The sequence below is a fragment of the Anomaloglossus baeobatrachus genome, chromosome 4, assembly GCF_048569485.1.
Source record: "Anomaloglossus baeobatrachus isolate aAnoBae1 chromosome 4, aAnoBae1.hap1, whole genome shotgun sequence".
In the NCBI taxonomy this organism is placed as follows: Eukaryota; Metazoa; Chordata; class Amphibia; order Anura; family Aromobatidae; genus Anomaloglossus; species Anomaloglossus baeobatrachus.
In genome coordinates, this window is record NC_134356.1 from 698,333,154 (window position 1) to 698,404,608 (window position 71,455).

The window sequence follows — 71,455 nt, forward strand, 5'->3', positions numbered from 1 at the left end:
GATGTGTGCTGCCGCAGGAGCAAGGAACAACATCGGACCGTCGCGTCAGCGTAATTATGGATTACGCCGACGCTGCACCGATGATACGATTACGACGCTTTTGCTCTCGTTAATCGTATCATCGAACCTTTACACACTACGATGTCGCATGCGATGCCGGAAGTACATCATTTTCAATTTGACCCCACCGACATCGCACCTGCGATGTCGTAGTGTGCAAAGCCCGCCGTAGTCACCGGAAATGGTCTTCCAACAGTCTTGAAGAAGTTCCCAGAGATGCTTAGCACTTGTTGGCCCTTTTGTCATCACTCTGCGGTCCAGCTCACCCCAAACCAATCTTGATTAAGTTCAGGTCTGGTGACTGTGGAGGTCAGGTCATCTGGCGTAGCACCCCATCACTCTCCTTCTTAGTCATATAGCTCTTACACAGCCTGGAGGTGTGTTTGGGGTCATTGTCCTGTAAAAAAAAAAATGATGGTCCAACTAAATGCAAACCGGATGGAATAGCATGCCGCTGCAAGATGCTGTGGTAGCCATGCTGGTTCAGTATGCCTTCAATTTTGAATAAATCCCCAACAGTGTCACCAGCAAAGCACCCCCACACCATCACACCTCCTCCTCCATGCTTCACGGTGGGAACCAGGCATGTAGAGTCTATCCGTTCACCTTTTCTGCGTCGCACAAAGACACGGTGGTTGGATACAAAGATCTCAAATTTGGACTCATCAGACCAAAGCACAGATTTCCACTGGTCCAATGTCCATTTCTTGTGTTCTTTAGCCCAAACAAGTCTCTTCTGCTTGTTGCCTGTCCTTACCAGTGGTTTCCTAGCAGCTATTTTACCATGAAGGCCTGCTGCACAAAGTCTTCTCTTAATAGTTGTTCTAGAGATGTGTCTGCTGCTAGAACTCTGTGTGGCATTGACCTGGTCTCTAATCTGAGCTGCTGTTAACTTGCGATTTCTGACGCTGGTGACTCGGATAAACTTATCCTCCGCAGCAGAGGTGACTGTTGTGAATGTTAGTTATGTCTTTGCTGCTGGGAGGCTCCCTCTGGTGGCCAGGAAGGGTTTGGACAGAGACCAGGTGGGTTGTGCAGTGGGTGTTTCCTTTCCTAATTCTCTGCTTATTTAAGTCCTGGTCTGATTGCAGGCTGTTGCCGGATGTCAGTTGTACTTTGTATTTTCAGCCTGCTTAATCCTGCTCTACACCACATCTTCCCCAGATAAGTGCTTGCTCTTTATTTATTGTCTGGTTCTTTTGTTTATCTGGGTTTGTCATTTGTTGTGGTTGGTTTCAGTTTATTTCCTTCCAGGGATTTTCCCCCTCAGGGGATTGTTGAGGAACTCCCTGCAGTTCTGTGTTGGGTATAGCTCCTTTGGGTCCATGTGTTTGTGGCTTGTTGAATTTGTTATAATTCTTGTTTTCTGTTCATTGGTATGACAAGGGCACAGGACGGAGTTCAGAACGAGCGATCTGAGGGCCTTTTTGTACTATCAGGAAGTTGGTATTTTGCAGGGTTTTTCTCTGGTCACCATCAGTTCCTTTCCTGTACTTTCCTATTTTAGTCAGCGGGGGCCTCACCTTTTGCTAATCCTGTCATCTACCTATGTATTGTGTTTTTCCTATATCACCGCAGTCTTTGAATGTGGGGGGCTTGCTATTCTTGTCTATTTTCTGAGGCAGAGAGTTATTCATCTTTCCTACCTTTAGGATAGCTAGTTCTCCGGCTGGGTTCGCGGTGCACAGGATGTTAGTTGACCCCTCGGCTACTTCTAGTTGTGTTGGTTAGTAAGGGGATGGCGGCCAGATTAGTAACCAATGCTCTTGTCACCTTTTTTTGCCAATGATTTGTGGTGGTCTTCCATGGTTCTGGATCATAACAGTACATCCGGCCTACAAATTTAAAGGGTACTCTTAAGAAGGAAGAAAAAAAAAAAAGCTGCTGAGAATTTTTTTTTTTTTGGTGTTTTTCCTCTTCTTCTTTGGGTTCTGTGGAAGATTCCTTTTGTATAGCATGGATGAATTGGGTGAGCGTGTTGCTCGTCTTGATGCTAAGGTTCGTCATATAGAGTCTTATCTTGCACAGACTCCCCTTGCAGAGCCTAAGATTCCTGTTCCTGAATTTTTTTCGGGAGATAGATCGAGATTTTTGAGCTTCAAAAATAATTGTAAATTATTTTTTGACCTGCGCCCTAAGTCCTCAGGGAATCCCGTACAGCAGGTTAAGATTGTCATCTCCTTGCTGCGTGGTGACCCTCAGGACTGGGCCTTCTCTTTAGCGTCTGATGATCCGATTCTCAATGATGTGGACTCCTTTTTTCAGGCCTTGGGATTATTATATGACGAACCCAATATTGTGGACCAAGCAGAAAAGGTCTTGTTGTCCTTAACTCAGGGTTTGGATTCTGCGGAAACGTTTTGTCAGAAATTTCGTAAGTGGGCGGTCCTTACCAAATGGAATGATGATGCGCTTCCGGCTCTTTTTCGCAAGGGTATTGCGGATGCTGTGAAGGATGTAATGGTAGGATTTCCCGTCCCTTCTGGTCTTGATGCCTCTATGACCTTGGCCATTCAGATTGATAGGCATTTACGTGAGCGCAGGAAGATACCTGCTGGTTTTGTGCCTGTGGAACAGCCTCTGGAGCCTATGGAGTGTGATAGGGTCCTTTCTAATGCTAGTCGGCAGGGGTTCAGATGGAAGAATAGACTGTGCTTCTATTGTGGAGACGCTTCTCATAACATCTCTGTCTGCCCTAAACGTGAAAGGAGATTGGCTACTTCTGTTACTGTGGGTTCTTTTGTCTGTCACATTGATTTGCTCATTGTCTTCCTTTTCTGCATTTACCTTTGTGGACTCAGGGGCAGCCCTCAATTTGATGGATTTTGGGTTTGCTAGGGATTGTGGTTTTCCCATGGTTCCTTTGCAAACTCCTATTCCTTTAAGGGGCATTGATGCTACCCCTTTGGCAGAACATAAACCCCAATTTTGGACCCAGGTGCCTATGAGAGTTGCACCAGCGCATCAGGAGACTTGTACATTTTTAGTATTGCATAATCTACAGGACACCTTGGTACTGGGATTTCCGTGGTTGCAGACCCATAATCCGGTTCTTGACTGGAGATCCTTGTCGGTAGCTAGTTGGGGTTGTCAAGGTTTGCATTAGGACCTTTCCGTGTCGTCCACGTCTGCTCAGGCAGTTGATGTTCCAGCTTTCTTGTCTGATTTCCGTGATGTATTTAATGACCAGGAATCTGATTCTCTGCCCCCACACCGGGACTGTGACTGTGCCATTGAGTTGGTGCCCGGTTGTAAATTTCCCAAGGGACGGATTTTCAACTTGTCTGTGCCCGAACATGATGCCATGCGGTCATACATCAGAGAATCATTGGAGAAGGGGCACATTCGGCCCTCATCTTCTCCTTTGGGTGCTGGCTTCTTCTTTGCTGCTAAGAAAGATGGGTCGTTGAGGCCTTGTATTGATTACCGTCTTCTTAATAAAATTACGGTCAAATATCAGTACCCTTTGCCTCTGATGTCTGATCTGTTCTCTAGAGTGAAGAGTGCCAAATGGTTTACGAAACTGGATCTCAAGGGTGCGTATAATCTCATCCGTATTAAGGAGGGTGATGAATGGAAGACGGCATTTAATACTCCTGAGGGGCATTTTGAGTACCTAGTGATGCCTTTTGGGCTCACTAATGCACCCTCCGTCTTCCAGGCCTTCATGAATGATATTTTTCGGGACCTTATTGGTAAATTTTTGATTGTGTATTTGGATGACATCTTGATTTTTTCTGATGATTGGGACTCTCATGTGGGGCAAGTACGGGATGTTTTTCAGCTACTTAAGGATAATGCACTGTACGTTAAGGGGTCAAAGTGCCTCTTTGGGGTGCAAAGGATTTCCTTTTTGGGCTTCATCCTGTCTCCCTCCGCTATTGAAATGGACCCGGTTAAGGTTCAGGCTATTTACGACTGAGTGCAACCGACTTCTCTAAAATCCCTGCAGCGGTTTTTGGGGTTTGCTAATTTTTACCGTAAATTTATAGCCAATTTTTCTGCCATTGTCAAACCTCTGCCAGATTTGACCAAGAAGGGAGCTGATGCTGAGCATTGGACCCCTGAGGCAATTGTGGCCGTCCAGGAGCTTAAAAGGCAATACACTTCTGCCCCAGTTCTGCAGCAACCTGATGTGTCTCGCCCATTTCAAGTTGAGATCGATGCCTCAGAGATCGGAGCAGGTGCTGTTCTGTCTCAATGAGACGCTACTTCGGGTAAACTTAAGCCCTGTGCCTTTTTCTCTCGGAAGTTTGCTCCTTCTGAACGGAATTATGATGTGGGGAACCGGGAATTATTGGCTATGAAGTGGGCATTTGAAGAGTGGAGGCATTGGTTGGAGGGGGCTAGGCATCAAGATGTGGTGCTTACAGACCACAAGAATCTCATCTATCTGGAATCGGCCAAGAGGTTGAATCCTCGGCAGGCCAGGTGGGCTTTGTTTTTTACCCGGTTTAATTTTGTGGTCTCTTTTTTGCCGGGCACCAAGAATGTTAAGGCTGATGCCCTTTCCAGGAGTTTCTGCGCTGACTCTTTGGAGGTTGTCGAACCGTCTACTATTCTGAATGATGGTGTAGTTTTCTCGGCTATTTCGCCTGATCTGCGGTTGGCACTGGCGGAATTTCAGGGGGATAAACCTGAGAGATGTCCTACAGGGAAACTGTTTGTCCCAGACCAATGGAGAGACCGAGTTGTCTCTGAGGTTCATTGCTCTGTTTTGGCGGGTCATCCTGGCATTTTTGGTACTCGGGATCTTGTGAGACGCTCTTTTTGGTGGCCTTCCCTGTCCCGAGATGTCCGTCATTTTGTGCAGTCGTGTGGAGTTTGTTCTAGGTCCAAGCCCTGTTGTTCACGTTCTAGTGGGCTATTATTGCCTTTGCCTGTACCTAAGAAACCTTGGACGCACATCTCTATGGATTTTATTTCAGAGCTTCCCGTCTCTCAGAAAATGACTGGGATTTGGGTGATCTGTGACAGATTCTCCAAGATGGTCCACTTGGTTCCCCTATCTAAGTTGCCGTCTTCATCAGAGTTGGTGCCTTTGTTTTTCCAACATGTTGTTCGTTTGCATGGTATTCCCGAAAACATTGTTTCTGACAGAGGGGTGCAGTTTGTATCCAGGTTTTGGAGGATTTTTTGCTCCAAATTGGGTGTTCAGCTGTCTTTCTCCTCGGCATTTCATCCTCAGACCAACGGTCAGACTGAAAGGGCTAACCAGACCCTGGAGACCTATTTACGGTGTTTTGTTTCTGCAGATCAGGATGACTGGGTTTCGGTTTTGCCTTTGGCTGAATTTGCCCTTAACAATAGAGCTAGCTCTACCACATTGGTGTCCCCCTTTTTCTGCAATTTTGGGTATCACCCTAGGTTCCTCTCAGGGCAGCTTGAGGCGTCTGACTGTCCGGGGGTGGATTCGGTGGTCGACAGAATGCAGCAGATTTGGGGGCAGGTAGTGGATAAATTGTTTCAGTCCCAAGAAACTGCCCAAAAGTTTACTAACCGGCGTCGGACTGTTGGTCCCCGGTTTAAAGTAGGGGACATGGTGTGGTTGTCCTCTAAAAATATTCCTATGAGAGTTCCGTCTCCTAAATTTAAGCCCAGATTTATTGGACCTTTTAAGATTTCGGAGATTATTAATCCTGTATCTTTCCGTTTGACTCTTCCTGCGTCATTTAAGATTCACAATGTCTTCCATAAGTCCTTGTTGAAGAAACATGTGGAGCCGGCAGTTCCTGCAGCAGTGCCTCCTGACCCTGTTTTGGTACAAGAAGAACTGGAGTATGAGGTCGAAAAAATTCTGGATTCCCATCGCAGTAGGCATCAGCTTCAGTACCTTGTGAAATGGAAGGGTTATGGGCAGGAGGAAAACTCTTGGGTTGTGGCTTCTGACATTCATGCGGACAGGTTGGTTTGCGCCTTCCATCATGCTCATCCCGAGCGACCCGGTGGCGTGGGTGAGGGTTCGGTGACCCCTCCTCAAGGGGGGTTACTGTTGTGAATGTTAGTTATGTCTTGGCTGCTGGGAGGCTCCCTCTGGTGGCCAGGAAGGGTTTGGACAGAGACCAGGTGGGTTGTGCAGTGGGTGTTTCCTTTCCTAACTCTCTGCTTATTTAAGTCCTGGTCTGATTGCAGGCTGTTGCCGGATGTCAGTGTTCTATGTATCTCCAGCCTGCTTCATCCTGCTCTACACCACATCTTCCCCAGATAAGTGCTTGCTCTTTATTTATTGTCTGGTTCTTTTGTTTATCTGGGTTTGTCATTTGTTGTGGTTGGTTTCAGTTTATTTCCTTCCAGGGATTTTCCCCCTCAGGGGATTGTTGAGGAACTCCCTGCAGTTCTGTGTGGAGTTTAGCTCCTTTGGGTCCATGTGTTTATGGCTTGTTGAATTTGTTATAATTCTTGTTTTCTGTTCATTGGTATGACAAGGGCACCTGGTATAGGACGGAGTTCAGATCAAGTGATCTGAGGGCCTTTTTGTACTATCAGGAAGTTGGTATTTTGTAGGGTTTTTCTCTGGCTACCATCAGTTCCTTTCCTGTACTTTCCTATTTTAGTCAGCGGGGGCCTCACCTTTTGCTAATCCTGTCATCTACCTGTGTATTGTGTTTTTCCTATATCACCGCAGTCTTTGAATGTGGGGGGCTTGCTATTCTTGTCTATTTTCTGAGGCAGAGAGTTATTCATCTTTCCTACCTTTAGGATAGCTAGTTCTCCGGCTGGGTTCGCGGTGCACAGGATGTTAGTTCACCCCTCGCCTACTTCTAGTTGTGTTGGTTAGTAAGGGGATGGCGGCCAGATTAGTTGCCAATGCTCTTGTCACCTTTTTTTGCCAATGATTTGTGGTGGTCTTCCATGGTTCCGGATCATAACAGGTGACTCTTGGTCTTTCTTTCCGATGCTGAGATAAACCAGAAGGAAACAGATATTCTTTAGGCTGGTCTAAGGGTAACCGTTAACTCGCCTTCCTAGCACTTCTTGTTTCGGATAACCCCTGACTTGAAGTACCGTGGGATTCATCCAGGGAAGTCGCTACTGCCTTTTCTCCCCTTTTTGGACCGTTTGCCAGCAGTGTGGACCAAGGAAGATGGCTTCAGGCTTGATCCCCCTTATGGGGCCTCTCGTTGCTGCTGAGGCTCGGACTCTAGTTGGTTGGTGTGGAATTTTTGGTCCCCTCACCGGCAGGTTTAGCAGATCAGTAAATGGACGTCTACTCTAGGGACCTGTTCACCGTGCGTGCCTAGTCACTAAGAGTCTCCGTACTCAACCAGCTGATTTTCTCAGCATCTTTCTGACTGACTTGCTGGTAACTGTTCTCCCCCGCCAATGGCTACTACACGTGCCGGGTCTTACTAGCATGTCAGCGTGTGTCTCTCCTTCAGCAAACCTCTTTTTGCGCCCACCGCTCTAGACTGACTAACTCCTCCTACTTTCCTTACAGCCGCTGCCACCTTAGCTTCCAGCCCCATCCCTACACCCCTAGCAGAGATGTGGAGGAAAGCCCCCTCTTGGGTCTGCCCAAGGGTCCCCTCTAAGGTGTGGGAGACCTGGCTGCTATGTGTCGGTGCATACACACCCTATTCTGGCCTTTGGAATTACCTGAAAGCACTGTCCCAGCATGGGTGCAATACTCAGTGGTGCCTGACCAGGTCAGGGGCGCCACATTCCCCTTTGGTTATCAACAGCACGTCCTTGGGCTGCAAAGACAAGAAAAGTTTTAAATCCAAGTTTTCACACACAGTGGAACTATTTACATTTAAACATACCAGGTACCATTCCACCACCACCCACCACCCACGAGTCCTGGTCCCACCCAGAAACTTCCAGGAGGCAGGTCACCGGTCCCTTTAGTGACCAGGTCTGGGCCATCTGTATCCCAGACCTTTCCTCCAATCTTCCTTTCCTGAGGAGGGTGGTGTAGGGTAGGCCCCATAAACAGGCCCATAAACAGGTGTACCAGCTTCCGTGTGTTGGAGAGCAGGCCCCATAAACAGGTGCGCTCCCAAGTGTTGGGGGAGCAGGTCCCATAAACAGGCATGCTCCCTTGGCGTTGGAAAGTAGGCCCCATAAACAGGCAGGCTGTCTGGTGGTGCAGAGCCATGCCCCATAAACAGGCACACTCTGAGAGTTGGTACCACTGAGGTAACTTTACAATGCAAGAGTTTGTGGCTATAGCCAGTTCATAGCCTGTGGTCTATTTTTTAAAGTGCACTTAACCTGGTGCTAAGGAATATTGTAAAAGGTTCTCACAACAGTCCTTGCGGGCACAATCTCTTGAATGTTACTAGACTTCCAACATGTTAAACATTGTTAAACTAAACAGGTTCTCTACCAAGACATGTTAGACTACACAGATTTTCTCCTCTCAAGACCAGGGCTCTTATTTTCAGTGCTCTGATTCTGGGAGATTGCAGCATGTATGTCCCCTGGTGATGATGACTCTGGGAACCTGGTAGAAACAGTGGGGATGGAGTCTGAGCTCACAGAGGTTTCCTTCGGACATTGTACCACGTCCAAGGCAAACCAGACTCTTTCTCCCTTATGTCTCGTGAACTCGACTACATGCCCCACATAGAGATCACGACCAGGGTGACCCCGCTGTAGATGGGACTGTACGTCCTATCTGAAGACAAAGATCCCCTCCTTCACTCCGGCCTCCACTATAATGCCCCACCCTGTACGGCAATTGAATTCCTCCTGTGGAGCCCCGCATTACCTTCTGGTGCCGGTGGGCGCAGGGTCTCCACGGGCTTGGAAATCTTCTGGTCACAGGTAGGTTAACTTCAATGGGGGATTTTTGATGCCACTCTCGTTATTTGCGTTCAGGAGGTGACCGCCACTGCAGTTTGGGGAGTGCCTGGGGCTGATGTTAGATGCAGTCAGATGTTGTAGCCTCCCAAGAGTGAGGCTGGCCTCAGGGCCCAGTGTAAAGGGGGCTACGATATCGCTAATGCGGAGTCGTTGGGGTCACGGAATTTGTGATGCACATTCGGCCGCATTAGCGATGTTGATGCGTGTGACACCAATGAGCGATTTTGCATCGTCGCAAAAACGTGCAAAATCGCTCATCGGTGACATGGGGGTCCATTCTCAATTATCGTTACTGCAGCAGTAACGATGTTGTTCCTCGTTGCTGCGGCAGCACACATCGCTATGTGTGACGCCGCAGGAACGAGGAAGCTCTCCTTACCTGCCTCCCGGCCGCTATGAGGAAGGAAGGAGGTGGGCGGGATGTTACGTCCCGCTCATCTCCACCCCTCCGCTTCTATTGGGCGGCCGCTCAGTGACGTCGCTGTGACGCCGCACGGACCGCCCACTTAGAAAGGAGGCGGTTCGCCGGTCACAGCGACGTCGCCGGGCAGGTAAGTATCTGTGACGGGTCTGGGCGATGTTGTGCGGCACGGGCAGCGATTTGCCCGTGTCGCACAACAGATGGGGATGGGTACCCACGCTAGCGATATCGGTACCGATATCGCAGCGTGTAAAGCGGCCTTAAGTGTGTAGTACCACAGGTCACAGAAGAACTCACTCACAAAACAGCAATATCTTTCAGGGTTTTTACTCACTTTCAGGTGGCAGGGGTGAGTTAACCCGGGCGATGCTATGGTCGACCAGGTGGAATCAGATATCCCTTCGGCTGATGTAGAGGTGACTGCTGACTCGCCTTCCTAGCCCTTCTTGTTTTGAGGTCACCCCAACCTGAAGTCTTGCTGGGATCACCCAGGAAAGTCGCATACGCCGTTCTCCCCTTTCTGGCCCGTTTGCGGGCAGCGTGGACCAAGTAATTCTGGCTGCTTGCCGTCAGTCACTTATGGGCCCCTCGTTGCTGCTGTAGCTGCAGACTCGGTGTAGTTTGGTGAGGTGCATAAAGTGCCCTCACCAGCAGGTTTCGCAGGCCAACTGAATGGGCCCCTGCTCTTGGGACCTGTACCCCATGCGGGCTGGGTTTACTGACAGTCCCCTTACTCAGCCACCTCTGCACTAGGTGGACTTTAGGCAGAACTGAATAGTAGCCCTTCTTCCCTGCCAGCAGCCACGAACAGTGCAGTGTCTGTAAGGGCCCTGCTCCACTGCTCTGCCCTCCAGACGCCACTCCTCCACTTCCTTCTCCTTTGGCTGCCTCTGCACAACTCCCTTGTTCCCAGTGACACCACCCACCACTAGCTGGGAGGCGAGGGCCACGCCCCCTCCCTGAGTCTGCTAAGGGGTCCCCTCTAGCTGTGTGTGTGTTCCTGGTTACTAGTGTTCCGTGTGTCCACACCCTAGTCAGCCTCTGGGATTACCTGTGTTGTACTGACCCATCATGGGTGCAGTATTATTATTATTATTATTATTATTTATTATTATAGCGCCATTTATTCCATGGCGCTTTACAAGTGAAAGAGGGTATACGTACAACAATCATTAACAGTACAAGACAGACTGGTATAGGAGGAGAGAGGACCCTGCCCGCGAGGGCTCACAGTCTACAGGGAATGGGTGATGGTACAATAGGTGAGGACAGAGCTGGTTGCGCAGTGGTCTACTGGGCTGAAGGCTATTGTAGGTTGTAGGCTTGTTGGAAGAGGTGGGTCTTGAGGTTCCTCTTGAAGCTTTCCACGGTCGTGGAGAGTCTGATGTGCTGAGGTAGAGCGTTCCAGAGTATGGGGGATGCACGGGAGAAATCTTGTACACGATTGTGGGAAGAGGAGATAAGAGAGGAGCAGAGAAGGAGATCTTGTGAGGATCTAAGGTTGCGTGCAGGTAGGTACCGGGAGACTAGGTCACAGATGTAGGGAGGAGACAGGTTGTGCATGGCTTTGTATGTCATGGTTAATGTTTTGAACTGGAGTCGTTGGGCGATGGGAAGCCAGTGAAGGGATTGGCAGAGTGGCGAGGCTGGGGAGTAGCGAGGGGAGAGGTGGATTAAGCGGGCTGCAGAGTTTAGGATAGATTGGAGGGGTGCAAGAGTGTTGGAAGGGAGGCCAGAGAGCAGGAGGTTGCAGTAGTCGAGGCGGGAGATGATGAGGGCATGCACTAATGTTTTTGCAGATTCTTGGTTAAGAAAAGCACGGATCCGGGAGATATTTTTGAGTTGTAATCGGCATGAGGTGAAGAGGGCTTGGATGTGTGGCTTGAAGGATAGAGCAGAGTCGAGGGTCACTCCAAGGCAACGAGCTTGTGAGACTGGGGAGAGTGAGCAACCATCAAGTGTGATGGAAAGGCTTGTTGGAGGAGATGAGTGAGGAGGAGGAAAGACAATAAACTCTGTTTTGTCCATGTTAAGTTTTAGGAATCGCGCCGAGAAGAAGGATGAAATAGCAGACAGACATTGTGGAATTTTGGTTAGTAGGGAGGTAATGTCAGGTCCAGAGAGGTAGATCTGTGTGTCATCGGCATAGAGATGATACTGGAAGCCGTGGGACTCTATGAGCTGTCCCAAGCCGAAGGTATAGATGGAGAACAGCAGGGGTCCAAGAACTGAGCCTTGGGGGACACCGACAGATAGGGGGCGAGATGAGGAAGTGGTGTGAGAATGGGAGACGCTGAAAGTTCGGTCGGTTAGGTATGAGGAGATCCAGGATAGGGCCAAGTCTGTGATGCCCAGAGATGAGAGAATCTGTAGTAGGAGGGAATGGTCTACTGTGTCGAAGGCAGAGGACAGGTCCAGGAGGAGGAGGACAGAGTAGTGTCGCTTGGCTTTGGCGGTTAGTAGATCATTGGTGACTTTGGTTAGGGCAGTTTCGGTAGAATGATGTGGTCGGAAGCCAGATTGAAGCCGGTCAAAGAGGGAGCAGGAGGAGAGGTATGAGGACAATTCAAGATGGACATGCTGTTCCAGTAGTTTTGAGGCGTAGGGGAGAAGGGATATGGGGCGATAGTTTGACACAGAGGATGGGTCAAGGGAGGGCTTTTTGAGGATGGGTGTAATAGAGGCATGTTTAAAGCATGAAGGGACTACACCACTTGCTAGTGATAGGTTGAAGAGATGGGTTAGGGCTGGGATGAGGACTGCGGTGATGTTGGGGATGAGGTGCGATGGGAGCGGGTCCAGTGCACAGGTGGTTAGATGTGATCTTGAGAGTAGAGTGGAGAGATTGTTTTCTGTCATGGTGGAGAAGCTGGATTTGGAGGAAGATGGCTGAGTAGCTATGATGAGGGGCTGTGGTGATTGTGGGCCAAAGCTTGCTCTGATGTTGTCAATCTTCCGCTTGAAGAAAGAGGCAAAGTCTTCAGCTGAGATGAGAGGAGAGGGAGGTGGTGCCGGAGGACGAAGAAGAGAATTGAAAGTGTTGAATAGCTGTTTAGGGTTGTGAGAGAAAGAAGATATGAGGGATGAGAAGTAGGTTTGTTTTGCAGCAGTGAGTGTGGACTTGAAAGTGGTGAGGGACTCTTTATATGCAATGAAGTGCTCAGTGGAATGAGACCTCTTCCATCTGCGCTCAGCAATTCTGGAAGCCCGTCTAAGTTCTTTAGTCTGCCTTGTGTGCCAGGGTTGCCTGTTGATTGTGCGGGTTTTGGTGTGTGTGAGGGGGGCAGCTGATTCGAGAGCTGCAGAGATTGTAGTGTTGTATAAAGTTGCAGCGGCATCTGCATCATGTAGAAATGCAATGTCTGTGAGGGGGAGAAGGGACTGAGAAAGGGCGTGTAAATCAATGTGTTTGATATTTCTGCGAGGGTGTGAAAATTTGTGGAGGGGGGGTTGCATACTTGGAGAAGAGAGGGAAGAGAATGTGAGTAGGTTGTGGTCAGACAGGGGGAGAGGCGAGTTAGAGAGGTTAGATAGGGAACAGAGGCGAGTGAAGATGAGGTCCAGCGTGTGGCCATCTTTGTGAGTAGCTGCAGAAGACCATTGGGTGAGGCCGAAGGAGGAAGCGAGTGTTAGAAGTTTGGAGACAGATGAGTGGGAAGTGTCAATGGGGATATTGAAATCACCCATGATGATGGTGGGGATGTCGGTGGAAAGGAAATGTAGTAGCCAGGTGGTGAAATGGTCAAAAAAGGCAGTGGCTGGCCCTGGAGGGCGGTAAATGACAGCCAGCTGAAGGTTGGAGGGGGCGTAGATGCGTACGGAGTGCACCTCAAAAGAGGGGAGCGTGACAGAGGGTGGTAGTGGAATTGGGGTAAAGGAGCATTGGTCGGACAGGAGCAAACCAACTCCTCCACCATGCTTGTTACTGGGGCGGGGGGTGTGAGAGAGTTGGAGACCGCCATAAGAAAGTGCAGCAGGAGAGGCTGTGTCAGAGGGGGTGAGCCAGGTTTCTGTGATGGCGAGGAAGGAGAGTTTATTAGTGATGAACAGATGAACAGTACTCAGTGGTGCCTGACCAGGTCAGGGGCGCCACACTCCACTACCCCACGGTGGAGGGGACCTCTGGCCTGGTGCTGGCCCACCGCAGGGATTGTTTTTCCTGCAGGTTCCTGGCCTCCATTTGCTCTCTCTCGGGGGTGGGCTTCTCAAGGGGGTGTCTGGCTCTCACACTACTCTGTCCTCTGCGGGCTGGTCTCCGCATTACCATCACCCGGTCATCAGCCAGTAACCAGGTCACATACATGCTGGGGCTATATGCAACCAGGTCTTCCTCCCTAGCAGGGAGTGCCGCGACCTCTTTCGGACGTTGGGAGAACAGCAGCGCGACCTCATGGCCTCCCTCTCTCTCAGAGGGTGCTGCGACCTCCTCCGGTCGGCTGGGGATCAGCAATGATGGCTGTAAGACCTCTTCTCCCTCCCTGATTGAGGGTACTGCGACCTCTTCCGGTCGCTGGGGGGACAGCAGCGCAACCTCGGGGCCTCCCTTTCTCTCAAAGGGTGCTGCGACCTCCTCCGGTCGGTTGTGTAACAGCTCTGGAGATGAGCCTTCAGTAGCCAGGTAGGACGAGGAGTCCCTCTCCATCGGAGAGGGTACTGTGAACGCTTCTGGTCGGGATGGCAGCTTGGGGATCAGATACTTCTCCACCAGGTGCGCTGGGAACCGAGCATGCAGTTCTCTCTTTAGCCGGGCCAGTTCCTTGTCCACTTCAGGTCGGAGCGCAGGTGCTGATTCCTCAGTCAGCGACTGGGGCGCTGTGACCACCTCTGGTCGGGCAACTAGGACAGAAGGCGATGCAGCCTGGTCTGGTCTGGCCGTCGCACCGGACATCGCATCAGGCATTGCACCGGACATCGCATCAGACATCGCATCAGGCATCGCACCGGCGTCTGACGGCAAAACCAGTGGGGTCAGCATACCAGGTGGAACAGGGGCGGGTTTGCACTTACTCAGATCCGTACTGGAGACATCCCGCAGCATGGTCGCCACTGCCGACGACGACTGCAGTTCAGCATGGGCGGTGCCTCCAGGCAGGCCTCGCTGCACCAACAACAGCAGGTTTCTAATCGCCATTATCATCTCCTTCTTCCAAGTGGCTATCTCCCGCCTGCTCTGCTCTTCCATACTGTCGGCAATTCTTCCCACTTCTTCCTCCAGCTCCTCTGCGGTCATGGGCCTGGTCCAGCCCAGATTTCCCTGGTCACCTTCTGCAGACGCCATCTTATCTCTGTTGTTGCTCATCAGGTTCTGGTCACGCTGCAGTCTTAGGGGTAATTTGCACACTACGACGATATGAAGCCCCACAGGTGTTGTGACGGTGCATTACCTTCAGGGACTCCACGTGGATGGAACAGTCTGGTCACAGGTAGGGAACCTTCTTTTAGGATTTTCGTGACGCCAGTCTCGGTTTTGCGGTCAGGGTGACCGCCGCTGCAGATTAAGGGGTGCCTGGGGCTGATGGTGGGTGCAGTCAGTTGTAGTGGCCTCCCGAGAGTGAGGCAAGCCCCAGGGCAATGTGTAAGTGTGTGGAACCATAAGGCGCAGAATGACTCAAACACAGAAGCAGAATGTCTTTCAGGGGTTTTACTCACATTAGGTGACAGGGTGAGTAACCCGGGCGTAGCTGGGATGAACCAGGCTGGAACCAGGTATCCTTCCGGCTGGCTGATGAGGGTGACTACCAACTCGCCTTCCTTAGCTCTTTGTGGTGACCCAAACTTGAAGTCCCTACGGGGGTCACCCAGGGAAGTTGCTGCTGCCTGTTCTCCCCGGACCAGGTCACTCCGGCTGCTTGCCTCCTGTGAACTATGGGCCCTCTCTTTGTTACGTGGCTGCGGACTCTGTGGTGTTGTCTTGGAGGTCTGAAATGCCCCCTCAGGCAGGTTTGTTACTCTTGCGGGCCTGGTACCTCCCTGGCAGTCCCCTTACTCTGCCACCTCTTTGCTCTCTCTAGCCTTGGGTGGATTTCGGGTGGCACTACCAGGTGACCAATCTCCCCCGTCGGTAGTCACTGCGCGGACGCTGTTAGACTGCAACAGCTCCAGGGTCTGCTCCTCACGTCTGCTCTCTCTGAGCTGCACACTAAACTGGCTCACTGCTCCTCCTCTCCTGTTGTTGCCTACACCACCTAGCAACCAGGCTCTCCACCCCACCCTTTGAGTGGACATAGAGGCCATGCCCCCTCCTGGATTCTCCAGGGGTCCTCCCAAAGGTAGATGTGTGAGACCTGATTACTATGCGCCTGTGTAGTCACACCTCGGTCAGCCTTCTGGATTACCTGTATTGTACTGCCCCCAGCATGGGTGCAGTACTCAGTGGTGCCTGACCAGGTCAGGGGCCCCACATTATCGCAAGCCGATGGTAGCGATGCCGAGCGCGATAGTACCCGCCCCTGTTCCAAATGCGATATCTTGGGATAGCTGCCGTAGCGAAAATTATCGGAACGGCAGCTTCACATGCACTTAACTGCCCTGCGACGTCGCACTGGTCGGCGAACCGCCTCCTTCCTAAGGGGGCGGGTCATGCGGCGTCACAGCGACGTCACACGGCAGGCGGCCAATAGAAGCAGGGGGGCGGAGATGAGCAGGACGTAAACATCCCGCCCACCTCCTTCCTTCCTCATTGCAGCCGGGATGCAGGTAAGGAGATGTTCCTCGCTCCTGCGGCTTCACACACAGCGATGTGTGCTGCCGCAGGAACAAGGAACAACATCGTAACATCGGTCCTTCCAAAATTATGGAAATGACCGACGCTACACCGATCATACAATTTGGACACTTTTGCGCTCGTTAATCGTATCAAAAACGATTTACACACTCCGATGTCGACAGCGACGCCGGATGTGTGTCACTTTTGATTTGACCCCACCGACATCGAAACAGCGATGTTGTAGTGTGCAAAGTCCCCCTTAGTTTCGTTTCTGGTTGTTCTCCTCCCTTCGGACTGGGACGTCCCCGCAGTCCAGGGACAGATCCAAGCTGGGACAGCCACTCCTCTTCGTGGGCGGTTTCCTTTTCTTCTGCAGGGGCTGCAACTTCTTAAATCATGTGCTTTTAACAGCAACAAAATGGCGGCAGTTCAAATTTTTCGATCGGACCTCTAAGGCGCACTGTCACCTGTCTAAACAGGTCTAGTCCTTGATCCTGTTTGTGACGCCAGAGAAATGTGTCACTCGCCCGCAGCGGTCGCCCCAGGGACACCACTCCACCTTTGGTGGGGACGTCACAGGGTCTTCACTTTGGGTATATCTGGCTATAGGTATGTCAGGTTTATTTACATGGGAGTCGTGACGCCACTCACGGTTTGCGGTCAGGGTTATGGGTGATCGCACTGCAGATTTAGCGAGCGTCTGGGGCTGATGGAGTCTGCAGTCTGGTGGTATGGCCTCCCGTGAGTGAGGCTGGCCCCAGGGGCTCGGGGGTGTAGAACAGCAGATCCCAGAATAACTCAGTCTCAGTCCAAGATGTCTTTCAACTGTTCTTTACTCACTTTCAGATGTTCTGTGAGAGACCCGGGTGATGCTGAGATAAACCAGAAGGAACCAGGTATTCTTTACGCCGGTCTAAGGGTAACCGTTAACTCGCCTTCCTAGCACTTCTTGTTTCGGATAACCCCTGACTTGAAGTACCGTGGGATTCATCCAGGGAAGTCGCTACTGCCTTTTCTCCCCTTCTTGGACCGTTTTCCGGCAGTGTGGACCAAGGAAGATGGCTTCAGGCTCGATCCCCCTTATGGGCTCCCTCGTTGCTGCTGAGGCTCGGACTCTAGTTGGTTGGTGTGGGATTTTTGGTCCCCTCACCGGCAGGTTTAGCAGATCAGTAAATGGACGTCTACTCTAGGGACCTGTTCACCGTGCGTGCCCAGTCACCAGGAGTCTCCGTACTCGACCAGCTGACTACTTCAGCGTCTTTCTGACTGACTTGCTGGTAAATGTTCTCCCCCGCCAATGGCTACTACATGTGCAGGGTCTTACTAGCGTGTCAGCGCGCGTCTCTCCTTCAGCAAACCTCTTTTTGCGTCCACCGCTCTCAGACTGACTAACTCCTCCTACTTTCCTTACAGCCGCTGCCACCTCAGCTTCCAGCCCCTCCCCTACACCCCTAGATGAGATGTAGAGGAAACCCCCTCTTGGGTCTGCCCAAGGGTCCCCTCTAAGGTGTGGGAGACATTGTTGCTATGTGTCTGTGCGTACACACCCTATTCCGGCCTTTGGAATTACCTGAAAGCACTGTCCCAGCATGGGTGCAGTACTAAGTGGTGCCTGACCAGGTCAGGGTCACCACAGTGACTCCTCTGTATTTGCACATTGTGGTGACTCCTCTGTATTTACTCCTTGTCGTGACTCCTCTGTATTTGCACATTGTGATGACCCCTCTGTATTTACTCCTTGTCGTGACTCCTCTGTATTTGCACATTGTGATGACTCCTCTGTATTTACTCCTTGTCGTGACTCCTCTGTATTTGCACCTTGCGGTGACCCCTCTGTATTTTCCCCTTGTGGTGACCCCTCAGTATTTGCTCCTTGGGGGTGACCCTTCTGTATTTGTTCCTTGTGGTAACTCCTCTGTATTTGCTCCTTCTGGTGACCCTTCTGTATTTGCTCCTTGTGGTGACTCCTCTGTATTTGCTCCTTGTGGTGACCCCTCTGTATTTGTACCTTGTGGTGACTCCTCTGTATTTGCTCCTTGTGGTGACTTCTCTGTATTTGCCCCTTGTGGTGACCCCTCTGTATTTGTACCTTGTGGTGACTCCTCTGTATTTCCTCCTTGTGATGACCCCTCTGTATTTGCTCCTTGTGGTGACCCCTCTGTATTTGCTCCTTGTGGTGACTCCTCTGTATTTGCTTCTTGTGGTGACCCCTCCGTATTTGCTCCTTGTGATGACCCCTCCGTATTTGCTCCTTGTGGTGACTCCTCTGTATTTGCTCCTTGTGGTGACTCCTCTGAATTTGCTTCTTGTGGTGACCCCTCCGTATGTGCTCCTTGTGATGACCCCTCTGTATTTGCACCTTGTGGTGACTCCTCTGTATTTGCTCCTTGTGGTGACTCCTCTGTATTTGCTCCTTGTGGTGACTCCTCTGGATTTGCTCCTTGTGGGGACCCCTCTGTATTTTCTCCTTGTGGTGACCCCTCTGTATTTGCACCTTGCGGTGACCCCTCTGTATTTTCCCCTTGTGGTGACCCCTCAGTATTTGCTCCTTGTGGTGACTTCTCTGTATTTGCTCCTTCTGGTGACCCTTCTGTATTTCCTCCTTGTGGTGACTCCTATGTATTTGCTCCTTGTGGTGACTCCTCTGTATTTGCCCCTTGTGGTGACTCCTCTGTATTTCCTCCTTGTGGTGACCCCTCTGTATTTGATCATTGTGGTGACCCCTCTGTATTTGCACCTTGTGGTGACTCCTCTGTATTTGATCATTGTGGTGACCCCTCTGTATTTGCACCTTGTGGTGACTCCTCTGTATTTGCACCTTGTGGTGACCCCTCTGTATTTGATCATTGTGGTGACCCCTCTGTATTTGCACCTTGTGGTGACCCCTCTGTATTTGCTCCTTGTGGTGACTCCTCTGTATTTGCCCCTTGTGGTGACTACCTCTGTATTTCCTGCTTGTGGTGACTCCTCTGTATTTGCCCCTTGTGGTGACTACCTCTGTATTTGCTCCTTGTAGTGACCCCTCTGTATTTGCTCCTTGTGGTGACCCCTCTGTATTTGATCATTGTGGTGACCCCTCTGTATTTGCACCTTGTGGTGACCCCTCTGTATTTGCTCCTTGTGGTGACTCCTCTGTATTTGCTCCTTGTGGTGACTCCTCTGTATTTGCACTTTGTGGTGACTCCTCTGTATTTGCACTTTGTGGTGACTCCTCTGTATTTGATCATTGTGGTGACCCCTCTGTATTTGCACCTTGTGGTAACTCCTCTGTATTTCCTCCTTGTGGTGACTCCTCTGTATTTGCCCCTTGTGGTGACTCCTCTGTATTTGCCCCTTGTGGTGACTCCTCTGTATTTCCTCCTTGTGGTGACCCCTCTGTATTTGATCATTGTGGTGACCCCTCTGTATTTGCACCTTGTGGTGACTCCTCTGTATTTGATCATTGTGGTGACCCCTCTGTATTTGCACCTTGTGGTGACTCCTCTGTATTTGCACCTTGTGGTGACCCCTCTGTATTTGATCATTGTGGTGACCCCTCTGTATTTGCACCTTGTGGTGACCCCTCTGTATTTGATCATTGTGGTGACCCCTCTGTATTTGCACCTTGTGGTGACCCCTCTGTATTTGCTCCTTGTGGTGACTCCTCTGTATTTGCTCCTTGTGGTGACTCCTCTGTATTTGCTCCTTGTGGTGACTCCTCTGTATTTGATCATTGTGGTGACCCCTCTGTATTTGCACCTTGTGGTGACCCCTCTGTATTTGATCATTGTGGTGACCCCTCTGTATTTGCACCTTGTGGTGACTCCTCTGTATTTGATCATTGTGGTGACCCCTCTGTATTTGCACCTTGTGGTGACTCCTCTGTATTTGCACCTTGTGGTGACCCCTCTGTATTTGATCATTGTGGTGACCCCTCTGTATTTGCACCTTGTGGTGACCCCTCTGTATTTGCTCCTTGTGGTGACTCCTCTGTATTTGCACCTTGTGGTGACTCCTCTGTATTTGCTCCTTGTGGTGACCCCTCTGGATTTGCTCCTTGTGGTGACTCCTCTGTATTTGCACCTTGTGGTGACTCCTCTGTATTTGCTCCTTGTGGTGACCCCTCTGGATTTGCTCCTTGTGGTGACTCCTCTGTATTTGCCCCTTGTGGTGACTCCTCTGTATTTGCTCCTTGTGGTGACCCCTCTGTATTTGCTCCTTGTGGTGACTCCTCTGTATCTGCTGCTTGTGGTGACTCCTCTGTATTTGCTCCTTGTGGTGACCCCTCTGTATTTGCTACTTGTGGTGACCCCTCTGTATTTGTTCCTTGTGGTGACCCCTCTGTATTTGCACCTTGTGGTAACTCCTCTGTATTTCCTCCTTGTGGTGACTCCTCTGTATTTGCCCCTTGTGATGACTCCTTTGTATTTGCTCCTTGTGGTGACCCCTCTGTATTTGATCATTGTGGTGACCCCTCTGTATTTGCACCTTCTGGTGACTCCTCTGTATTTGATCATTGTGGTGACCCCTCTGTATTTGCACCTTGTGGTAACTCCTCTGTATTTCCTCCTTGTGGTGACTCCTCTGTATTTGCCCCTTGTGGTGACTCCTCTGTATTTGCCCCTTGTGGTGACTCCTCTGTATTTCCTCCTTGTGGTGACCCCTCTGTATTTGATCATTGTGGTGACCCCTCTGTATTTGCACCTTGTGGTGACTCCTCTGTATTTGATCATTGTGGTGACCCCTCTGTATTTGCACCTTGTGGTGACTCCTCTGTATTTGCACCTTGTGGTGACCCCTCTGTATTTGATCATTGTGGTGACCCCTCTGTATTTGCACCTTGTGGTGACCCCTCTGTATTTGATCATTGTGGTGACCCCTCTGTATTTGCACTTTGTGGTGACTCCTCTGTATTTGCACCTTGTGGTGACCCCTCTGTATTTGCTCCTTGTGGTGACTCCTCTGTATTTGCTCCTTGTGGTGACTCCTCTGTATTTGATCATTGTGGTGACCCCTCTGTATTTGCTCCTTGTGGTGACTCCTCTGTATTTGCTCCTTGTGGTGACCCCTCTGTATTTGATCATTGTGGTGACCCCTCTGTATTTGCACCTTGTGGTGACCCCTCTGTATTTGCTCCTTGTGGTGACTCCTCTGTATTTGCTCCTTGTGGTGACTCCTCTGTATTTGATCATTGTGGTGACCCCTCTGTATTTGCTCCTTGTGGTGACTCCTCTGTATTTGCTCCTTGTGGTGACTCCTCTGTATTTGATCATTGTGGTGACCCCTCTGTATTTGCTCCTTGTGGTGACCCCTCTGTATTTGCTCCTTGTGGTGACCCCTCTGTATTTGATCATTGTGGTGACCCCTCTGTATTTGCTCCTTGTGGTGACTCCTCTGTATTTGATCATTGTGGTGACCCCTCTGTATTTGCACCTTGTGGTGACCCCTCTGTATTTGCTCCTTGTGGTGACTCCTCTGTATTTGCTCCTTGTGGTGACTCCTCTGTATTTGCACCTTGTGGTGACCCCTCTGTATTTGATCATTGTGGTGACCCCTCTGTATTTGCACCTTGTGGTGACTCCTCTGTATTTGCACCTTGTGGTGACTCCTCTGTATTTCCTCCTTGTGGTGACTCCTCTGTATTTGCACCTAGTGGTGACTCCTCTGTATTTGCACCTTGTGGTGACTCTTCTGTATTTGCTCCTTGTGGTGACTCCTCTGTATTTGCTCCTTGTGGTGACTCCTCTGTATTTGCTCCTTGTGGTGACCCCTCTGTATTTGCACCTTGTGGTGACTCCTCTGGATTTGCTCCTTGTGGGGACCCCTCTGTATTTTCTCCTTGTGGTGACCCCTCTGTATTTGCACCTTGCGGTGACCCCTCTGTATTTTCCCCTTGTGGTGACCCCTCAGTATTTGCTCCTTGTGGTGACTCCTCTGTATTTGCACCTTGTGGTGACTCCTCTGTATTTGCTCCTTGTGGTGACTCCTCTGTATTTGCACCTTGTGGTGACTCCTCTGTATTTGATCATTGTGGTGACCCCTCTGTATTTGCTCCTTGTGGTGACTCCTCTGTATTTGCTCCTTGTGGTGACTCCTCTGTATTTGCACCTTGTGGTGACTCCTCTGTATTTGCTCCTTGTGGTGACCCCTCTGTATTTGCTCCTTGTGGTGATCCCTCTGTATTTGTTCCTTGTGGTGACCCCTCTGTATTTGCATCTTGTGGTAACTCCTCTGTATTTCCTCCTTGTGGTGACTCCTCTGTATTTGCCCCTTGTGGTGACTCCTCTGTATTTGCTCCTTGTGGTGACTCTTCTGTATTGGCTCCTTGTGGTGACCCTTCTCTATTTGCACCTTGCGGTGACCCCTCTGTATTTTCCCCTTGTGGTGACCCATCAGTATTTGCTCCTTGTGGTGATCCCTCTATATTTGCTCCTTGTGGTGACTCCTCTGTATTTGCTCCTTGTGGTGACCCCTCTGTATTTGCTCCTTGTGGTGACTCCTCTGTATTTGCTCCTTGTAGTGACCCCTCTGTATTTTCCCCTTGTGGTGACCCCTCTGTATTTTCCCCTTGTGGTGACCCCTCTGTATTTGCTTCTTGTGGTAACTCCTCTGTATTTGCTCCTTGTGATGACCCCTCTGTATTTGCACCTTGCGGTGACCCCTCTGTATTTTCCCCTTGTGGTGACCCCTCAGTATTTGCTCCTTGTGGTGACCCCTCTGGATTTGCTCCTTGTGGTGACCCCTCTGTATTTGCCCCTTGTGGTGACTCCTCTGTATTTGCTCCTTGTGATGACCCCTCTGTATTTGCTCCTTGTGGTGACCCCTCTGTATTTGCTCCTTGTGGTGACACCTCTGTATTTGCTCCTTGTGGTGACTCCTCTGTATTTGCTCCTTGTGGTGACCCCTCTGTATTTGCTCCTTGTGGTGACCCCTCAGTATTTGCTCCTTGTGGTGACCCCTCTGGATTTGCTCCTTGTGGTGACTCCTCTGTATTTGCCCCTTGTGGTGACTCCTCTGTATTTGCTCCTTGTGGTGACCCCTCTGTATTTGCTCCTTGTGGTGACACCTCTTTATTTGCTCCTTGTGGTGACTCCTCTGTATTTCCTCCTTGTGGTGACCCCTCTGTATTTGATCATTGTCGTGACCCCTCTGTATTTGCACCTTGTGGTGACTCCTCTGTATTTGATCATTGTGGTGACCCCTCTGTATTTGCACCTTGTGGTGACTCCTCTGTATTTGCACCTTGTGGTGACCCCTCTGTATTTGATCATTGTGGTGACCCCTCTGTATTTGCACCTTGTGGTGACCCCTCTGTATTTGCTCCTTGTGGTGACTCCTCTGTATTTGCCCCTTGTGGTGACTACCTCTGTATTTCCTGCTTGTGGTGACTCCTCTGTATTTGCCCCTTGTGGTGACTACCTCTGTATTTGCTCCTTGTAGTGACCCCTCTGTATTTGCTCCTTGTGGTGACCCCTCTGTATTTGCTCCTTGTGGTGACCCCTCTGTATTTGATCATTGTGGTGACCCCTCTGTATTTGCACCTTGTGGTGACCCCTCTGTATTTGCTCCTTGTGGTGACTCCTCTGTATTTGCTCCTTGTGGTGACTCCTCTGTATTTGCACTTTGTGGTGACTCCTCGGAATTTGCACCTTGTGGTGACTGCTCTGTATTTCCTCCTTGTGGTGACTCCTCTGTATTTGCACCTTGTGGTGACTCTTCTGTATTTGCTCCTTGTGGTGACTCCTCTATATTTGCTTCTTGTGGTGATCCCTTTCCCTTTATATTTGCTCCTTGTGGTGACCCATCTGTATTTGATCATTGTGGTGACTCCTCTGGATTTGCTCCTTGTGGGGACTCCTCTGTATTTTCTACTTGTGGTGACCCCTCTGTATTTGCTCCTTGTGGTGACTCCTCTGTATTTGCACCTTGCGGTGACCCCTCTGTATTTTCCCCTTGTGGTGACCCCTCAGTATTTGCTCCTTGTGGTGACTCCTCTGTATTTGCACCTTGTGGTGACTCCTCTGTATTTGCTCCTTGTGGTGACCCCTCTGGATTTGCTCCTTGTGGTGACTCCTCTGTATTTGCACCTTGTGGTGACTCCTCTGTATTTGCTCCTTGTGGTGACCCCTCTGGATTTGCTCCTTGTGGTGACTCCTCTGTATTTGCTCCTTGTGGTGACCCCTCTGGATTTGCTCCTTGTGGTGACTCCTCTGTATTTGCACCTTGTGGTGACTCCTCTGTATTTGCTCCTTGTGGTGACCCCTCTGGATTTGCTCCTTGTGGTGACCCCTCTGTATTTGCTCCTTGTGGTGACTCCTCTGTATTTGCACCTTGCGGTGACCCCTCTGTATTTTCCCCTTGTGGTGACCCCTCAGTATTTGCTCCTTGTGGTGACTCCTCTGTATTTGCACCTTGTGGTGACTCCTCTGTATTTGCTCCTTGTGGTGACCCCTCTGGATTTGCTCCTTGTGGTGACTCCTCTGTATTTGCACCTTGTGGTGACTCCTCTGTATTTGCTCCTTGTGGTGACCCCTCTGTATTTGCTCCTTGTGGTGACCCCTCTGTATTTGCTCCTTGTGGTGACTCCTCTGTATCTGCTGCTTGTGGTGACTCCTCTGTATTTGCTCCTTGTGGTGACCCCTCTGTATTTGCTACTTGTGGAGACTCTGTATTTCCTCCTTGTGGTGACTCCTCTGTATTTGCCCCTTGTGATGACTCCTTTGTATTTGCTCCTTGTGGTGACCCCTCTGTATTTGATCATTGTGGTGACCCCTCTGTATTTGCACCTTGTGGTGACTCCTCTGTATTTGATCATTGTGGTGACCCCTCTGTATTTGCACCTTGTGGTAACTCCTCTGTATTTCCTCCTTGTGGTGACTCCTCTGTATTTGCCCCTTGTGGTGACTCCTCTGTATTTGCCCCTTGTGGTGACTCCTCTGTATTTCCTCCTTGTGGTGACCCCTCTGTATTTGATCATTGTGGTGACCCCTCTGTATTTGCACCTTGTGGTGACTCCTCTGTATTTGATCATTGTGGTGACCCCTCTGTATTTGCACCTTGTGGTGACCCCTCTGTATTTGATCATTGTGGTGACCCCTCTGTATTTGCACCTTGTGGTGACCCCTCTGTATTTGCTCCTTGTGGTGACTCCTCTGTATTTGCTCCTTGTGGTGACTCCTCTGTATTTGATCATTGTGGTGACCCCTCTGTATTTGCACCTTGTGGTGACCCCTCTGTATTTGCTCCTTGTGGTGACTCCTCTGTATTTGCTCCTTGTGGTGACTCCTCTGTATTTGCACCTTGTGGTGACCCCTCTGTATTTGATCATTGTGGTGACCCCTCTGTATTTGCACCTTGTGGTGACTCCTCTGTATTTGCACCTTGTGGTGACTCCTCTGTATTTCCTCCTTGTGGTGACTCCTCTGTATTTGCACCTAGTGGTGACTCCTCTGTATTTGCACCTTGTGGTGACTCTTCTGTATTTGCTCCTTGTGGTGACTCCTCTGTATTTGCTCCTTGTGGTGACTCCTCTGTATTTGCTCCTTGTGGTGACCCCTCTGTATTTGCACCTTGTGGTGACTCCTCTGGATTTGCTCCTTGTGGGGACCCCTCTGTATTTTCTCCTTGTGGTGACCCCTCTGTATTTGCACCTTGCGGTGACCCCTCTGTATTTTCCCCTTGTGGTGACCCCTCAGTATTTGCTCCTTGTGGTGACTCCTCTGTATTTGCACCTTGTGGTGACTCCTCTGTATTTGCTCCTTGTGGTGACTCCTCTGTATTTGCACCTTGTGGTGACTCCTCTGTATTTGCTCCTTGTGGTGACCCCTCTGTATTGGCTCCTTGTGGTGATCCCTCTGTATTTGTTCCTTGTGGTGACCCCTCTGTATTTGCATCTTGTGGTAACTCCTCTGTATTTCCTCCTTGTGGTGACTCCTCTGCATTTGCCCCTTGTGGTGACTCCTCTGTATTTGCCCCTTGTGGTGACTCCTCTGTATTTCCTCCTTGTGGTGACCCCTCTGTATTTGATCATTGTGGTGACCCCTCTGTATTTGCACCTTGTGGTGACTCCTCTGTATTTGATCATTGTGGTGACCCCTCTGTATTTGCACCTTGTGGTGACTCCTCTGTATTTGCACCTTGTGGTGACCCCTCTGTATTTGATCATTGTGGTGACCCCTCTGTATTTGCACCTTGTGGTGACCCCTCTGTATTTGATCATTGTGGTGACCCCTCTGTATTTGCACCTAGTGGTGACTCCTCTGTATTTGCACCTTGTGGTGACTCTTCTGTATTTGCTCCTTGTGGTGACTCCTCTGTATTTGCTCCTTGTGGTGACTCCTCTGTATTTGCTCCTTGTGGTGACCCCTCTGTATTTGCACCTTGTGGTGACTCCTCTGGATTTGCTCCTTGTGGGGACCCCTCTGTATTTTCTCCTTGTGGTGACCCCTCTGTATTTGCACCTTGCGGTGACCCCTCTGTATTTTCCCCTTGTGGTGACCCCTCAGTATTTGCTCCTTGTGGTGACTCCTCTGTATTTGCACCTTGTGGTGACTCCTCTGTATTTGCTCCTTGTGGTGACTCCTCTGTATTTGCACCTTGTGGTGACTCCTCTGTATTTGCTCCTTGTGGTGACCCCTCTGTATTGGCTCCTTGTGGTGATCCCTCTGTATTTGTTCCTTGTGGTGACCCCTCTGTATTTGCATCTTGTGGTAACTCCTCTGTATTTCCTCCTTGTGGTGACTCCTCTGTATTTGCCCCTTGTGGTGACTCCTCTGTATTTGCTCCTTGTGGTGACTCTTCTGTATTTTCCCCTTGTGGTGACTCCTCTGTATTTGCTTCTTGTGGTGACCCCTCTGTATTTGCACCTTGTGGTGACTCCTCTGTATTTGCTCCTTGTGGTGACTCCTCTGGATTTGCTCCTTGTGGTGACCCCTCTGTATTTGCTCCTTGTGGTGACTCCTCTGTATTGGCTCCTTGTGGTGACCCTTCTCTATTTGCACCTTGCGGTGACCCCTCTGTATTTTCCCCTTGTGGTGACTCCTCTGTATTTTCCCCTTGTAGTGACCCCTCTGTATTTTCCCCTTGTGGTGACCCCTCTGTATTTTCCCCTTGTGGTGACCCCTCTGTATTTGCTTCTTGTGGTAACTCCTCTGTATTTGCTCCTTGTGATGACCCCTCTGTATTTGCACCTTGCGGTGACCCCTCTGTATTTTCCCCTTGTGGTGACCCCTCAGTATTTGCTCCTTGTGGTGACCCCTCTGGATTTGCTCCTTGTGGTGACCCCTCTGTATTTGCCCCTTGTGGTGACCCCTCTGTATTTGCTCCTTGTGGTGACCCCTCTGTATTTGCTCCTTGTGGTGACACCTCTGTATTTGCTCCTTGTGGTGACTCCTCTGTATTTGCTCCTTGTGGTGACCCCTCTGTATTTGCTCCTTGTGGTGACCCCTCAGTATTTGCTCCTTGTGGTGACCCCTCTGGATTTGCTCCTTGTGGTGACTCCTCTGTATTTGCTCCTTGTGGTGACTCCTCTGTATTTGCCCCTTGTGGTGACTCCTCTGTATTTGCTCCTTGTGGTGACCCCTCTGTATTTGCTCCTTGTGGTGACACCTCTTTATTTGCTCCTTGTGGTGACTCCTCTGTATTTGCTCCTTGTGGTGACCCCTCTGTATTTTCTCCTTGTGGTGACCCCTCAGTATTTGCTCCTTGTGCTGACCCCTCTGTATTTGCACCTTGTGGTGACCCCTCTGTATTTGCACCTTGTGGTGACTCCTCTGTATTTGCTCCTTGTGGTGACCCCTCTGTATTGGCTCCTTGTGGTGATCCCTCTGTATTTGTTCCTTGTGGTGACCCCTCTGTATTTGCATCTTGTGGTAACTCCTCTGTATTTCCTCCTTGTGGTGACTCCTCTGTATTTGCCCCTTGTGGTGACTCCTCTGTATTTGCTCCTTGTGGTGACTCTTCTGTATTTTCCCCTTGTGGTGACTCCTCTGTATTTGCTTCTTGTGGTGACCCCTCTGTATTTGCACCTTGTGGTGACTCCTCTGTATTTGCTCCTTGTGGTGACTCCTCTGGATTTGCTCCTTGTGGTGACCCCTCTGTATTTGCTCCTTGTGGTGACTCCTCTGTATTGGCTCCTTGTGGTGACCCTTCTCTATTTGCACCTTGCGGTGACCCCTCTGTATTTTCCCCTTGTGGTGACCCATCAGTATTTGCTCCTTGTGGTGACCCCTCTGTATTTGCTCCTTGTAGTGACCCCTCTGTATTTTCCCCTTGTGGTGACCCCTCTGTATTTTCCCCTTGTGGTGACCCCTCTGTATTTGCTTCTTGTGGTAACTCCTCTGTATTTGCTCCTTGTGATGACCCCTCTGTATTTGCACCTTGCGGTGACCCCTCTGTATTTTCCCCTTGTGGTGACCCCTCAGTATTTGCTCCTTGTGGTGACCCCTCTGGATTTGCTCCTTGTGGTGACCCCTCTGTATTTGCCCCTTGTGGTGACCCCTCTGTATTTGCTCCTTGTGGTGACCCCTCTGTATTTGCTCCTTGTGGTGACACCTCTGTATTTGCTCCTTGTGGTGACTCCTCTGTATTTGCTCCTTGTGGTGACCCCTCTGTATTTGCTCCTTGTGGTGACACCTCTTTATTTGCTCCTTGTGGTGACCCCTCTGTATTTGCTCCTTGTGGTGACACCTCTTTATTTGCTCCTTGTGGTGACCCCTCAGTATTTGCTCCTTGTGGTGACCCCTCTGGATTTGCTCCTTGTGGTGACTCCTCTGTATTTGCCCCTTGTGGTGACTCCTCTGTATTTGCTCCTTGTGGTGACCCCTCTGTATTTGCTCCTTGTGGTGACACCTCTTTATTTGCTCCTTGTGGTGACTCCTCTGTATTTGCTCCTTGTGGTGACCCCTCTGTATTTTCTCCTTGTGGTGACCCCTCAGTATTTGCTCCTTGTGCTGACCCCTCTGTATTTGCACCTTGTGGTGACTCCTCTGTATTTGCTCCTTGTGGTGACTCCTCTGGATTTGCTCCTTGTGGTGACCCCTCTGTATTTGCTCCTTGTGGTGACTCCTCTGTATTGGCTCCTTGTGGTGACCCTTCTCTATTTGCACCTTGCGGTGACCCCTCTGTATTTTCCCCTTGTGGTGACCCCTCAGTATTTGCTCCTTGTGGTGACCCCTCTGTATTTGCACCTTGTAGTGACCCCTCTGTATTTTCCCCTTGTGGTGACCCCTCAGTATTTGCTCCTTGTGGTGACTCCTCTGTATTTGCTCCTTGTGGTGACCCTTCTCTATTTGCTCCTTGCGGTGACCCCTCTGTATTTTCCCCTTGTGGTGACCCCTCTGTATTTTCCCCTTGTGGTGACCCCTCTGTATTTGCTTCTTGTGGTAACTCCTCTGTATTTGCTCCTTGTGATGACCCCTCTGTATTTGCACCTTGCGGTGACCGCTCTGTATTTTCCCCTTGTGGTGACCCCTCAGTATTTGCTCCTTGTGGTGACCCCTCTGGATTTGCTCCTTGTGGTGACCCCTCTGTATTTGCCCCTTGTGGTGACCCCTCTGTATTTGCTCCTTGTGGTGACCCCTCTGTATTTGCTCCTTGTGGTGATGTGTCGCCCTGTGCAAGCCAGGGGACACGGGTCACAACACCACCACACCCCACACTCCAGGTAGGCACATCTGCTAACCAGAAATCCTTGTTGCCTTCCTCCAGGAGTCTGTTGATGCACACCAGGGGGTGGGCCAGGCGGTTGGCTCCGCCCACCGAGGAGCTCACAACTCTGGAGGCAGGAAGTAACCAGGCAGATAAGCCCAGGCAGGGCAAGTGTGAGGAGCTAGGTGAGAGGGTAAACAACAGCTAAGTGGAAGTGAAGGAAGTAAAGTGGAAAAGGAGAAAAGTAAGAAAGTGACAGAAGGAAAGAAAGCCTGAAGGGTTTAGCTCTGTGTAGGGCCAGAACAGCAAGGTCAGCGACGGCGGTGACTGTCTGGAGGGGGACCGTTTGGAAGTTCCTGGAAGGACCCCGTTGGCTGTGTGCCCGGTGGTCTGGAGCAGTGTTCCGAAGGACAGTCAGCACCAGGGCAGGGGCCTCTCGGACCCCGGCAAGGCTAGGAGTCGCCAAATTTGCCGAATCCGTCAGTGAAGGGGACGTAGATCCCCCAACAACCAAGTCCCGATTGACGGCAACAGCCCAACCATTACAGGGGAGACACCGCCACCGCCAGGGCACCAGTTTCCCCAGGGCCAGCGCCTGCGGGCAAAGTGTGGAGCTCCTCCGGCCCAGATTGCAGTCGGGGAGCGGGTAACCGGAGGGAATCCACCGCTACCATCAGTCAACACAGGTGCAAGGAAGAGAGACGTCACCGTCACCTACCGGGAGTGCAGGTGCAGCCGTCTGTGGGACCGTCCTACCAGCCGTTGGTTTACCGTACAAACTGTGTCCGTGTCTCAGGCTGAGTGAGTACCACAGTGCCGCAAGGCACAGCGCTGCCCCCGCGTCCCTGCGCACACCGGGCCCTACACTTTACATCTCTTCACTAGGCCCCGGGATCACCAACCCCTACCCACGGAGGGGCAACAACACACCTGGCTGCTCCGCATCACCATCCCCGGGACCCCCATATTGAGCAGCGGTGGTGCAATCACCACAACCGTGGGTGGCGACACGAACTCAAACAATCCCCACACCCAACAAACACCCCCTTTCACTCACGGGCGAGGAGTGTCGCTCGAGACACCCCGGGATCCGGCCCACAGCTCGAGCCACCAGGAGCAGCTGCCGGACCCGAGCAGAAGGGGTGAGCGCGGTGTGCTGACACCCTCCTCCCCGCCCGCGACAGTGACACCTCTGTATTTGCTCCTTGTGGTGACTCCTCTGTATTTGCTCCTTGTGGTGACCCCTCTGTATTTGCTCCTTGTGGTGACCCCTCAGTATTTGCTCCTTGTGGTGACCCCTCTGGATTTGCTCCTTGTGGTGACTCCTCTGTATTTGCCCCTTGTGGTGACTCCTCTGTATTTGCTCCTTGTGGTGACCCCTCTGTATTTGCTCCTTGTGGTGACACCTCTTTATTTGCTCCTTGTGGTGACTCCTCTGTATTTGCTGCTTGTGGTGACCCCTCTGTATTTTCTCCTTGTGGTGACCCCTCAGTATTTGCTCCTTGTGCTGACCCCTCTGGATTTGCTCCTTGTGGTGACTCCTCTGTATTTGTTCCTTGTGGTGACCCCTCTGTATTTGCACCTTGTGGTAACTCCTCTGTATTTCCTCCTTGTGGTGACTCCTCTGTATTTGCTTCTTGTGGTGACTCCTCTGTATTTGCTCCTTGTGGTGACTCCTCTGTATTTGCTCCTTGTGATGACCCCTCTGTATTTGCTCTGTGAAGCCCCACAAGTGCTGTGTCGGTGCATTACCTTCAGGGACTCCACGCAGCTGGATCTTGTCACAGGTAGGAAACCTTCTTCTAGGATTGTCGTGACGCCACTCTCAGAATTGCGGTCAGTGGGGACCGCCACTGCAGATTAAGGGATGCCTGGGGCTGATGGTGGGTGCAGTCAGTTGTAATAGCCTCCTGAGAGTGAGGCAAGCCCCAGGGCCCTGTGTAGGTGTGTAGAACCACGAGGCGCAGAATAACTCCACACAAGCAGAATGTCTTTCAGGGGTTTTACTCACAGAAGGTGGCAGAGTGAGTAACCCGGGCGTAGCTGGGATGAACCAGGCTGGAACCAGGTGTCCTTCAGGCTGACTGATGAGGGTGGCTACCGACTCGCCTTCCTTAGCCCTTCTGTGGTTTGTGGTAACCCCGACTTTTAGTCCCTATGGGGGTCACCCAGGGAAGTAGCTGCTCCCCTCGTTTGTTTGCCGGTTGCTTGTCGCCTGGACCAGATCACTCCAGCTGCTTGCCTCCTGTGAACTATGGGCCCTAACTGTGGCTACGTGGCTGCGGCCTTTGGGGTGTTGTGGCGTGGGCTTTGAGGGCCCCACACCGGCAGGTTTAGCAAGGAAAGGTGGATCTATCCCCGCACCGGGATCTGCCGCCCGTTTGGGCCTGGTACTCCCTGACAGTCTCCGTACTTTCCACTACGCTGCTCTCTCTAGCTGTGTGTGGGGTTCGGGCAGCACTACCAGGTGACCGTTCTCCCCCGTCGGTAGTCACTGCGCGGACGCTGTTAGACTGCAACAGCTCCAGGGTCTGCTTCTGCTCTTCCTGAGCTGCACACTAAACCGGCTCACTCGTGGGACCTGCACTGCTGCTCCTGTCTGAGCTCCACTTCCATGCTCCTCACTCCTCCACACTCTGCTTCAGACTGTTTACTCCTCCTTCTCTTTTCCCTTTGTGCCTGCCTACGTCACCTAGCAACCAGGCTCTCTACCACACCCCTTGAGTGGAGATGGAGGCTTTGCACCGGCTTCGCCCCCCTCCTGGGATCCCCAGGGGTCCTCTCAAAGGTACATGTGTGAGACCTGATCACTATGCGCCTGTGTAGTCACACCTCGGTCAGCCTTCTGGATTACCTGTATTGTACTGTCCCCAGCATGGGTGCAGTACTCAGTGGTGCCTGACCAGGTCAGGGGCGCCACATTCCCCCTTAGTTATCACCAGCACGTCCTCGGGCTGCAAGACAACAGTTTAAAATGCATAAAACATTAAAACATCGTAAAACTTTTAAAACCACCAGGTACCATACATCACCACCCTCCACCCACAAATCCGTTAACCCACCCTAAACCCCTTTCAGGAGGCAGGTCACCGGTTTCTTTTGGTAACCAGGTCTGGGCCATCCGTTTCCCCAGACCTTTCCTCCAATCTGCCTCTCCCGTTGGCCGCGCCTTCAGCCACTTCTGGCAGGATGTAGAGGCGGCTTTCATGGGCTGGTGGTCTTCAGGGCATACCTGGCCTGGTGAAGCCGCGCCTTCAGCCACTTCTGGCAGGATCCAGAGGCGGCCTTCACGGTTGGTGCTGACCAGGTACCCTCTTTGTGGTGGAGAGCCAGGTCCCATAAACAGGCGTGCTCCCTGGTTCCAGGCGAGCCAAGGCCCCATAAACGGACGTGCTCCCTGGTTGCAGGTGAGCCAAGCCCCTAAACAGGCTGGCTCTGGTGGTGGTACCTCTGGGGTAACCATTTACACTGCGAGAGTTTGTGGCTATAGCCAGTTCATAGCCTGAAGGTTCATGGGTTTCTCACATTAGTTCATGTGGGCGCATTTCTTAAACATTAACGTTGCAAACTTTTCAAAACTTGTCAAACTGGTAACTTCTGTACTTCTTTCTTTACTTTATGCAGATTCCTCCTCACCAGGGCTTGGGCCTGTAGGGCTGCGGCACCTGTTGTTTTCTCCATCCTTGTCTTTTCCTTCTTCTTCTGTATCTGTTTCTTTTTCTGTATCTGTTTCTTTTTCTGTTGAGACAGCAGGTTCACTGTAGGGATTTCTGGAACATGGTGTAACATCCAATGCATACCATCCCCTTTCTCCTTGGTGCATGGTGAATTCCACTGAATCTCCTGTTCGTAGGTTCCTTCCTGGATGTCCTCTGGGCAAATGGGCTCTTACGTCTCTTCTATTAACAAAGATGCCTTCCTTCATACCAGGAGCTACTATGAAGCCATATCCGGATTTCAAGCTGAAGTCCTCTACTACACCACGACAAAGTGGACCTCTAACCTGGGATTTGGCCCTTCTCAGGAACCGTTTCTCTTCCAAGTCTCTGGCCATGACTTCGTCTTTCTGCTCTGGAGACTGCGGTGCAGGGGAAAACCTTGTTCTGCTACGGCGCCGTGTCCTACGGGCTGGGTTCTGCTGGGTTGCGGCTTCACTGTTTGCAGGCTCCCAGGTGAGGTACCTGGACAGATCTGCTTCAGCAGAGGGTGTCGGGCTTTCTTCATCCCAGCGAGAATACGGCAGCATCTCTGGCGCGGGGCATGGATCCACTGCTGATGGCTCCGGGGTCAGCTCCTCAGCTTCCTGGCCTCCTCTCCCCCTTAGTTCTTCGGAGCACTCCTGTTGTGGCAGCGCCGGGGATGGGTGGTCATCAGCAGGCCCGGGCGATGGACTTTTTGGCGTGGATATTGCCGGAATCCTCCTAGGGGTGTGCGGAGGGAGCAGATACCGGTCCACCATCTCCTGTGGGAACTGGGCCTCTAGGTTAGCCTTCAGCTTCCAGTATTCGGGGTCCTCTCCTATCAGGGACTTCCTAGCAGGGGCTTCCTTAGACTGGGGAGCGGTGTCTGCTCTGGCCTTGCAGGCCGGGGTAAACAGAGGTACATTCTTGTCTTGGCGGGCCGCGCCCTGCATGGCGGCGGCCTGGTCTTGGCGGGCCGCGCCGGACATGGCGGCGGCCTGGTCTTGGCGGGCCACGCCGGACATGGCGGCGGCCTGGTCTTGGCGGGCCGCGCCGGACATGGCGGCGGCCTGGTCTTGGCGGGCCGCGCCGGACATGGCAGCGGCCTGGATCAGCGTTGCTGTCGCAGTCTCACTCAGGGTCGCAGCTGGAGTCTTAGCGGGCATCGCTACTGTGGCCGGTTCTTGGCGGGCCGGGCAGGGCATCGCTGCGGCGGCCTGGATTGGCGTCGCAGCTGCGATGGGATCTATGCAGGCTGGGCTGGGCGTCGCTGCAGCGATCGGAGCTTGGCGGGCCGCACCTGGCGTGGCTGCGGCCTGGTTCAGCACCTCGCCTGCGGCGTGGATGAGCGTCGCTGCTGCGGTGGGGTCTTGGCGGGCCGGGCCTAGCAAGGCGGCGGCCTGGGTCAGCGTCACACCCGCGGCATGGATGAGGGTCGCGGTGGCAGCCGGATCTTTGCGGGCCGGGCAAGGCATCGCTGCGGCGGCCTGGGCTTGGCGGGCCGGGCAGGGCATCGCTGCTGCGGCCTGGTCCAGCGTCGCCGCGCCGGGCGCCTCTTCAGGGACCGTGGGCGTGGCAGCAGGGGTCGGGGCACTCGCGCTGGCAGGGGCAACACTGGACTCACCCATCGGTGGTATCATCGGGGTCTGAGTCGTCGCCGTCCGGTCTGGCACTCGTCGCGTGGCTCTCCCCTCGTAGGCCTGAACCGCTGCAGCCATCTCCAGAAGCTCCGTGCGTTCCTCTCTGATCTGCTCCACGACCCGGGTCTCCAGTCGGTCGCAGAACTGGGCAAGCTCCCGATACCACCAGGCAGCGGAGCCTGGTTCTGGGTCTCTGCGTTCAGACGCCATTTCCTCTGCGCCTTCTTCTGCACGATTTCCCAGCAGTGGACTCGTCGCTGCCTCCAGTTGCAGGCTCTTCAATTTCTGCTCTGCCTCTTCCAGCAGCAGGCTTCTGGCTCCCTTTCTGTCCCGACGTCTCTGAACGCCTCCGCTCTCTTCACTTGCGAGGTCAGGACTCTGCAGGGGATCTCTGGGTAGCCACACCTCTTCGTGGGCGGTAACTTCTCCCAGCGCGGGCTGCTGTTGTTTTTCAGCGCGCTTTTCATGGTGGCAATATGGCGGCGCTTCCAATTTTCCAAGCGGACCGCCCAGGCACATGGTCACCTGTCTGAACAGGTCTAGTCCTTATCCTGTTCGTGACGCCAGATGTGAAGCCCCACAAGTGCTGTGTCGGTGCATTACCTTCAGGGACTCCACGCAGCTGGATCTTGTCACAGGTAGGAAACCTTCTTCTAGGATTGTCGTGACGCCACTCTCAGAATTGCGGTCAGTGGGGACCGCCACTGCAGATTAAGGGATGCCTGGGGCTGATGGTGGGTGCAGTCAGTTGTAATAGCCTCCTGAGAGTGAGGCAAGCCCCAGGGCCCTGTGTAGGTGTGTAGAACCACAAGGCGCAGAATAACTCCACACAAGCAGAATGTCTTTCAGGGGTTTTACTCACAGAAGGTGGCAGAGTGAGTAACCCGGGCGTAGCTGGGATGAACCAGGCTGGAACCAGGTGTCCTTCAGGCTGACTGATGAGGGTGGCTACCGACTCGCCTTCCTTAGCCCTTCTGTGGTTTGTGGTAACCCCGACTTTTAGTCCCTATGGGGGTCACCCAGGGAAGTAGCTGCTCCCCTCGTTTGTTTGCCGGTTGCTTGTCGCCTGGACCAGATCACTCCAGCTGCTTGCCTCCTGTGAACTATGGGCCCTAACTGTGGCTACGTGGCTGCGGCCTTTGGGGTGTTGTGGCGTGGGCTTTGAGGGCCCCACACCGGCAGGTTTAGCAAGGAAAGGTGGATCTATCCCCGCACCGGGATCTGCCGCCCGTTTGGGCCTGGTACTCCCTGACAGTCTCCGTACTTTCCACTACGCTGCTCTCTCTAGCTGTGTGTGGGGTTCGGGCAGCACTACCAGGTGACCGTTCTCCCCCGTCGGTAGTCACTGCGCGGACGCTGTTAGACTGCAACAGCTCCAGGGTCTGCTTCTGCTCTTCCTGAGCTGCACACTAAACCGGCTCACTCGTGGGACCTGCACTGCTGCTCCTGTCTGAGCTCCACTTCCATGCTCCTCACTCCTCCACACTCTGCTTCAGACTGTTTACTCCTCCTTCTCTTTTCCCTTTGTGCCTGCCTACGTCACCTAGCAACCAGGCTCTCTACCACACCCCTTGAGTGGAGATGGAGGCTTTGCACCGGCTTCGCCCCCTCCTGGGATCCCCAGGGGTCCTCTCAAAGGTACATGTGTGAGACCTGATCACTATGCGCCTGTGTAGTCACACCTCGGTCAGCCTTCTGGATTACCTGTATTGTACTGTCCCCAGCATGGGTGCAGTACTCAGTGGTGCCTGACCAGGTCAGGGGCGCCACAGCTCCTTGTGGTGACTCCTCTGTATTTGCTCCTTGTGGTGACTCCTCTGTATTTGCTCCTTGTGGTGACCCCTCTGTATTTGCACCTTGTGGTAACTTCTCTGTATTTCCTCCTTGTGGTGACTCCTCTGTATTTGCTTCTTGTGGTGACCCCTCCGTATTTGCTCCTTGTGATGACCCCTCTGTATTTGCTCCTTGTGGTTACTCCTCTATATTTGCTTCTTGTGGTTATCCCTTTGTATTTGCTCATTGTGGTGACTCCTCTGTATTTGCTCCTTGTGGTGACTCCTCTGTATTTGCTCCTTGTGGTGACTCCTCTGTATTTGCTCCTTGTGGTGACTCCTCTGTATTTGCTCCTTGTGGTGACCCCTCTGTATTTGCACCTTGTGGTAACTTCTCTGTATTTCCTCCTTGTGGTGACTCCTCTGTATTTGCTTCTTGTGGTGACCCCTCCGTATTTGCTCCTTGTGATGACCCCTCTGTATTTGCTCCTTGTGGTTACTCCTCTATATTTGCTTCTTGTGGTTATCCCTTTGTATTTGCTCATTGTGGTGACTCCTCTGTATTTGCTCCTTGTGGTGACTCCTCTGTATTTGCTCCTTGTGGTGACTCCTCTGGATTTGCTTCTTGTGGTGACCCCTCTGTATTTGCTCCTTGTGGTTACTCCTCTATATTTGCTTCTTGTGGTTATCCCTTTGTATTTGCTCCTTGTGGTGACTCTTCTGCATTTGCTCCTTGTGGTGACTCCTCTGTATTTGCTCCTTGTGGTGACGCCTCTGTATTTGCTCCTTGTGGTGAATCCTCTGTATTTGCTGTTTCTGGTCACCCCTCTGTATTTGCTCTTTGTGGTGACTCCTCTGTATTTGCTCCTTGTGGTGACCCCTTTAGATTTTCCCCTTGTGGTGACTCCTCTGTATTTGCTCCTTGTGGTGACTCCTCTGTATTTGCTCCTTGTGGTGATTCCTCTGTATTTGCTCCTTGTGGTGACTCCTCTGGATTTGCTCCTTGTGGTGACTCCTCTGTATTTGCTCCTTGTGGTGACTCCTCTGTATTTGCTCCTTGTGGTGACTCCTCTGTATTTCTTCCTTGTGGTGACGCCTCTGTATTTGCTCCTTGCGGTGACTCCTCTGTATTTGCTCCTTTTGGTGACTCCTCTGTATTTGCTCCTTGCGGTGACTCCTCTGTATTTGCTCCTTGCGGTGACTCCTCTGTATTTGCTCCTTTTGGTGACCCCTCTGTATATCTTCCTTGTGGTGACCCCTCTGTATTTGCTCCTTGTGGCGACTCCTCTGTATTTGCACCTTGTGGTGACTCCTCTGTATTTGTTCCTTGTGGTGACCCCTCTGTATTTGCTCCTTGTGGTGACCCCTCTGTATTTGCTCCTTGTGGTGACCCCTCTGTATTTGCTCCTTGTGGTGACCCCTCTGTATTTGCACCTTGTGGTGACCCCTCTGTATTTGCTCCTTGTGGTGACTCCTCTGTATTTGCACCTTGTGGTGACCCCTCTGTATTTGCTCCTTGTGGTTACTCCTCTATATTTGCTTCTTGTGGTTATCCCTTTGTATTTGCTCATTGTGGTGACCCTTCTGTATTTGCTCCTTGTGGTGACTCCTCTGTATTTGCTCCTTGTGGTGACTCCTCTGGATTTGCTCCTTGTGGTGACCCCTCTGTATGTGCTCCTTGTGGTGACTCTTCTGTATTTGCTCCTTGCGGCGACTCCTCTGTATTTGCTCCTTGTGGTGACGCCTCTGTATTTGCTCCTTGTGGTGACTCCTCTGTATTTGCTCCTTTTGGTGACCCCTCTGTATTTGCTCCTTGTGGTGACCCCTCTGTATTTGCTCCTTGTGGTGACCCCTTTGTATTTCTTCCTTGTGGTGAATCCTCTGTATTTGCTGTTTCTGGTCACCCCTCTGTATTTGCTCTTTGTGGTGACTCCTCTGTATTTTCCCCTTGTGGTGACTCCTCTGTATTTGCTCCTTGTGGTGACTCCTCTGTATTTGCTCCTTGTGGTGATTCCTCTGTATTTGCTCCTTGTGGTGACTCCTCTGGATTTGCTCCTTGTGGTGACCCCTCTGTATTTGCTCCTTGTGGTGACTCCTCTGTATTTGCTCCTTGTGGTGACTCCTCTGTATTTCTTCCTTGTGGTGACGCCTCTGTATTTGCTCCTTGCGGTGACTCCTCTGTATTTGCTCCTTTTGGTGACTCCTCTGTATTTGCTCCTTGCGATGACTCCTCTGTATTTGCTCCTTGCGGTGACTCCTCTGTATATCTTCCTTTTGGTGACCCCTCTGTATATCTTCCTTGTGGTGACCCCTCTGTATTTGCTCCTTGTGGCGACTCCTCTGTATTTGCACCTTGTGGTGACTCCTCTGTATTTGTTCCTTCTGGTGACCCCTCTGTATTTGCTCCTTGTGGTGACCCCTCTGTATTTGCTCCTTGTGGTGACTCCTCTGTATTTGCACCTTGCGGTGACCCCTCTGTATTTTCCCCTTGTGGTGACCCCTCTAGATTTTCCCCTTGTGGTGACTCCTCTGTATTTGCTCCTTGTGGTGACTCCTCTGTATTTGCTCCTTGTGGTGACCCCTCTGTATTTGCTCCTTGTGGTGATTCCTCTGTATTTGCTCCTTGTGGTGACTCCTCTGGATTTGCTCCTTGTGGTGACCCCTCTGTATTTGCTCCTTGTGGTGACTCCTCTGTATTTGCTCCTTGTGGTGACTCCTCTGTATTTCTTCCTTGTGGTGACGCCTCTGTATTTGCTCCTTGCGGTGACTCCTCTGTATTTGCTCCTTTTGGTGACTCCTCTGTATTTGCTCCTTGCGATGACTCCTCTGTATTTGCTCCTTGCGGTGACTCCTCTGTATATCTTCCTTTTGGTGACCCCTCTGTATATCTTCCTTGTGGTGACCCCTCTGTATTTGCTCCTTGTGGCGACTCCTCTGTATTTGCACCTTGTGGTGACTCCTCTGTATTTGTTCCTTCTGGTGACCCCTCTGTATTTGCTCCTTGTGGTGACCCCTCTGTATTTGCTCCTTGTGGTGACTCCTCTGTATTTGCACCTTGCGGTGACCCCTCTGTATTTTCCCCTTGTGGTGACCCCTCTGTATTTGCTCCTTGTGGTGACCCCACTGTATTTTCTCCTTGTGGTATCTCCCCTGTATTTGCTCCTTGTGATGACCCCTCTGTATTTGCTCCTTGTGGTGACTCCTCTGTATTTGCTCCTTGTGGTGACCCCTCTGTATTTGCTCCTTGTGGTTACTCCTCTGTATTTGCTCCTTGTGGTGACCCCTCTGTATTTGCACCTTGTGGTGACTCCTCTGTATTTGCTCCTTGTGATGACTCCTCTGTATTTGCACCTTGTGGTGACCCCTCTGTATTTGCTCCTTGTGGTGACTCCTCTGTATTTGCACCTTGCGGTGACCCTTCTGAATTTTCCCCTTGTGGTGACCCCTCAGTATTTGCTCCTTGGGGTGACCCCTCTGTATTTGTTCCTTGTGGTAACTCCTCTGTATTTCCTCCTTGTGGTGACTCCTTTGTATTTGCTCCTTGTGGTGACCCCTCTGTATTTGCTCCTTGTGGTGACCCTTCTCTATTTGCACCTTGCGGTGACCCCTCTGTATTTTCCCCTTGTGGTGACCCCTCTGTATTTTCCCCTTGTGGTGACCCCTCAGTATTTGCTCCTTGGGGTGACCACTCTGTATTTGTTCCTTGTGGTAACTCCTCTGTATTTCCTCCTTGTGGTGACTCCTTTGTATTTGCTCCTTGTGGTGACCCCTCTGTATTTGCTCCTTGTGGTGACCCTTCTCTATTTGCACCTTGCGGTGACCCCTCTGTATTTTCCCCTTGTGGTGACCCCTCTGTATTTGCTCCTTGTGGTGACCCCACTGTATTTGCTCCTTGTGGTAACTCCTCTGTATTTGCTCCTTGTGATGACCCCTTTGTATTTGCTCCTTGTGGTGACTCCTCTGTATTTGCCCCTTGTGGTGATCCCTCTGTATTTGCTCCTTGTGGTGACCCCTCTGTATTTGCCCCTTGTGGTGACCCCTCTGTATTTCTTCCTTGTGGTGAATCCTCTGTATTTGCTGTTTCTGGTCACCCCTCTGTATTTACTCTTTGTGGTGACCCTTCTGTATTTGCTCCTTGTGGTGACCCCTCTAGATTTTCCCCTTGTGGTGATTCCTCTGTATTTGCACCTTGTGGTGACTCCTCTGTATTTGCACCTTGTGGTGACTGTGGCGCCCTGGACAAGCCAGGATGTCACAGGTACTACAACAACACACCCCACACCCCGGTTAGGCACATCAGTCACACACAAATTCTTGTTTCCTCCCTCCAGGGGCTGATGTCCACACCAGGTGGGATGTAACCAGGCGGTTGGCCCCACCCACTGAGGAGTTCCCAGTCCTGGAGGCAGGAAAAGGGAAGAGAGAATGGTGAGGGAAAGTGAAAGGAGAGGAGTGAAGTGGTAGTGGAGGAGACTGACCGTGTCCGGGTACGTGGCCCGGGCACCTAAGAGCAAGGTTGGCAGACGATGGTGACCATCTGCAGGAGAGGCCGATTGACGCATAACCGTAAGGACCGGGGACGGGCAGTGGCCCGCCGATACCGATCCGGGGAGCGAAGAGAAGCCAGCACCATTCGGCAGGGCCTTCAGACCCCGACCAGGCTTGGAGTCGCCGTTAAACCGGTCAAATCCGTCAGCGATGGGAACCTCCGGGGTTTCTCAGCAGCAAAGACCCGACTGAATGCAACCGCTCAACCGTGAAGGGAAATACAGCTACCGCCACAGCTAGAGTTCCCAGGGCCAGAGCCTGCGGGCAAAAGGGGCTCCTCTGGCAAATACACCTCTGGAGAGCGGGTTACCAGTGGGGGACCCGTCCATCCAGCCGTTTGTTTGACCAGAGACTCCGTCTACGTTATTGGCTGAGTGAGTACCACCGTGATCCCCTACCCACGGAGGGGAGAGAAACATCTCGGCTGCTCCCTGTCATCGCTCCCGGGATTCCCGTCCAGAGCAGCGGTGGTGACTTCCCAAACCCCAAAAACTTTTCCCCTTTCACTCACGGGCGAGGAGCGCCGCTCGAGTCCCCGGATCCGGCCCACCGCTCGAGCCACCGAGCAGCAGTAGCAGCAGCACCGGACCCGAGCGTGGTGAGCGCAGCGTCCCCTTCCCGCCCGCGACAACTTGGCGTCACGAACAGGATCTTACCATTCTACTGCCTGGTAGAAGTTCGCCTTGTGTCCCTCCGGAGGTGTCCGGCCGAAAATTTTCAGAAGCCGCCATCTTGGGCGCGAAAAGTTCCCCGCTCGAGCGTCTTCCCGAGCAGTGGAGGCGCAAAAGCCGAAGCTCTGCCCCTGAAGAGGAGGTGCCGGAAAGAAACCAAGGGGGGACGGAAACAAGATGTCTGCGACCGACGGAGCCGCTGGAGGAGCGGTGGACGTAGCCGCAGGAGTGCCTGTGGATGAGAATGGGCCAGGCCGTGCTCTGGCCGCACGAGCAGGGGAGGCCGTGGCTCCTGCCCTTGCTCAGGTGATGCCGTTCCCCTTGCCCTATGTGCCCGGAGCTACCTGGCTGCCGCAGTACGACGGAAAACCTGACACTTTGCAGGTCTTCCGGAAGAAGCTTAGCCCGCTCCTAGAACTGTATCCCCTGACTGATAAGCAGCGTGCAGCGGTAGTGCTGGGGCAGCTAACCGGCGCAGCTGAGCAGGAGACAGAGACCTGGGCCGAGGGGGACCGGTCCTCCGTGGCCACTATCTTCGAAAAGCTACAGATTGCCTTTGAGACTCGCACCGGAGCTGAGCTGCGAATGCAGTTTTACCAATGCCGACAGCGACCTACCGACAGTATTAGAGACTATGCCCTGCGTCTACAAACTTCTCTCCGTACGCTGAAGCGGGTGGATACCATCAATGATGCTGACAGTAACAAAATGCTGGTAGAGCAGTTCGTGCAGGGGATGAGATCCCCGGAGGACCGCAAACAGCTTCGGCTGTGGGCCTTAGAGCACCCTGATGTGGACTTTGCCGTGTTGAAAGAACGGGCCATTAAAGCTCTGCAGCCCCTGGCGTCCGATGTCCCTGGAGCGGCCCCGTGGCCAGCTGAGACGGCTCCCATCGTGGTAGCCCCTTCTCCCCCAGCTCCCGCAGCGCCTGCAACTTCTGGCGGAATGATGGAGGAACTGGCTGCCCAAGTCCGTCGCATGGATGGAGACCTCGCCAAAATCCTCGCTGCACTTCAGCCTCCAACAAGACCCAGGCCCCCGGGGGGGGTACAGCTCGCCGACCGCTTAGATGACGTCCCCTGGATGCACCTCCAATCTGTTACAGGTGCAGCAAGCCCAGCCACTACTCCCGACGGTGTCCGTTAAACGAGCAACCCCTGGGGCCAAGGGCCAATCCTCAGGAGTAGAACCCAGTGGCCCCACCAACTGGCGGGACCGGTTCATCGGGGCCCGCCCCATCATCCCTCTGGCCGTGGACGGCGTCCCGCTGAGGGTGCTCCTGGACACTGGATCTCAGGTAACCACGATGCCATATACACTGTATCAACGGTATTGGAGGAATAATGAATTTGCCCCTCCAGACGGCAGCATGACATTGATCGCCACTGATGGCCTCCCCTTGACCCAAGTGGGGTACAAACGAGTGGCTATGACTGTGGGGCGGACCGAGCTGCAGCACCAAGGAATGATCGTGATAATGAATGACCCCAGCGATCATGATCCGAAGGTAGTGCTAGGAACGAATGTAATGGAGCATTGCATGAGTGAGGTGCTGACCCTACTACAACAGCTGGCCGCCACCACAGCAGGAGGCCGACAGAGGGCTGTGCAGCGCGAGATTCGGGCCTTGATGTATCGGCAGCAAGTGAACTCTGCGGGAGGAGAGATTGGGGGAGTGAGAGTGATGGATGTGGCCCCTTTAATTGTGCCTCCCCGGAGCGAAATGATGATTTGGTGTAGGGCAGTGGTAGGTCCCCAGGGACGTGATTACCCAGCCATGGTAGAGCCCATGCCCTCAGAACACTGGCCCACTGTAATGGCTGCCCGGGGAGTGGTAGACGTTAAGAAGGGGAGAGTGCCTGTGAGGGTGTTAAACTGTGGGGCGGAGGAGGTTAGGCTTCCCCGGCGGTACGCTACCCTTGCCAAGCTGCTTACCCTGGACCCCCACGCCATCCAAGAGGCCGTTTCCTCGACCTCCCCGCCTTCCGCCAGTCACCACACGTCCCCTGAACGGTTAGATGAGTGGTGTCGAGAGTTACACGTAGGCACTGATGATACCCCCACACATCACAGAGACGGGGTATACCGGGTAGTGCAAGAATATGAGCAAGTTTTCAGCAAACACCCGCTGGATTTTGGGCGGATTAGAGGGGTCCAACACTACATCTCCACCGGCAAACCCCCCCCCCATTAAGGAGAGGTATAGACCTATCCCGCCCGCACACTATCAATGCGCCAAAGACATGTTGAAGAATATGAAAGAGGCGGGGGTTATTCGGGATAGCTGCAGTCCCTGGGCAGCTCCGCTGGTGCTGGTCAAGAAAAAGGATGGCACCATGAGAATGTGTGTGGATTACCGGAAGATCAACCAGATAACGCATAAAGATGCCTATCCTCTGCCCCGTATTGAAGAATCACTAGCCGCGCTGAGAACCGCTAACTACTTCTCTACCCTTGACCTCACCAGCGGGTACTGGCAGGTGGCCGTGGCGCCCGAAGACCGTGAGAAGACGGCCTTCGCTACTCCCATGGGACTCTGCGAGTTCAACAGCATGCCGTTCGGGCTGTGCAACGCCCCTGGAACCTTCCAACGGCTAATGGAATGCTGTCTTGGACATCTGAATTTTGAGACCGTCTTGTTGTACCTGGACGATGTAATTGTGTACTCACAGACGTATGAAGCCCACCTGGAGCACCTAGCTGAGGTGTTCGCGTCCCTTGCCAAGTATGGGATGAAATTGAAACCCTCCAAGTGTCACCTGTTGAAGCCCAGGGTGCAGTACCTCGGACATGTGGTGGGCGCGGAAGGTGTCACCCCAGATCCAGAGAAGATCACTGCCATACAAGACTGGCCGAGACTGACCACGGTGAGGGAGGTGAGACAGTTCCTGGGTCTGGTGGGCTACTACCGCCGCTTCATTAAGGGGTACACGAAAATGGCTGCTCCCATGCAAGACCTCCTCGTGGGACAGACCAAGGGTGGTACACCTCCTGGAACCCCGTTGGCGTGGGGGGAAAAGCATGAAGAATCCTTCTGCCAGCTGAAGACGGCTTTGACCGGGGAAGAAATCCTAGCGTACCCCGACTACAGCCTCCCATTCATCCTCTACACCGATGCCAGCAATGTGGGCTTGGGGGCGGTATTATCCCAGGTCCAAGGTGGAAGGGAGAAGGTGATCGCTTATGCTAGCCGAAAACTCCGACCTACGGAAAGGAACCCTGAGAACTACAGCTCTTTCAAGCTCGAGCTCTTAGCACTGGTGTGGACTATCACCGAGCGATTCCGCCATTACCTAGCAGCAGCCAAGTTCACCGCTTACATGGACAATAACCCATTAACCTATCTGGATACAGCTAAGCTGGGTGCATTGGAGCAGCGGTGGGTGGCCAGGTGTCACGCTCCCCGGGTCCTCGGCTCCCCTTCCCGGGTCCCCTGCCCCGCTCCCCGGCTCACCTGCCACGCTCCCCGCGTCCCAGTCCCTTGTGCCCGTCCTTCCTGGGCTTCCTGGCCGCCGATCCCGGCGCCCGACGGCCTCCCAGGCCCTGTTCGGCTCCCCTGCGTCCTCCTCTCAGCCTCCTTCCCTGGCTTCTGGCACCCGGGCCGCGCGCACGCGCATTAGGGCGCGCGCGCGGTCACTGACCCTTTCTTAAAGGGCCAGCGCCCATTAACAGGAAATGAGGTTAGACAGGTACGGGGTATAAAGGGGGTTCTTGTCCAAGGGGGCGGGGCCTGATCTTCGTGTTCCCTGAGCTAGGAGTCAGGTCTCCTGGTGTTACTGTGCTCGTACTCACCTATCTCTCTTTGTAGAGCCGTGCCTGCTTCGCCACCCAGTCTGCCGTATCCTGAAACCCGAACGCTGTCCATCTGCCATCCTGACAGTCCGCACCACCTCGGATCCCTGCGGTGACCCGTCTTCTTGCTCCCAAGGTTCCGGACCCCGCCTGACATCATCTCGGCTTCCGAACCTGAGCTGCGTCACCCGGACTACCACCCGTAACTCCGTAGTCCCAGGGACTTCTCCGCTATACCTGTGTGCAAGGACTGCTCTGCTGTTTCTAGTGCTCCAGCTGCCGGACTCTTTGCTACCATCTAGGAGTTCGGTCCAGTGGATCCACCTCCTGGGCCTGCCCGTACACCTGGCCCTGACAGTAAGATCAGGCCATGGATCCCGCTGCAGCACTATTGGCCCTGCAAGAGGAACTCCAACGCCAGCGTGAAGTCCAGACCCGCATGCTGCAATTTATGACCTCCGTGGACACTCGCCTGTACACATTACAAGCATCAATGACGCCTGCAGCACCCAGGTCTCCCACTAGGCAATCCACGGCTCCCGCACCAGTGGCAGCCGCGTCTGATGCTTCCCGACTCCGTTTGGCGTCACCTCCTCGTTATGCTGGAGATCCCAAGACCTGCAGGGGCTTCATAAACCAATGCTCCCTTCACTTCACGCAGCTGCCCCATCTGTTCGCCTCCGACCAAGCCAAGGTCGCCTTTATAATGTCTCACCTGGAGGGCGAGGCACTGGCGTGGATGAACCCCTTGTGGGAGAAGGAGGACCCCATGACCAAGGATCTTCAAGAGTTCCTGCAGGCCTTTCGCAGTACCTTTGACGAGCCGGGACGCGCCTCTGCGTCTGCTTCATCACTTCTCCGCCTACGTCAAGGAACACTGACGGTGGGCCAATACGCCATCCGTTTCCGCACTTTGGCTTCTGAACTCGGGTGGAATAATGAGGCCCTGACAGCCGCCTTCTGGGAAGGACTGTCAAGTCGCATCAAAGATGAGTTGGCGGGTCGTGACATGCCCTCCACCCTAGATGCCCTGATTGCCCTAGCCACGCGAGTGGACATTCGTTTTCAGGAGCGCTCCAAAGAGCTGGTTCGTGAGCGACGTGCGGTACGGCACTCCTCTCCGCCACAGAAGTCCTCTGTGCCACAGTCATCTACAGCTGGGATTCCTGTCCACGAACCCATGCAGGTTGATCGAGTACGACAGTCTGACCAACGTCGAGCAGAGCGGCTCGCCAAGGGCCTCTGCTTTTACTGCGGAGGGGACACACATCTCCTACGCTCCTGTCCGGAAAGGCCGGGAAACTCCAAAGCCTAGGGTTGGTAGGAGAGGCCACCCTAGGTGCTGGGACTCTCTCCGACCCAGTTATGTGGACGGTACAAGTATCAACAGGAGAGACGCGCTTCACGGCTGAGGCATACCTCGACTCCGGAGCAGCAGGCAATTTTATCCAGCAGGCCACGGTGGACAAATACCAGCTGCCTGTTACTCTACTCGAGAAGCCCCTACTGATTGCCTCGGTGGATGGGAGACCCCTCTCTGATACCATCTCCTGGATCACGAAGCCGGTGGAACTGCGTATCGGTGCTCTGCACACCGAGAACATCGCTCTCTACGTCCTTCCACACATGTCCCACCAAGTCCTGCTGGGACTTCCTTGGTTGCGAACACACGAACCCTCAGTCAACTGGGGTACTGGCGAAATCACCCGTTGGGGCTCTGCCTGTCATGAGAGATGTCTAAAGTCTATACAACCAGTCCGACGACCTCCGGTTCCTGAGAACCTACCGGGTCTGCCCTCGGCCTATTGGTCCTTCACGGACGTTTTTGACAAGAAGGAGTCTGAGGTACTTCCGCCACACCGTCCCTACGATTGCGCCATCGACCTGCTCCCAGGAACAACACCACCTCGAGGACGGATATATCCGTTGTCTCCAGCCGAAACCAGGGCCATGTCCACCTACATCATGGAAAGCCTTGCAAAGGGATTCATCCGGAGATCCTCCTCTCCTGCGGGAGCAGGCTTCTTCTTCGTTAAGAAGAAAGAGGGTGACCTTCGCCCATGCATTGACTACCGGGGCTTGAATCAGATTACTATAAAAAACAAGTACCCCCTACCGCTCATCCCCGAACTGTTCGATCGGCTCAGAGGAGCCCGTGTGTTCACCAAACTGGATCTTCGGGGTGCCTACAACCTAGTTCGTATCCGCTCTGGGGACGAATGGAAGACCGCGTTTAATACTCGCGATGGGCACTATGAATACTGTGTGATGCCCTTCGGTCTGTGTAACGCTCCTGCCGTATTCCAAGAACTGGTGAACGACATTTTCCGGGACCTCCTCTACGTATGTGTAGTAGTTTATCTGGATGACATTCTTGTTTTCTCTCCGGACCTCCAGACCCACAGAGAGAACGTAAAGCTGGTTCTACAAAGACTGAGAGAGAATCGTCTCTACGCCAAATATGAGAAGTGCGTCTTTGAGCAGTCTTCTCTTCCTTTCCTGGGATACATCATCTCGGGGACTGGGCTGCAGATGGATCCCAAGAAGGTCTCCGCCATTCTCAACTGGCCTCCCCCTTCTGGACTGAAGGCAATCCAACGGTTCCTGGGATTTGCCAACTACTACCGCCAGTTTATTCCTCACTTCTCCGCCCTGACTGCTCCTCTCTCCGCTCTGACCAAAAAGGAGGCTAATCCAAAGGACTGGTCACCTGCGGCCGACGCCGCATTTTGCTCCCTGAAGCGAGCATTCGCCTCCTCTCCTGTACTCCACCGACCAGAGTTAAACCGCCAGTTCACCTTAGAGGTGGATGCTTCCTCCTCAGGAGCCGGAGCAGTGCTCATGCAAAAATCCTCCTCCGGGAAGATGGTGACTTGCGGTTTCTTCTCTAAAAGCTTCTCAGCACCTGAACGTAATTACACCATCGGTGACCGAGAGCTATTAGCGGTCAAACTGGCTCTGGAGGAGTGGCGCTACCTCCTGGAAGGAGCAGTGTACCCCGTGATTATCTACACGGACCACAAGAACCTGGAATACCTGCGGTCCGCTCAGCGACTGAACCCACGGCAAGCCAGGTGGTCCTTATTCTTTGCCAGGTTTGACTTCCAGCTTCATTTCCGACCCGCGGACAAGAATATACGCGCTGATGCCTTGTCTAGGTCTCTCATGCCCCTGGAGCAGGAGGAAGAGACTATCCAACCTATCATCTCTCCTAACAAGATTGTTCCGGTGGCTCCTGTCACTCTGGCCCAGATACCACCCGGGAAGACCTATGTCTCTGAGACCGACAGGGAAAAAGTGTTACACTGGGGTCATGCCTCGAAAACAGCCGGCCATGCAGGCCAGAAGAGAACATGGGGTGCGATTGTGCGCCATTACTGGTGGCCATCCCTTCGCACGGACATTGCCGCCTTTGTCTCTGCCTGCCCCTCTTGTGCCAGGAACAAGACGCCCAAACACCTGCCCTATGGCCGTCTTCTGCCTCTGCCGATACCCTCAGTTCCATGGCAACACATAGCGATGGACTTTATTACGGACTTGCCAGTATCCTCCGGACACACAGTCATATGGGTCGTGGTGGATCGGTTCTCCAAAATGGCTCACTTCGTCCCTATGCCCGGACTGCCCTCTGCTCAGGAACTCGCGGAAGCCTATATACAACACATCTTTCGCTTACATGGCTTTCCTTCCCACATCGTGTCCGACAGAGGAACTCAGTTCACCTCCCGCTTCTGGAGGGCTCTCTGCAAACATCTGGGAGTGACTCTGGACTTTTCTTCCGCTTACCATCCTCAGTCTAATGGCCAAGTGGAGAGGGTCAATCAAATCTTGACATCCTTCTTACGTCACTATGTCAACGCCCATCACGACGACTGGTCCACGCTTCTGCCTTGGGCTGAGTTCTCCCATAACCACCACGTCAGTGAGTCGTCCTCCAAATCTCCCTTCCATGTCGTTTACGGACTACAGCCTTCCGTCCCGTTGCCTATATCCCCTTCTTCGGATGTCCCTGCTGCTGATACTGTAGCCCGTGACTTCGCTACCATTTGGGACTCTGTCAAGGCGTCCCTTGGGCGCGCTTCCCAGCGGATGAAGAAACACGCTGACAAAAGGCGTCTAGACCCTCCGTGTTTCTCTCCTGGTGACCTGGTCTGGCTTGCTTCCCAGTACATCCGACTGAAGATTCCTTCCTACAAGCTGGGTCCTCGCTACATCGGGCCGTTTAAGGTCCTCAGCAGGATCAATGAGGTCTCCTACAAACTGAAGCTTCCGGCCACGATGAGAATACCCAACTCCTTCCACGTCTCTCTCCTCAAGCCGGTGTTCCTTGGTCCCTTCTCCGCTGCTGCCAGCCCGGCTCCTCCTCCTATTGCTGAGGACGACATCTACGCGGTAAGAGATATCGTGGCCATGAAGACTGTTCGTGGCCGGCAGTTCTTCCTGGTGGACTGGGAGGGGTATGGTCCTGAGGATAGATCCTGGGAACCCAGGGAGAATGTGGGCACTCCTCTGATCCGTGCCTTCATGTCTCGGTTGCGGGGAGGGGGGCGTGGGGGGGGGGGGTACTGTCACGCTCCCCGGGTCCTCGGCTCCCCTTCCCGGGTCCCCTGCCCCGCTCCCCGGCTCACCTGCCACGCTCCCCGCGTCCCAGTCCCTTGTGCCCGTCCTTCCTGGGCTTCCTGGCCGCCGATCCCGGCGCCCGACGGCCTCCCAGGCCCTGTTCGGCTCCCCTGCGTCCTCCTCTCAGCCTCCTTCCCTGGCTTCTGGCACCCGGGCCGCGCGCACGCGCATTAGGGCGCGCGCGCGGTCACTGACCCTTTCTTAAAGGGCCAGCGCCCATTAACAGGAAATGAGGTTAGACAGGTACGGGGTATAAAGGGGGTTCTTGTCCAAGGGGGCGGGGCCTGATCTTCGTGTTCCCTGAGCTAGGAGTCAGGTCTCCTGGTGTTACTGTGCTCGTACTCACCTATCTCTCTTTGTAGAGCCGTGCCTGCTTCGCCACCCAGTCTGCCGTATCCTGAAACCCGAACGCTGTCCATCTGCCATCCTGACAGTCCGCACCACCTCGGATCCCTGCGGTGACCCGTCTTCTTGCTCCCAAGGTTCCGGACCCCGCCTGACATCATCTCGGCTTCCGAACCTGAGCTGCGTCACCCGGACTACCACCCGTAACTCCGTAGTCCCAGGGACTTCTCCGCTATACCTGTGTGCAAGGACTGCTCTGCTGTTTCTAGTGCTCCAGCTGCCGGACTCTTTGCTACCATCTAGGAGTTCGGTCCAGTGGATCCACCTCCTGGGCCTGCCCGTACACCTGGCCCTGACACCAGGCTAGCCAATTACGACTTCACCATCAAATACCGGGCCGGCCGTACAAATGCTAATGCCGATGCACTCTCCCGGATGCCCCACCTGTCGGAAGAGGGGCCGGATGATGATGACCTCGAAGAGATCGAGTTGCCTGCGTTTCACCGGCCGCTAGTTGAGAAGTTGCGTGTCCATCAGCAACAGGTGAACCTAGACCCGCTGCCCAGTCAGGGGTGGCAAGAAGCTCAGGACCAGGCACCTGCTGTCCGCTTGGTCAAGACCCTGGTGGAACAGGGCTCTGCTGGGATAGACCCTGCCGCCCCTGCCGAGGCCCAACGCCTGTGGCGGGAAAGAACCCGGCTGTACCTGCACCAAGGGAAGTTGTATCGGCAGTTGATCAACCCGAAGACCCATGAGAAGGTTCGCAAGCTGGTGATTCCCCAGGCTAACGTGCCCACTGTCTTACAGGCATACCATGATGGGGCCGGGCACTTCGGGTGGAAGAAGCTGGAAATGCTGTTGAGGGAGCAGTTCTATTGGAGTGGGATGCGAGAATCTGTGGAGGCCTGGTGCTGAGAATACGGTCCCTGCACACTGAGAAGGAGGGACGAGGCCAGCCAGAAGGCCCCTCTACGCCCAATCATTACGCATCAACCGCTGGAGCTGGTTGCCGTCGACCATGTGAAGCTCACTCCTAGCCGAAGTGGGTATACTTATGCTCTGACCATTGTGGACCACTATTCAAGATTCATGGTGGTTGTCCCAGTCAAGGACCTGACCAGCCGTACCGCCGCTAGAGCATTCCAGGCCTATTTCTGTCGGCCGCACGGATACCCAGAGAAGGTGCTTACCGACCGGGGCCCGGCCTTTGAAGTGGAGGTATTCCAAGAATTCTGCCAGTTGTACGGTTGCAAGAAAATTCGGACCACGCCTTACCATGCCCAAACCAATGGCATGTGTGAAAAGATGAACCACTTGGTCCTGGGCCTCCTCAAGACGTTACCGCTGGAAGAGCGGAATCTGTGGCCGGAGAAGCTAGAAAAGCTACCTGACCTGGTCGATATGTACAACAACATCCCTTCCAGCTCTACGAAGTGCACACCGGCATACCTGATGAGAGCTCGGCCCGGTCGACTGCCAGTGGACCTATAAATGGGTTTGGAGACCTCAGAAGCACTCCCTTCGACTGCAGGATGGGACGCTCGGCGAAGAGCGCAGTACCGACAGGTCCAGGACTATGTGGAAAAGAACTTGTGTCGGAGTCGGAGGCAGCAGGAGCAGTGCTTCAACAAGAAGGCGCCTGCAGGTCCCTTTCAGCTGGGGGATGTAGTCTTGAAGCGAAAGCGAAGGACCCATAAGCTGGACGATCAATGAGAGAAGACCCCGTATGTAATACAACCCACCGATTGGGAGAATGGGAAAGCCTACAGATCAGCCGTGACCAGGGGAAGACTTTAGCCACGGTTTCCCGAGACCACCTGAAGAGGTGCCCACCACCATTGAGGACGGCAACTGAAGCCCCGGCCACCGAACTGGCTGAGGAGAAGGAAAAAGGGGTAATCCACGCCATGATGGGCGATTTCCCGGCAGATTGGCCTACACAGAACGGCGCAGTGATTCTTCCAGTAATACTGTTCCCACAACCCGTGGAGGAAAAAGAGATAGAAGTGGCCGTTAATGACCCAGCGCCCAGGGATGTGCCTGTACCCAGCTCCCCTATGCCTCAGCCTGCCCCACACGATAGCCGGGGGAAGGAACCAGCTGTGTCCTCTGCCTCACTGCCTACCACCACAGACATTGGGCCACGTAGGTCCACACGTCCCAACCTAGGTCGACCCCCCGCTTAGGTACAGGGAGACTACCATTTAGGGGTGTGATCTGTTGAATGTATGAATAAGTAACCGAATGATAAGAAAAGTAATCAACCGAAGTTTATCTGATTTGCAACCGTGATTGAACCGGCCGTTGCCGAGTACTAGTCCCCGTAGGGACTTTCTGCACCGTTTGCGTAAGAAACTGCTTAAGGACAAGCCCGAGAACTTGCAGGGCAACCACAAACTTGTGGCATGTAAATAATATTTGCTTTATTCCGTGACCGCCTCCGGAGAGGCTGATTTGGGAGGATGGGCCTGGAGGAAAGGGATGGCCCAGGCCCGCCACTACCGTAACCGGTGGCGATCCTCCGGGGGTCAGGGGTCCCCCATGGACGGGGGTCCCCTGAAAGGGACCGTACCCGCTCGGGCAGCCTGGTGATGGACTGGGGCAAGGGGTGCTGCCCACTTCTTAGGGGCAGCATCAGGGTCAGGTTGTTTGGGCGGGGGGGGAGCGGAAGCCGTTACCGTTAATAAAAATTGACTACCGTTAGCAACGTTTAAGAAAGTGCCTCCCGTAAGGGAAGATTTATAAAGTAATGCTTATGTTGATGTTTTTACGTGTTTTTCTATCTTTTACAGTTTTGAAAAAAAAAAATAATAATAAAACCGGTGATGGACGGGCAGCCCGCGGACGGTCTGCGTTTAACCGAGGGGGAATGTAGCGCCCTGGACAAGCCAGGACGTCACAGGTACAGCAACAACACACCCCACACCCCGGTTAGGAACACCAGAGTCACACACAAATCCATGTTGCCTCCCTCCAGGGGCTGATGTCCACACCAGGTGGGGTGGAGCCAGACGGTTGGCCCCACCCACTGAGGAGTTCACAGTCCTGGAGGCAGGAAAAGGGAAGAGAGAACGGTGAGGGAAAGTGAAAGGAGAGGAGTGAAGTGGTAGTGGAGCAGACTGACCATGTCCAGGTACGTGGCCCGGGCACCTAAGAGCAAGGTTGGCAGACAGTGGTGACCGTCTGCAGGAGAGGCCAATTGACGCATAACCGTAAGGACCGAGGACGGGCGGTGGCCCGCCGGTACCGAACCGGGGAGCGAAGAGAAGCCAGCACCATTCGGCAGGGCCTACGGACCCCGACCAGGCTTGGAGTCGCCGTTAAACCGGTCAAATCCGTCAGCGACGGGAACCTCCGGGGTTTCCCAGCAGCAAAGACCCGACTGAAGGCAACCACTCAACCGTGAAGGGAAATATAGCTACCGCCACAGCTAGAGTTGTGCCTGCGGGCAAAAAGGGGCTCCTCTGGCAAATACACCGCTGGGGAGCGGGTTACCGGTGGGAAGCCATCGGAGCCGAAAACACATCACAGGTGCAGGGAGAGACAGTCACCGCCAACCTACCGGGAGTGACCACCGCAGCCGGCTGCGGGACCCGTCCATCCAGCCGTTTGTTTGACCAGAGACTCCGCCTACGTTATTGGCTGAGTGAGTACCACCGTGCCACCTGGGACCGCGCTGCCCCCGCGACCCTGCACCTCACCAAACCCCGCCATCCACCTTTCAGTCACCATCACCGGGCCCCGGGACCACCAAAATCCCCTACCCACGGAGGGGAGAGAAACATCTCGGCTGCTCCCTGTCATCGCTCCCGGGATCCCTGTCCAGAGCAGCGGTGGTGTCCCCAACCTCACCACAAACCGTGGGTGGCGTCACGGACCGACTTCCCAAACCCCAAAAACTATTCCCCTTTCACTCACGGGCGAGGAGCGCCGCTCGAGTCCCTGGATCCGGCCCACCGCTCGAGCCACCGAGCAGCAGTAGCAGTGGCCCCGAGCGTGGTGAGCGCAGCGTCTCATCCCCGCCCACGACAGTGACTCCTCTGTATTTTCTCCTTGTGGTGACTCCTCTGTATTTGCTCCTTGTGGTGACTCCTCTGTATTTGCTCCTTGTGGTGACTCCTCTGTATTTGCACCTTGTGGTGACCCCTCTGTAATTGCTCCTTGTGGTGACTCCTCTGTATCTGCACCTTGCGGTGACTCCTCTGTATTTGCCCCTTGTGGTGACTCCTCTGTATTTTCTCCTTGTGGTGACTCCTCTGTATTTGCTCCTTGTGGTGACTCCTCTGTATTTGCTCCTTGTGGTGACTCCTCTGTATTTGCACCTTGTGGTGACCCCTCTGTAATTGCTCCTTGTGGTGACTCCTCTGTATTTGCACCTTGCGGTGACTCCTCTGTATTTGCCCCTTGTGGTGACTCCTCTGTATTTTCTCCTTGTGGTGACTCCTCTGTATTTGCTCCTTGTGGTGACCCCTCTGTAATTGCTCCTTGTGGTGACTCCTCTGTATTTGCACCTTGTGGTGACCCCTCTGTAATTGCTCCTTGTGATGACCCCTCTGTATTTGCACCTTGTGGTGACCCCTCTGTATTTCCTCTTTGTGGTGACCCCTCTGTATTTGCTCTTTGTGGTGACCTCTCTGTATCTTCTTCTTGTGGTGACTCCTCTGTATTTGCTCCTTGTGGTGACCCCTCTGAAGTTGCTCCTTGTGGTGACCCCTCTGAAGTTGCTCCTTGTGGTGACTCCTCTGTATTTTCCTTCTTGTGGTGACTCCTCTGTATTTGATCCTTGTGGTGACCCCTCTGTATTTTCCCCTTGTGGTGACTCCTCTGTATTTGCACCTTGTGGTGACCCCTCTGTATTTGCTTTTTGTGGTGACTCCTCTGTATTTGCACCTTGTGGTGACCCCTCTGTATTTGCTTTTTGTGGTGACCCCTCTGTATTTGCTTTTTGTGGTGACTCATCTGTATTTGCACCTTGTGGTGACCCCTCTGTATTTGCTTTTTGTGGTGACTCCTCTGTATTTGCACCTTGTGGTGACCCCTCTGTATTTGCTTTTTGTGGTGACCCCTCTGTATTTGCTCCTTGTGGTGACTCCTCTGTATTTGCTCCTTGTGGAGACCCCTCTGTATTTGCACCTTGTGGTAACCCCTCTGTATTTGCTCCTTGTGGTGACTCCTCTGTATTTTCTCCTTGTGGTGACTCCTCTGTATTTCCTCCTTGTGGTGACTCCTCTGTATTTGCTCCTTGTGGTGACTGCTCTGTATGTCTTCCTTGTGGTGACTCCTCTATATTTGCTCTTTGTGGTGACCCCTCTGTATTTGCTCCTTGTGGTGACCCCTCTGTATTTCCTCCTTGTGGTGACCCCTCTGTATTTGCTCCTTGTGGTGACTCCTCTGTATTTGCACCTTGTGGTGACTCCTCTGTATTTGCACCTTGTGGTGACTCCTCTGTATTTGCTCCTTGTGGTGACTCCTCTGTATTTGCTCTTTGTGGTGACCCCTCTGTATTTGCTCCTTGTGGTGACCGCTCTGTATGTCTTCCTTGTGGTGATGTGGCGCCCCAGGACCTGGTCGCCACAACAGCATTGCCCCTCCAAAGGGTTAATGCTGAGCCTGGAGGTAATTGGGAGGTCTATTGGCCAGTAAGTTTAACATCCAACGCAGTTCTCCCTCAGGCCAGCAGGGGGAGCTCTGAACCTGGAGTTCCAGGGAGCATTCCTTAAGTCTGGCCTGAGGGAGGAGTTAGTGTTCAGTCTGTAGAGAGAAGTCATAGCAAGCAGACGCAGAGTAGTGCTGTCCTGTGGAACTGGGGCCTGGAGCTGGAGCAGCTTGGCCCAGTGAAACATGAGGAGCAGAGAGGCACAGAAGAGACTCGGACATCGGAGTCTGTGGCCACCAGGGCCTAAAATACTCCCTGGTAGCCGAATCCGAAGGGCAGGAGAGCTGCAAGCACCTGGCCCATAAACAGCCCGAAGATACAGCTGCATCATCAGGGGCCCGGTGTGGACTCCAGCAGAGAAGCACCAGAGAGGGCCTGCGCAGCCTGCTACAGAGGGAAAGGGACGTACCACCGGTCCCAGCAGCAAGAGGACCATTGCTAGATCCAGAGAGCAGGGTCCTACCACAGTAAGGAAAAGAACAGGAGTAGGCCTCATACTTATCTGGCCAAAACGACATCTCAGTTACTTCCAGGCCGGCTGGAGCCCTCTACCACCTGTAACGGTCTCCCAGGACTAACCGTTTGTGAAGTAAAAGAGGAGAAGGTAAAGAGACTGTTGTTTGTGCCTGTTTCTTTCATTGCCTGTCGGCCCTGCACCGTGTTATCCACACCACACCATAGACTCTCACGAGCACCAACAGTGTCCCCGGGGCACCGCTCCACCTGTGGGGAGCAGTACCACCATTGCTGCCATATCATCACCCCGGAGGCCTCACACAGCAGCGGCGGCTTAATAGCCGCATACCACAGGTGGCGTCACGAACACAAACCCCAAGTCACCAGCCATATTTAACTGACACCCACCAGGGCCACGGAGTCGGGCCCCGCCACCACTGACTACCCCCGGACTAGTCCGGCCCGGCACCGGGTGTCCCATAGCCCTGGGGTGGGCGAGTCAGTGACTCCTCTGTATTTGCTCTTTGTGGTGACCCCTCTGTATTTGCTCCTTGTGGTGACCCCTCTGTATTTGATCCTTGTGGTGACTCCTCTGTATTTGCTCCTTGTGGTGACTCCTCTGTATTTGCCCCTTCTGGTGACTCCTCTGTATTTGCTCCTTGTGGTGACTGCTCTGTATTTGCTTCTTGTGGTGACTCCTCTGTATTTGCTCCTTGTGGTGACCCCTCTGTATCTGCTCCTTGTGGTGACTCCTCTGTATTTGCTCCTTGTGGTGACCCCTCTGTATTTGCTCCTTGTGGTGACTCCTCTGTATTTGCTCCTTGTGGTGACCCCTCTGTATTTGCTCCTTGTGGTGACTCCTCTGTATTTGCTCCTTGTTGTGACTCCTCTGGATTTGCTCCTTGTGGTGACTCCTCTGGATTTGCTCCTTGTGGTGACTCCTCTGTATTTGCTCCTTGTGGTGACTCCTCAGTATTTGCTCCTTGTGGTGACTCCTCTGTATTTGCTCCTTGTGGTGACTCCTCTGTATTTGCTCCTTGTGGTGACCCCTCTGTATCTGCTCCTTGTGGTGACTCCTCTGTATTTGATCCTTGTGGTGACCCCTCTGTATTTGCTCCTTTTTGTGACCCCTCTGTATTTTCACCTTGCACCTTTTGCAGTCAGGAAGTCTTCTCTTTATGGCAGATTTAGATACTGAAACATCGACTTTCTTGAGTGTTCTTCACTTGAGGACATGTTGAAGGGGGTTTTCTTTGTCATGTAAAGGATGCTGCAGTCATCCATCACTGTTCTTTTCTGTGGACACCATCCCAATGATGGTGTTTTTCCTTTTGAGAGCTCCTCTGATCGCATGTTGTGGGTTCACAACAACAGCTTCCAAATGCAAATGCCGCACCTGGAATCAGCTCCAGACCTTTTAATTGCTTAATTTATTGTGGATTATTGAGGGAATCGGCCATGCAGCCCATTGAAGAGCTTTTGAGATAACTGTTCAATTACTTTTGGACCCTTGAAGAAGAGGCAGCGACATCTTAAAGAGCTGTAAACTTTCTTCCAATTAGGATGTGAGTCCCCTCAAATAAAACCTGAGAGTCGCCACTTTAAGCCCAGATTTATTATAGAAATGTATCTTGAAGGTGTTTTGGTAAACAGCTAAAATGCCAAAACTTGCGTCACTGTCCAAATATTTTTGGACCTAAGTGTATCTATTTTCTTCTCCATTTCTTATGAATGATCTGATTTTTATTTAATTAGTAATTTAACAATAATTGTGCAGCCAATTACACCCCTGAAGGCGAATGCTTTGGGCAAGCAGAAAATCTGCAGGGTCTCCGGGGTCCGAGTTATTATTAATAATAAAATACATCCCAATCCTATATCAACTAATGTAAAATGAAGAATATGACGCTAATTTTATGCCCATACTATTAGTGGAATAGATATAGGACCGTTCACATAGGTGCTGAATGTCCCACCATGATAGAATGCCGTTGGATTGGTCACCTGTCTGGTATTTTGTCCACCATAAGATACAAATCGACAAATGCACTCTGAAATACTAAAGCATGCAAGCAATGAATGCAAAAATATAGATATGCATTACTGCTTATAAAAAAAATTAGATATTTAGCATACAAAAATGGCCTTTTATATATCTGCCCAGTAGCCACGTCAAGGCATATCTCGTTACTGGGAACCTACCCTGAACTGAAGCCTCTTTCTGGGTTACAAACCTCCACGTGTATGGGCAAGTAGGAACCTGCTATTGAAGAATAAATTCACCCGGGGATAATGGGGGACAGGTGCACAGTCAGAGGACATGACTCCATAATCTAGACAAAAAAACCTGACGGCACTCCCAAAATGCAGTCTGGACAGGTGCAAACCTGAACATGACATATAATAACAAAAAAAGAGACAGTTGCACTCTGAAATGCTAAAGCATGCAAAAAATGAATGTATGAATATGGATATGCATTACTGCTAAGGAAAATCTAGAAAAAATTAGATATTTATAGTGTTGAGTGAGTATGCTTGTCACTACTCGGTACTCGCACGAGTATCACTGTACTCGGGCTACTCGGCGGGGACCGAGTAATCTCGCCATACTCGTGCTGTACTCGTGGTCTTCATCCCTGCATGTTGGCGCTCTTTTGAGAGCCAGCCCTCATGCAGGGATTGGCTGGCAGACCACTGCAATGCCACAGCCCTGTTAGTTGTGGAATTGCAGTGATTGGCCGGCCTGCACAGCGTGACCGAGCCTTTAGACCGGCGGGCGCGCTGTGCTCTGCACACAGCCATCCAGACAGTCAGTGCAGGGAGAGTGTTGCTGCTTCAGGGAAAGGTTTGCGGCCCTTTATAGCTATTTCCGTAGCAGGGCTGCAAACAGTGTGACCAGAAGTCCTTCTCAGGACTATTCTAGTTGTATACAGGCAGGCAGGGTATAGCCAGGTCGGAGTACAGTAGCAGAGTCCTTCTCAGGACTATTGTAGCTGTATACAGGCAGGCAGGCAGGGTATATAGCCATTCCTAGTGGTGACCGTATACCAGCCTTCATCATATCTGGGGCTGGTGTACACAGTCTAAAACAGTCCAGATAGTGTCAGACTTCTCAGCAATTGTCGCTCCTAAAAACCTGTTAGGTTCTTAGTGCGTCCGTGCTTGCATTTAAAAACCGCAAATCTGTGCCTGTCGGTGGCAGCGTACAGGTGCACTTGTGTGCGTTTTGCACAAACTTGGATATAACGCACAAGTCTAGTGAATACACGTCAGCACAGCATTGCAAAATGCGCAAGGGCGTTGGCAACGAACAAGGAAGTGGACGTGATGGTGGTGCAGACAGAGGCCGAGGTTGTGGGCAAGCTCTAACATCGCCACAACAAAGGGCCACATCTAGTCGCTCGCACGTCCTGTCCCAAATTCTTGGGGACCGTGTCGCGGGCGGGGAGGAGGGTGCCGGCACCGCGCTCACCCCTCTGCTCGGGTCCGGCTGCTGCTGCTCAGTGGTGGCTCGAGCGGTGGGCCGGATCCCGGGGGTTCTCGAGCGGCACTCCTCGCCCGTGAGTGAAAAGGGGATTTTGTTGGGGAGATTGTCCGTGACGCCACCCACGGTTGTGGTGATTTCACCACCGCTGCTCAATACGGGGATCCCGGGGATGGTGATGCGGAGCAGCCAGGTGTTATGTTGCCCCTCCGTGGATAGGGGTTGGTGATCCCGGGGCCCAGTGATGGAGTGGAAGGTGCAGGGCCTGGTGGGTAGGGGCGCGGGAGCAGCGCTGTGCCTTGCGGCACTGTGGTACTCACTCAGCCTGAGACGTTGACACAGTTTTACGGTAAACCACACGGCTGGAAAGACGGTTCCCACGGACGGCTGCACTTGCTCTCCCAGTAGGTAACGGTGATGTCCCTCTGACCTGCACCTGTTGTTTCTAAGTTGGTAGCGATGGGTTCCCACCGGTAACCCGCTCCCCGGCTTGGATATGGGCCGGAGGAGCCCTACTTTGCCCGCAGACGCTGGCCCTGAGGAGCTGGTGCCCTGGCGGTGGCGGTGTTCCTCACTAATGGTTTGATGGTTGTCTTCAATCGGGACTTGGTTGTTGGGGTATCGACGTCACCTTCACTGACGGATTTGGCAAATTATAGCGACTCCTAGCCTTGCCGGGGTCCGAGAGGCCCCTGCCCTGGTGCTGACTGTCCTTCGTATACTGCTCCAGACCGCCGGGCCACTACTCGACCGCGGTCCTTCCAGCAACCTCTGAGCAGTCCCCCTCCAGACGATCACCGCTGTTGCTGACCTTGCTGACCTGTCCTGCACTTAGCTGGACTCACTTCAGGCCTTTCTACGCTCACTTTTACTCCTTTCTTCTTTGCTCCACTACTACTTCACTTTCACTTAGCTCCTCTACCACTTCCTTCTACTTCACTCCCCTGAACTGCACTGTTTACTTAGCTCCTCACTCAAGCTCCCCCTGAGCTAATCTGCCTGGTTCTTCCTGCCTCCAGAGCTGTGTACTCTTCGGTGGGCGGAGCCAACCGCCTGGCCCACCCCCTGGTGTGAACATCAGCCCCTGGAGGAAGGCAACAAGGATTTTGGTAGCTTTGATGTTCCTAACTGGGATGTAGGGTGTGGTGGTGTGATGACCTGTGACCCCTGGCTTGCCCAGGGCGTCACATTCCCCCTTAGCAAAATGCAGACCATCCGCGGGCTGCCCGTCCAACACCGGTTTTATTTTCTGTAAATGTAAAAAGATAACATGTAAAGCATAACATCATCCCACAACGGGAGGCACATTTCTTAAACGTTACTAAACGGTTTTACGGGTACGGTTTCCGCTCTCTCCCACCCAAGCAACCTGGCCCTGATGCTGCCCCTAAAGCCCAGGCAGCACCCCTTGATTCACAGTCCAGCACAAGTCACCCGAGCGGGATCTGTCCTTCCCCTCCAGAGGGTAGCCACCGGTTCCTGTGGTGGCTGGGCCCCAGCCTGCTCTGCTGAGGGCCCTCCCTCCAACCTGCCTCTCCGGAGGCGGCAATTGCGGAAACGGTACGGTAAAACAACATATTTAAAAGCCACTAACGTTTGTGGTTGCCCTGCAAGTTCACGGGCTTGTCCATGGATAGTTCCCATGCAAACTTTTTAAACGGTCCCCACGGGGACAACGGTGCCGGCTCCAGCCGGTTCAATCACAAAGAATCAGGTGAAGTACTCGGTTATCATCATTTTTCTTATCATTCTCAAAACTTTTTCAAACACTTTTAAACATACTCAAAGGTGGTCCCAACGGGGACTGGACAACGGTGCTCCGCTGCCCTACTCCAGGCCTTCAGCTTAATCCGAGGGAGGGGGTGCAGGACTCACTCTGCTCTCCTGGCTGCCCCGCAGTTTGGCATCTAGGGCAAACCATCCCCTCTCTCCGCAGTGCCGGGTATACTGGACAATGTCTCCCGGCATTAGGTTGCGGCCGGGATGCTCTTCAGGCAGGTGGGCATTCACATCCCGCCGGGCTACAAACACCTCGGCCTCCAGGCCCGGTTCATAGATAAACCCGTAGCCCCGGCGGACATCAAACCGCCTCACCTGCCCCTCGTACAACGGATCCCGGACACGGAACGTGGCCTGGCGCAGATTCTCCTTTTCCCGGATAGCTCGGGCCACCAGCTCGGCCTTCTTCCTCTCCCTCTCACCGATCTCCAGGCCCAGCGGTACCGGCTCCCTGTCCCAATACGGCGCTGCTGCGAGCTCCGGCGCACGGGTCGGGCCCCGCGGGACACCCTGGACGTTGCCCACTGTCAGGAATCTTGGCGGCGTGTCCCGCGGTGTCTTGGCCTTGGGCGCTGCCTTACAGAAACAACCCGGCGGTACCTCAGCCGAGGTGTGGGGGATGGGCACAGGGGCTTTCCGCAGCTGGGTCATCGGCTCCGACTCGGGGAACTTTTCAGGGGCTGCCTCCAGTGCAGACTTCGGGGCCTTCCACGGCAACACCTCCGACTTGCTACGGGCTCCGGCTACAGGTCGGCCCGCCGGGGCGGGCATGCTGGGTATCGCTACCGGTTGCGGTGGCAGCGGGCCTAGTGGCGGGGTCACGGCCTCCGAGACGGGTGGCGAAGAAGGCAGCGGAGGGAGAGGGCTTGGACCGTGTCCCTCAGCCGCAGCGACCGGTCCCTCGGGGACATAGGGGCGTGGGTCACTCACCCTCCCTTCCTCCGCCTCCTCCTCGCGTCTCCGCACGGTGGCTATAACGTCCGCCATGTCGGTCTCCCACTCCTCCAAGAGGAGCTGCATCTTGACCTGCAGCCTTAGGTGGAGCTGTGCGGTTCGGATTTCCACCCACGCTGCGGTTCCCGGCGCGGGGGCCACGGTGTTTCGGGACGGCATCCACATAGCGACTTCTTCTTCCAGGAACGGAGTGACTGCAGAGTCCTGGCGTCCCTGCTTTTATAGCTGCGGTTACATGCCGCCAACCACCATCGCGTCCCCCTTAGCTTCTTTCCGGCCACTCCTCTATTGGGGCAGAGTTTTGGCCTTCGCGCCTCTGCTACTCGAGAAGACGCTCGAGCGGGAACTTTTCGCGCCAAAGATGGCGACTTCTGGAAATTTTCAGCCGGATACCTCCGGCGGTCACAAGGCGCACCTCTACCCAACGGCAGAGCGGTAAGATCCTGTTCACAGCGCCAAGTTGTCGCGGGCGGGGAGGAGGGTGCCGGCACCGCGCTCACCTCTCTGCTCGGGTCCGGCTGCTGCTGCTCAGTGGTGGCTCGAGCGGTGGGCCGGATCCCGGAGGTTCTCGAGCGGCACTCCTCGCCCGTGAGTGAAAAGGGGATTTTGTTGGGGAGATTGTCCGTGATGCCACCCACGGTTGTGGTGATTTGTAGCACCACCGCTGCTCAATATGGGGATCCTGGGAATGGTGATGCGGAGCAGCCAGGTGTTATGTTGCCCCTCCGTGGGTAGGGGTCGGTGATCCCGGGGCCCAGTGATGGAGTGGAAGGTGCAGGGCCTGGTGAGCGCAGGGGCGCGGGGGCAGCGCTGTGCCTTGCGGCACTGTGGTACTCACTCAGCCTGAGACGTTGACACAGTTTTACGGTAAACCACACGGCTGGAAAGACGGTTCCCACGGACGGCTGCACTTGCTCTCCCAGTAGGTAACGGTGATGTCCCTCTGACCTGCACCTGTTGTTTCTAAGTTGGTAGCGATGGGTTCCCACCGGTAACCCGCTCCCCGGCTTGGATATGGGCCGGAGGAGCCCTACTTTGCCCGCAGACGCTGGCCCTGAGGAGCTGGTGCCCTGGCGGTGGCGGTGTTCCTCACTAATGGTTGGATGGTTGTCTTCAATCGGGACTTGGTTGTTGGGGGATCGACGTCCCCTTCACTGACGGATTCGGCAAATTATGGCGACTCCTAGCCTTGCCGGGGTCCGAGAGGCCCCTGCCCTGGTGCTGACTGTCCTTCGTATACTTCTCCAGACCGCCGGGCCACTACTCGACCGCGGTCCTTCCAGCAACCTCCGAGCAGTCCCCCTCCAGACGATCACCGCTGTTGCTGACCTTGCTGACCTGTCCTGCACTTAGCTGGACTCACTTCAGGCCTTTCTACGCTCACTTTTACTCCTTTCTTCTTTGCTCCACTACCACTTCACTTTCACTTAGCTCCTCTACCACTTCCTTCTACTTCACTTCCCTGAACTGCACTGTTTACTTAGCTCCTCACTCAAGCTCCCCCTGAGCTAATCTGCCTGGTTCTTCCTGTCTCCAGAGCTGTGTACTCCTCGGTGGGCGGAGCCAACCGCCTGGCCCACCCCCTGGTGTGAACATCAGCTCCTGGAGGAAGGCAACAAGGATTTTGGTAGCTTTGGTGTTCCTAACTGGGATGTAGGGTGTGGTGGTGTGATGACCTGTGACCCCTGGCTTGCCCAGGGCGTCACAACCGCAGCAGTACACCGTTCTTGAACCAAGACCAGTGTCAACAGGTTGTTAGTTGGATAGCGGATAATGCTTCCAGTCAGATTGGCACCACCAAAAACACTCTGTCTTCCACACGGTCAAGTGTCAGTAGCAGTGATACTGCACCGCACATTTCAGAACCTGATCCTCCTTCCTACCACAAGGCTGAGTTCACGTCCTCGGACATTACTGATCCCACACTTGGACACTCGGAAGAGCTGTTCACGTTTCCATTCGCACATTCTGGCCTCTCGCCAGCTCATGTTGAAGTGGGTCATGAGGAGATCGTATGTACAGATGCCCAAATATTTGAGCAGCCACGTTCTCACGAAGTTGGCAACGTGTCTCAACAAGGGGTGGACGATGATGAGACACAATTGTCAGGAAGTCAGGAGGAGGAGCAGGGTGCGGAAGAGGAAGACGACGTGGTGGATGATCCAGTAACTGACTCAACCTGGCAGGAGGATATGCAGAGCGAGGACAGCAGTGCACAGGGGGAGGGAGGCGTAGTGTTGAGGATAAAGAATTGAGTATCCAAAAATACTTAATTCAGCCATTTCATAGACTCAGTTATATAGTTCAGTAGATGTGAACTAACTCACATATTTGTGAATGCTTTTGTTTCTTACTAACATGTATATATGTATATTGCATATTCAGTGTATTTTCCTTAACCTCAGTATATACTAGGATATATATATATATGTATAGCAAGATGGCCACCATTTCCTGGTTTACACCCAAGACAGATGGACAATGAAATTCCTGAAGCCTTGGATTGACCAATCCAAGGGGCATATGCAGATCTCTCTACGTCATGAAGCCCTGACCTACGATACTTGATTGGACTAAAACTTTTGTTTACACCCCCTTACTGCTCGGTCTAGAGTCTCTTTCAAACAATAAAGAACACACTTGGTTAAGAGCCGGTCATGGAGATAGATGTAACTGACTTGCTGTGCAGTTATTTTTCATTCTCGTGTGCACCCATGACATTTTAATTAGAAGCAGCAGCCGGATATCAAGAGATCCTTTGAGTCTCATCATCATCGTCATTCTGACCTTGACAACTGGCGACCACGAAGGGACTACCGTAAAGGGTGAGTCAGAGCTTCCATTTTCCGGACGTCTGGGGGCTACTCCACAAGTATCCAGGTGTCGCTTGATAGGATTGATCACCCTTCATTTCGCAGGTAACCATCATATACATTGTGTGTGCTGTTTTACCTGTGGATCGAGAGACACCTGGCGAAAGTGGGTGGTCACTAGTCCGGAGAATGGTAGTGCACCGGAGACCTAACGGTGTGACTGTCACCCGCCGGTGGGCTAGAAGGACCCAGCTCCCATAGGGGCTAGGGGTAGGTTGTAAAGTATCCGGCTGTCTGTAATTAGAAATGGGGTGTTTTCTTGAGTAGCTGTTTATTTGTATATAAGTGTATGGTTAATCAAGCTTGTGATTTCTCTGTTTGGTTCTCGGAGAGTTAATTGCCTGTAGTTTTTTTTTTTCTTCTTCGCTGTGAACAAAGGGAGAAGGGGGGTCTGGTTAAGCCCAGGGATATCCCTGACAGTCTTTCTATTGAGAACAAGGAATGCGAGAGGGGGGAGCACATCCTTACATTCTTACACTCAGAGGAAGCAAAAAGGTGGGGGCTATATGTCCACCAGCTGCTTGAGGCAGAGCGGAGATCAAGTTACACAGCTCCGCAGTCTTTGTATAGTACATTAAGTTGTAATGATTTGAAAGAAAAACAAGTGTTATTTTAGTTTGGATTTGAGAGAAATTAACGGGTTCATGCATTTTTCAGTTTTTTTAACTTGTTTGTTTTTGAACAGAAGTATGAGAACTAGCGATTCCCCTGTGTTGCGGACACAGCCACTGTTTGTTAGATATTAAACATCAGATATTAAATATTAAATATTGAATATTAAATATTAAATGTTGAATATTGAATATTGAGTGTTGGATAGATAATAAACGAGGCGGGAAGGGTTCTGTTAACTTAAAGTGGATTTAGCGTATTCCTCTGCGTATTAAACGCGAGCCACTGTTATGAGCAGGTAGGTCTTCATAACGAGGCAGGAAAGGAACTCACTTTAGTTGAGGTAAGGGTGCTGGAGTTAGCGGATTCTCATGCGTATTAGACGCGAGTCACTGTCAGTGTGTTACAAACGCGGACGAGACGAGAAAGGACTCCATTGGAACGGCCGATCCAATTAAGCACTGTATACTCTGTTCAAAAGATAAATATGTTGTTTTTAGTAGGAGCTGAGAACGCTGTCGCCCTAGTTACAAAAAACGGAAAAAATATAAAAGATTGCAAAAAAGTTGTGTAATATCGTTGGACTACCACTAGATGGCAGGCTGCAACCCATGTATTGAAGTTCAGATTAATCTGTAGTGAGTTTATAATGAAGAACAAAGACCTCATTCACTGTCTGTTGCTGTTTGTAGAATCACTAAATGTTTTTCTCTAGCGGTGCCTTATTGTTCTTCCCTAGAAGTCATTATATCTGGTGCTAATCATATCTCTCCTTTGTATGCTGGAATGCAAATTTACAGGCACTAAAGTATCCCTGGTTTACTACGTAGTTCCAGCCACTCCCAGTACACCCAGGGAGTCACAACATGGATGCTGCACCCGGAAGTCAGGTGCCTGGAACTTCCTGTGGCAGCCGTCTTGCTACACCCACTGATGGCAGTACACCTCATAAGCCACACCCCTCGCAATGGCTCTTTGTTCAAAGCTCTCCACCCATCCCCGGTGGGAGGTGTTCTCTGGTATATATGACTAACACATTTGAATAAGCATAAATAGTATATTTGTTTACTCAGTTATCCCATAAGTGCAAGTCAAAGATAAGTAAGTGAAATTTTTACAGAAATGATGTGGAAATAGATCTGTTCACATAAAATTAATTGGTATTTTAAAAGTCCTGCAGCATTATATCATAAAATAAAATAGAGGAAGGTAAATATATATATCTTTGTATTATGTTAGTTAATTTAAAACAAAAATTGTAAACGACTTACCCCTACTGATGTCAAAATGTATCAAATCCATTTGTAAAAAGGAATTAGGAAAAATGTATAATGCATTCAATGTACATGGGTAATGGATGTGTTCCCTGCTATGTCTTTGTTATAACAAAGGATGAGTTTTTTTTCCCTCTTCCTCTCTCACTTTAAGAAGTAAGAATGGAATGTGTCTCTCTCCAATAGTGACGTAAGTTTGGTTTAACCCTTAGAGTTCAGGGTTTCACATTTTTAGTTTGCTGTTTATACCTGAATAGGGAATATTAAATTTTATGGGATGCGCGATATAATTTGTGTTGTTTTGTTTTTAATGGCGATTTATTTGAACAATATATTTTTATTTTGTGACTCTATCACCTTTTCTGTTTTTACGATTATTTCTAAACCATTCATATATTTTTTTGCCAGTTAGTCGCCTAGTCACAGCTGTCATTTAATCATGTCTCAGTCGTTTCTACTATGAAAGGCTTTTCTTTTCTTTATGGATACAGTGTTGTTTATTGTAAAGTTTTGAAATTTCCCAGTATTGTATATTGTTGTGAGATGTACGTTATTTTCAGTGTTTGTTCATTTTAGTATGTGGCTAATTTATTACCTGCTGTTTTATCTTTTCTTTTAGGGAATACCAGTATAAAAATGCTGAATTTTGCCATATTGGTAAATAAACAATTAAACAAGGGGGGAATAAGGTATTAATTATATTCTCCAGTTTCTTGGAGGGTGCAGTAGGCATATTAGATAGGTTTTGAAGTTGACCTTGGTTTTGAAGCTGACCTTTTTCCCATAGGTTATGTTTATTAGATTACTATGAGGTATATCTGTTAACTGAAATAGGAAAGTCTTGTCTTATATGTTTATTTGTTTATTTATTTGTTTGTTTATTTATTTAGTATTCTCAGTCATGTGAAGTATAGATGACCACTAACTGTATTATGATCAGAGATGAAGTTATAAGAATGATCTAATGTATATTTTTTAGTTTTTGTTTTTATAGATGAAACCAGATGGTGGTCGATTCTGCACTGGATATGCTGCTGTTTACACCACATGAGGTAGTCTAAATTCGACCACTCCCTCCAATCCTATTGATACAGGAGACAGTGATGCATTAAATGCCCTCTCTAGATGGGTAGAACAGGAGTGGGTAAGAGTCTTTAGAGGTGTATGTAGGTTGTAGATTTTTTCCTGTTGTCAAATGAATTAGGTATGCCGAAAAGAAAGTCTAGATCTGAGCTGATGGATTCGGATGGAGATCCTCGCACAGGTGCAGCTGACCAAGAAGCAGTGAACGGGCCTAGAGTTGAGAGTCTTTCACCAATACCGACCATGCCTTGGTGACATTGGTCACGTCAGTGACTTCTGTTACTCCTTGTGTTCTTAAATCCCTACAGGAACAAGCGATACAACAAGGAATGGAGTGTGACATGCAGGGAGCCAGCTGACTGAGGAAGGTCTGTGGATAAAGGGTGGTAAGCTTTCTCTGCCATGAGAGCTCTTCTTAATGATGGCCCAGGTAACATCTGTGAAAGACAATTGTCAGTGTGTGCTTTGGTGACACCGGGTTCAGTACCCAGGTGGGCAGACTCACCCAGTCTTGTGAGACAAGTGCCTAGAACGAAGTGAGAAAAAACTGTAAAGAGTCCGTAGAAACACCCTGCACCTGCTCTACCCATTCTTAGAGACTGCAAACTGATTATAGATGTATATCATGAGCACGTTGTATGCAAGTCTGTGCGTGTTGTGTAAATTTCTTTCCAGGTTTGGTCAGAGGTATTCCAGTGCAGAAAACGACATTATTGTTGAGAAGCACATGAAGGTGGTATGTAAAGAAAAATGTGTTTACAAAAAGTGTATATTTTATAGAAAAGTGGAAACTAGTAAATGGTGTATAAAATGTATATGTTCTGTTTTCTTTTTGCAATAAGCAGGTCTTTATGTAAGATGTTTTTTGGTTTAGCATAGGCATGTATATTTTTATATAATTGACTGAATAGTGTGCTAAACAGGTGTATTCTCCAATTCCAGATCTTAGATCAGAGCTATTAGCATATGGTCTCCAGTCAGGAGACTGATTGATTCTAAAGGACAAGCGAGAAAGAGCCATGAGTCAACACTAGAGGAGCTGATCCAACCACAGAAACATCTATGGATCCACACCTCGCATTGCAGAAGGGTTAATCAACCAGAGCTGCACTGAGCGTTCTGCTCATACTTATCCTTTCCAGAAAACCCTGTACAGTTTTAGACCAGTATTGCCAGAACAGTTAGAAGAGAGGACTTAGAGAACCTTGAGACATGGGAAAGTCCAACTACAAAGGGTGAGGACTCGCCTAGGAGTCCTTGGTCTCAAACTGGTGAAGAAAACCCCTTTCCCCTTTCCGCCCATGTTTCAACGTTCAGTTAGGCAGGTTTTTCAACAGATCTTTCTACCTCTCTTCCTAAGGGAACACAGTACCCTTAGAATTCAGAAATGGCAGAAGTAAGTCTTTAGGGGGGACTGTTGAGGATAAAGAATTGAGTATCCAAAAATACTTAATTCAGCCATTTCATAGACTCAGTTATATAGTTCAGTAGATGTGAACTAACTCACATATTTGTGAATGCTTTTGTTTCTTACTAACATGTATATATGTATATTGCATATTCAGTGTATTTTCCTTAACCTCAGTATATACTAGGATATATATATATATGTATAGCAAGATGGCCACCATTTCCTGGTTTACACCCAAGACAGATGGACAATGAAATTCCTGAAGCCTTGGATTGACCAATCCAAGGGGCATATGCAGATCTCTCTACGTCATGAAGCCCTGACCTACGATACTTGATTGGACTAAAACTTTTGTTTACACCCCCTTACTGCTCGGTCTAGAGTCTCTTTCAAACAATAAAGAACACACTTGGTTAAGAGCCGGTCATGGAGATAGATGTAACTGACTTGCTGTGCAGTTATTTTTCATTCTCGTGTGCACCCATGACATTTTAATTAGAAGCAGCAGCCGGATATCAAGAGATCCTTTGAGTCTCATCATCATCGTCATTCTGACCTTGACAGTAGCATCCCAACAGGAAGTAAGAAGCAGCGTGGTGGCTCCAGGCAGAAGTCAGGCAACCGTTCCCCGGAACAACAACACGACACAAGGTGCCTGTACAAATGTTAGGTCTTCCCGAGTCTGGCAGTTTTTTAAGTTGGCTCCAGATGATTCTAAAAAGGCCATTTGCAACACCTGCCGTGCCAGCATCAGCAGGGGTACCAAAACTAGCAGCCTGACCACCACCAGCATGATCAGGCACATGTCAGCCAAGCACCCGACTTTGTGGGAAGTACAACAGAGTCGAGGAGCAGTGCTTGCTGATGTCACTGCTACGTCTTCGCTTGTTGTGCATGCGAGCCAATCCCTGTCCATGCTGCCTGCGAACAAGCCTCCTCCGGTCCTACATCTGCAGTTGCCTACGCAGAAATAACACCATCATCAAGCACGTCCTTGTCCCAGCGCAGCGTTCAGTTATCCATTCAGCAAACCTTTGAACGCAGGCGCAAATACACTGCCAACGCCCCACATGCCACACTTCTAAATGCTAACATTTCGCGACTGCTTGCGCTGGAAATGTTGCCTTTTAGGCTGGTGGAGACAGAAGCATTCCGCAACCTGATGGTGGCAGCTGTCCCACGTT